The sequence below is a fragment of the Benincasa hispida genome, chromosome 1, assembly GCF_009727055.1.
Source record: "Benincasa hispida cultivar B227 chromosome 1, ASM972705v1, whole genome shotgun sequence".
NCBI lineage: Eukaryota > Viridiplantae > Streptophyta > Magnoliopsida > Cucurbitales > Cucurbitaceae > Benincasa > Benincasa hispida.
The window spans coordinates 17,078,129-17,144,966 of NC_052349.1; the positions used below are offsets into that span (position 1 = coordinate 17,078,129).

Genomic DNA, 66,838 nt, shown 5'->3' on the forward strand with positions numbered 1-66,838 from the left:
GTGGCGATCCTTCTTGAGCGAATGGGGGTGTCCTATACAAAGAGTTTGTATAAGACCTAACCACTTAGCGTCTCGTTATATAACACCGCTCATGACAGAGACTTCACTTCACTAGGATGAACATAGGTAACATGACCTCAATCCTGAGTGAGTTGGGAACTCCTACCATTGAGGGCAGTCCTTTGATTTGTATGGGTGTGAGTGGCCAGGTCGCCGATTCAAACCTACCATTTTGGGGACTTGTCTGATTTGGGAGCTGGGAACTCAGATACACAAGATGGAATTCACTCCTTCCCCGAGGCAGGGGTAAGTAGATAGATAGCTCCCTTAAGTGTTGATTCCAGGACTTGAACGATGTGGCGCCACACACCTTCTCTTGGCTCGAGAGGTGTTCACACATAGTTGGACTATGTTGTATAGTTCATTAGATGAATTAGTGGTACTTAAGAAGTGAGATGTAACTACAGGGGCAAAACGGTAAATTGACCCAACATACTCATAAATGGCTATATCTGATGGACACATAAATATATCTGTGGTAAGAAGAGTTCAATTGTTGGTCTTTAGTGGAATGCCTGATAGTTAACGAATGGTGGATCTCATGGCTAAAGAGTTTAGTCAGCTATTCACGTATTGTTGGAGCTTCGAGCCACAGGTCCATTAGGTCCCCTGGGTAGCTTGGATAAAGTCGAGAATCAGTATTTGGGTCAGTTTGAAATGTTCAAATTGACAAGAGGAAGTTCGATTATATATGATATAATTGAACTGGTTAATTATGTATGATATACTTGACTAAATGTATGAGAATACATTATTTTGGAGGAAATTAGATATAATATATGATTTATATCAAGAAGAGGAGAAATTACTATAGTAGATATGTGATATCAAACTATAGGGTAAAAATATAATATGATATATTCATTAATTATTAAATGGTTAATTATATGATAATTGGCCTAAAACTTCTTTCGGTCGTGCGTTAGTGGGAGTAGCCGCATTCAGTTATGGTAACCGAAGAATAAAATGAAAATTTGTTTCATTTTGCGAAAGTTGGAAAAATTGGCATCAGTGTGAAAACTAACGAGTCGCATAGTTTTGAGAGCCTATTATGCGATAGTCGCTCATCGCCTAAACGATTGCACACCTCGCGCTTAAACGATCGCACACTAGTCCCTACACGATCGCATAGTGTGCCGCGTTTTCTAAATGATCGTCTACCATTTACTAAACGATCGCTTAGTAAAACCTACACGATCATATAGCTTCTTCTAAACGATAGCTATACGATAGCTCTTTTTTTCTCCCACTTGCTTATCGTCTACACGATTTACTCTTTCTCCAACCTCTACTAAATTCACCAAAGACCACACTTTGGATTCTCACTCCGAAAATACCAAGGGCTCCATTTAGTGGTGTCGTCTCCGTTGTTGTTCACCTATTCGTGTTGCTGCCATTCGTGTAGACGATCGTACTGCTGCAGCCAACTTTCTTGTTGGGCGATAGAGTTCGCGTAGAGGTCTTCCGCTGCGTCAGAGTTTCAAAGCTTGAAAAAGATCTTCAATTAGTATGAGAACTCTTTCACTTGTATTTTAGTGTTCAAAGCATGCCTTTAATTAGTGTATTGTGCATAACTATCTGTTAGAATGTATGCGTTGTATTTCAGTCACGATGAAATCGGAAAGATCCGAATGCACTCATGGATGCTCTTTGTTAAAAGTTCTTTCAGCTATATCATGGCGATCGGTGAAACAAATCATGACGACCACTTCCTCAAATCATGCTGAAATTCTTTCAATTCACAAGGCTAGTAAAAAATGTGTATGGCTAAGATCAATGATGATGGAACACGAGACATACGCAGCGGAATAAGGATCTAATTACACTCTAATTGCATTTAATTTAAAGGAAAAAAAGCATGCAATTGAAGGGAAAAACAGTAATTAGAAAATTACCTTTGAAGCTCCCAAAAACCGATTTTCCTTGCTGAATCTTGACCCGAATTCTTCTGGACCATCACTAAAGTTGACCTACCCTCTGGACTCAGAACCGGATTGTGGGGCCCGGTGGATGAAGAAACCGAGGGAGAGAAAGAGATGGAAAAAGAAATGGATCTTTGGGTTGGGTTTTGGGTTATGAGTTTTCCTCAAAATAGTATTTTTTTTCAGCCCAAATTTGAAAATAATTTTGGCAAAATGGGCAAAATTTTTTAATTCAAATTCAAAGCCCATATTTATAGAAAAAGACCATGCAAAATTGCATGAAACAACTTCATAAAAACCCAACACCTAGAATCCACTATCTAAGTAGGCTTAATGTCTCTACTATAAACCAACACCTAGCCCACTATTTTGTTAGTGGAATTATCCAACAAAAGTTTGGATTTTCCCACTAACTTTAGTCAAAGGGCAAAATAGTCATTTTAACAAAGTCAAACTTTGACCAAAAAGTCAATATTTTGACTTTTTATGATTTTTTCCATGTTGATTAATTTTGACCTCCTGAGCATGAATCCGCATTCATTTTCTCGAAATTCAAATCACATTTGAATATAAGGTTGATCAAAGTTTGACTTTTCAAAGTCAAAAGTCAACTCTTTGACTTTTTACATCTTTGATCATTTCCATTATTTTCGAGCTTCCGAATATGAACGTATTCATATTCTTGATATTTAAATCACATTTAAATATTAGAGTTGTATCTCTAAACTTAAAACCCGACCACTATATCACATATACTTGTCGATTTCTCTCTTCACCTAATTCGAACAATTCGAATTATTCTATTATACTGTTCTAAGTTTATTCCATATGAGCTAGTATGGGAACCTAATGGACCTATAGATCATGAGCTCCAACGATCCGAGATTAGCTGGCTAAACTCTTTAGACAGAGCTAATCAACATTCGTTAATTAACGGGTCATTCCATTATAGTCTCGTAGTTGCACTCCCCTCACTATAGATATATTTGTGTCCATTTGATATAACCATGATTAGTAAGCTAGTCCTTCACAGGTTGTTCGTAATCTCGGTTGGGTCATAAAAATCGTTTTACCTTCAAGACTACATCTTGTTCCTTAAGTTCCACCGATCCTTTAATGAACAATTGGTTTAAGGTCCAACCTATAAACCGAACCCTTATCAGGTCAAGGAGATGGTGGGGCCCCTTGTTCAAGACCTGGATTCAGTACTAAAGAGAACAACCTATCTACTATCCCTATATCGGATAGGAGTGAATTCCATCTTGCACCCTATGTTCCCAGCTATCCACCTGATCTTACCCCTGAAATGGGAGGCTTATTAGGCCAGCGATAATGAGCTGCCCTCACCTATGCAGATCTAAGGATAATTCCGAGTGAACAGGAGTTTATAGTTAGCTCAGGATTAAGATTAAGTTACCTAGGTCATCAATTAACGAAATAGTCAGTTTCATACATAAAAACGACATTTAGAACGTAAAAAGTGACTATTTCATGGTTCAGTCTTATGTAAACTCTTTACATAGGATGTTCTCACTTTCATGTCTCTACATGAACAATTTAGGATCACATCTTTGTATAACTACAAAATGGGCCTCATCCATAGTGTCCCCAGAATAAGGCGCCCAACCTCATTCATATACTACTATAGACCATTTTGGCTATATATTTGAACTTGATCCACATTTATGTCACTATATGAAGTTCAAACTACATTAAATAGCCTCAGTACCTTAGTTTATTGGATTCAAAATTACAATTTCAATAACAACTTTATCGAAAAACAAAACAGAATATGTTTATTAATTTACAAACTACTAGTTTTAGGACATAAAATCCAACAAATGACTCAACACATTCATGAAACATGTGGCTTGTCTTCTAATAAAAATCTTCCAACAATATTATACGAAGACAACACAGCTTGCATAGCCCAAATCAAAGGAGGATATATTAAAAGAGATAGAACAAGATATATTTCATTGAAGCTTTTCTACACTCATGATTTTGAAGAAAATGGTGACATCACTGTACAACAAATTTGTTCGAATGATAACCTGGCAAACTTATTTACAAAGACATTATTAATTGCAACTTTTGGAAAATCGTGCACAACATTGGAATGTGGTGACTCGGAGATCTTAATTGATGTTTTCATGAGGGGAAGTAAATATATTGTATTCTTTTATGAGTATATATTATATGAAATATGTACTTTTTTTCATTCACTTTGATTTTTTCCCATTGAGTTTTCCTAGTAAGGTTTTAACGAGGCATATTTCATATAAATATAGGCATCTAAGGGGGAATACTATAAATATTATAAAAATAAATAGATGCTCTTTGCTTAGTGGCCTAAAAGTCATGTATCAATCTTCATGTTGTCCATGTTTCTTGTAGTTATTCATGTTTGGTATCCATATAAGACCACACCCTACTTGTCACTTTGTCTATAAATAGTGACATTTGGTCGATCTTAAAATCATACACATTGGTGAGAAATTCACTTCAAATTTCCACTAAATTTTCATATTATTAAATTTTTCATAATTTTAATTATTTTATTTTATTATGATATTATATTTATTTATTTATTTATTATTATATTTATATTTTATTATAATTTATTTTCTTCATATCCGCACAACATATAAATATTTTAAAAATAAATGAGGAAGTTTAGGAATTTACTATTATTATTATTTTGAAGGGAAATTTTCGTATAAGACATGTCTGCCCATTGTTCACATTTGTTGGTCACAGATTCGATTGTCCAAAAGGACGATTCCTTGCCACGTGGGCGAGTTGTCCTCTGTCTTCTCATTTGTCCCACTCATGTTTTTAGTTTTTCCATTTCTTCCCTCCCTTTTCTTACTAATTAACTTTTTTAGCTTTTCTTTTTGGTAAAAAAATTCTTAAAAATCTCAATTAACACTAATAAACTTTTAATTTCCAAATAATGTTTTAGAACTATTCTTTCATATTATATTAAATTGATATGTGTTAGATGATATATAATTAAATTTTCATTCATTCACTAATTTAAACTTTTTGGTCAATTGGTGATTTAAAAATATATCAAGAAAAAAATAACTATCATTTTCAAAAACAAAAACAAAAAAGAAAAAAAAAAAAAGAAAGAAAACTACAAACAAGGTTAAAATGTTGATGTTGATGTCGATGGAAATTGAGGTAAGAAATATCATCAAAATGTCAATTTCGATAGATATTTATGGAAAAATTATAAAAAAATTTCAAAAAATAAATATAATTTAGCAAATAAAAATTTTATAAGTTTTAAACAAGTTGATAGGTATATCATTTATATTATATTTACATTAGTAACATTTTGTTGTTTAATTTTTATGTTTCACGGTCTTTTATAGGATATAATAGAAATATCGATTTACCCCTCAAGTCAATATTGAACCTATAGAAATGTGAAAATATCGACATGTCGACGAAAATTTAATACTACAAATACAATTACCTATTAAAAAATTTTCAAGATACAAATGACACATTAAAATTAGTAAAAAAAATTTAGACGTATATTTCTAAATGAGTAATAAACACATATTATAAAATTTAACTAACTAACTTTTGCATTTTCTTTGTATAGTTAGGAATTTCATATAATCATAATGATTATTGAATAGATAAAATCAAAGTCAAAAGTAAAAGTCTAGGAGAAAGATCAATACACATTCATTAATGTCTCCATGTTCATAATGTTAAAATGGAGATGGTGAGGGAATTTCAGACTCTAAATAGCTAACGTATGATTCAAATAACTCCTATTTATCTTATTTTCCATTATTTTAACTTTTAAGTATTCTAATTCGATATTTTCCTCCTCAAATTTATATTGTAATCCTAAAAATGTAATTTTGATAAGAGCAATAATCAGATATAGTCATGTGTTCTCCTCCATTTTACCATACAAACAAAAATTTAAAAAAATAAAATTTAATTATTACATGATAATTTTTATTGGGTACAATTTAGACTATATAGAAGATAGTGCAGGCTAAAATTTTCCCTTTTGATAATTTGACAGCATGATTTGCCAAAAAAGAAAAATAATAATAAAAATAATGATCTTGTTTTTCCTTTTGAGGGAATAAAAATCTTGTTATAAGCTATAATGGATAAGTAGTGTCTTTTTGTGGCCACACATTTGTTAAATTCGAAGAGATAATCATTAGAGAGAATTTAAAAATTTGATCCAAAATACAAAACAATGATAATGTTTTTATTCTTATTTTTTCTCTTTTGGGTAATGAAATAAAAGTACAAAACAAAACAAAATAAATTCACAGCCAACAATCTCAAAATCTCAAACATGAGAGAGAGAAACAAAAAGCATCTGCCTTTTCAAAGTGCATTATAAAATTTTAAAACCAAAATAATTTTTTTTTATAAGCATTTGAATTTTAGTTTTTTAATTTTTAGAAATTAAATGCATTAAGATGCCAAATTGTAACTTATGCTCTAAGATATGAAATTATATTCTAGAAACGTTAGGGATGGTTTTTTTAATGATATATCTTCAGTTAATTATTGAGTTAGATAGTGAAAGAGTCATTCGATTAATGAATAAAAAGGACGAGAATCTATTGTTCATAAAATCCAGAAGGAGCAAAGTTTTCTATTGGCATTCCTTGTGAATATTCTATGCTTCATGTATACCAAACGTTTGCATAATGACGTTAATGCTTTAACAAATTGGGTGTTTCTGGAGTTTAGAATCTACATTTGGATTTTTCTAACTTTTGATTTGGTTAATGGCTCTAGTGGGTTAGGATAAACATTCTTGATTCGTTTTCCTAAGTTCATATCTCTTACAAAAAGAGAAGAAAGTGAAAATTATGATGAGAAAACTGGGAGGAAATAACAAAGATAAATTTAAAAAATATAATAGAAACAAAATTATTATCAAACAAGACATATGGTTATGAACTTTTAGTTTGTCTACTACTTTAAGCGTTTCAATTTTGGAAATCTATCTTTCGATTTTCTTCTTCTCTATTGACTTGAATCACTTTCGTTGTTTTAATGATTTATAGTACAGTTCAAATATGTACCTTTTGGAAAAAAAAATACTTTTTAAATAAAAATAATTTTTCTATAAGCTTTTTTTTTTTTTTTTTTAAGTGCATCAATATAGCTTAGATAGTAATTTTAGATTATCTTAAAAAAACTTAATAAATAAAAAGTGCTTCAAAAAAATTGGATATTAATTTAAATTTTTTATTTTTTTAAAAAACACATGAGAATGGATTATTCAAAATTAATGTCAAACTGATTAACATAATAAATCCTCCAAATTTTGTGGTATGAAATAAGAAACAACAATAAATTATAGAACCAACTTTTGGAAGATAGTGCATCCAAACAGAATTTATTATTTAAAATACTTTAGAAAAATATTTATATCAATTCAAAATAAATATTTTTTTCAAAGCAATCATAATTCACTGACATATCAAATATGTTAACGACAAGAGCTTTACAGTTCACATCCTCCACCCTTATCATACTTAAAAGGTATTTTTTAAAAATTATTTAAAATATAAAATATTCTAAATGAACCTTTCAATTATTTATTTCTTGATGGTAGGACGTATTATCCATCACAAAGAAAAATGGTTTAAAATAGAAAATATTCTAAATGAACCCTTAAATTATCCCTTCTCGATGCTAGAAAATATTAGCCATCACAAAGGAACTTGTTCTCTCTAGTCTACTATAAGGTATATGGTGTAAGATATAATGTATGAATATATTTTAGTAGACCATTTCAATAAAAATTGTTCATATATTATATAAAGCTAGAATTTATATTTTTAAAATATTTTGAACAAAATTGAAAAAATGACGATCAAAACGAGTATAGTTCAACTAACATATAACATGCATATAGATTATTGGTCAAGTAAGTAATGGTTCAATATAACTTAACTGTCATAATATTTGTATTATTAATCTTGAAGTTAAAGATTTGATTCTTTCACCCGTTAAAAAAAAATAGTTAAATTACATAAATGGGAAAAAAATTGGATTCTAATTTCTAAATTATGAAAAAGAATTAATACTTCAAGGAAGAAAAGCAAAATTTTGATGTGGCAAGTGGCAAGTCAAACCATTCCCCATATTCTCTTCTTCCTCTTTTTGCTAGCCTTTGCAAGTGGGCATTTGTACCCACTTCTTTTTCCTTCTTATTTTCCTAAGGACAAAAGAAAGAAAGAAAGATCAATTAAAAATTGATGTTTAAATTGTGCAAAATATAAACTTAGAAAATGAAAAGCAAAATGTAGTGTCACAATTTGAAAACATGAAGGCATGGATGGAGCTTACAATAATGCTTTATTAAGAATCTAAGATAGCTCTCTAAAAAGTATTAGTAAGGTTAATTATATGTGTTTGCTTCTTTTTCCTCTCAATTTAATCGCTCTTGTTTTATAAATTTCAATTTAATCTTTCATATTTTAACAATTGAACTCTTTTGATGGTGATGAATAAATAAATTTATCTTCAAATTTGAGGATTAATGAAATATAGTTAAAAGATACTTAAACATAAGGAACTAAATTTAATAGTTTAAACCATAGGGAATAAGTTGATTCTTTTAAGGTTAAAATAGGAAAATTATCATAAATAATACCATCAAATTTTCACTTTTCAAAACTAACACACTTTTTAAAAATTAGTTAAATTAGTTTTTTTCGGTCCATCTCAGACAAGATCGAACATCGAAATTTAGTTAAAAAATTAACTTTTCCTAACTTATTGAATGTTTTAGGTCTTCTTGGCGAAATCTTGGGCACTGATATTCTACTAATTTTACCATATATTATATAATCTTTCTAAATCTTATAACAAATTTTTACATAATTTTTCAACTCTTTACCTTAATTTTTGTTTATGCACTTATATGAATTTCCAAATTTACAAATGAATTTACTAATTATGATTTTTTTAGATGGATCTAAGTGCATTGTGATTTTTAATTTTGGTAAATGATCAAATTTGGCAAATAAAAAATTAAGATTTAGAAAAATATAAAGAATCTCTCGATTAATTTGTCCTGAGATTTCAGTGAGTCCAAATATAGTGAATCTCGGTGTTAGTTTTGCATGAGATACATCAAGATTCTTTATATCTCCATAATCTTACTTAGTTTTTTTTAGCAAAATTTGATCTTTTGGCTAAAAGATTTGAAAAATTAGGTAAGATTTGATATAAAATTGGAAATGTTACTTAATATTTAGAAAAATTGATAAAATCTCAGTGTTAATCGTTTGATATTTGACTGAGAAAGCCCAAAACAATTGTTAAATTAGAAAAAAAAGAATTAAATTTTTAGGTAAATCTCAATGGTCGATAAATGGACCGAGAAAAACTATTGTAACAAAATCTTAAAAAAAGAATGTTATTTTGAAAGATGAAAACTTGAGGAGGTTATTTTTGTCAATTTTTCGTTAATATTATTTTGACCCCTATACTTTTAAGTTTGTTTAATTTAGTCCTTATACTTTCAAATGTCCAATTTTATTTACTTTAAATAAATCTTAATTTTAGTGCCCATTATTTGTTTATTGTTAATTTTTTTAAAACTTTTTTTTTTGTTATCTACTAGGTTTTTTATTATAAATTTTGAAAACATAATCACATATCATATTTTCTTGTATAAAAGTTATTAATATTATGGTTGATTTTCAAAAATAGAAAAATAAAGTAAACTATTTACACAAAATAACAAAATTTTAATCTTCTTAGATAGAGGTTAATAGATGTTGATAGAAGTCTATCGATATCTAACCGTGATAGAAAAAGTCTATTAGTGCTATTTCTAAAAATAGTTTAACATTTTCTCTATCTTCTAATATTATTTAGTCAATTTCGATAAAAAATAATAATAATTTTGAGAGGGTAAATTTAAAATTTATTGAAAGCATAAGAAATAAAATTGAACAAACTTCGCAATACAATAATCAAAATGATATTTTTAACTTTTTATTTTTTATTTTATATTTATTAAACTATAGCTCAATTCGTCAATGAATAAATTGATTTTCTGAGTTCATATCTCCCCTGTTTTTTTCCTTTTTTTCCTTTTTTTTTTTTTTTTTTTTTTTCTTTTTTTCTTTGTGCATCTTGAAGTTGTTGAACTTAAAACAAAAGGTGAAAAAAAGAGAGTTGATAATTGATATTTGATATAAAGTGGACATTGAATTAAAAAAAATGGAATCAATCTTGTCGTTTACTCCCTGTCTCTATTCACAGCAGTAATTTTCTTAAGAAAAAAAAATCCATAAATTCCCTTTTATTTATTTAGATTAAAATATCATTTTAATTCCTATATTTTAAATTTAATTTCACTTTGATTTTTGTACATTCAAATATCTAATTTTAATCTTGTATTTTCGATAAATCTTAAAAGTTGTTTATTGAATTAGTTTCTACTCTCTACGAACATCTTCTTTATTAAATGTGAAAATATATTTACATTGTATCTTGTATTACATGAAAATTATTATTATTATTTAATTAGTTTTGATTAGAAAAAGGTTTAAAGATCATACTCTACTTTCAATGATACAATTTTAGTCTCTAAAATTTTAATAAATCTTAAATTTAATTCTTCAATAGATTAAATAATAAGTATAATTTTCAGGTAAGAAAAAAACATAATATGAATATCCTTTCACTTCCTTTAAAATGTTAATGGAGACTACAAATTTTTTTAGAGAAATCTACCATAAACTAACTACACTGAATTTAAGATTAATCGAAAAAATAAAGATTAAAATTAAAAATATCTTTAAAAATACATAACCAAAATAGAATATACAATCCAATGCACAAAATTAAAATGAGATTAATTTGAGATTTATTAAAAATAAATAGATTAAAATAAAATCAAGATCATATATATCTATGGATACATTTTTTAGAGATAATAATTGAATATAACAACATTTAAAAAAAATTACAAATATAACAAAATCTGTTAGTGGGGACTAAATAACTTGGTCTATACTAATAGACTTCAAAATAAAATATAAATTTTATTATACCTATAAATTCTTTTATATTGCCCTATATCTTTCAATATTTTAGATTTCACTATTATATATGTAATTATTTTTTTAGTTGAAATTAAAATGATATTTTAAGCTTTATTTATTTATTCTTTTGCGAATATCTCTCTCCAATGCTTTCCGAAATTCAGTTTCTTTCTCTTTCATCACAGCGATTTCTTACAGTTGCATCCCAGAAAGGAAACCGCCATTCACTCAACTCCACCGCCGCTTTCATTTCATTTCTTCCGCTTGTTTTCTTTTTGATCGTTGTTTTGTAGCTTCATAACCAAAGGTTTGGTTTCGTTTTTGGGTTTCTTCTAATGTCCCCCTTCTTTTGTAGCTTCAAACTTCGCAAGTAATTTCAGGGAGCGAACAATTCGTATTTTCTTCTGTAGATTTTTTGAGGTGTGACGAAAGCAGAGGACATGTTGCTGCGGAGGAATTTCTGGGTTGTTTTAATGTTGATTGCAGTGGTTTTCGGAGCCAATTTGATGGTTGTTAAGGCATTGCCACGACGAATTCTCTTGGATACAGATGTGGATACAGATGATTTATTTGCTCTTTTGTACCTCTTGAAGCTTAATCGGTCAGAATTTGAGTTGGAGGTAATCATTTAGATCTCTTTGTTAGTTCGTTGTTTCAAGTTGTTGTGAGTTTAACTGATTGGGAGTTTATTATATCCTTCATTTTGTTCTGGTTTTAAATCTGTATGCATTTTAAAATGTTACCTAATGTTGCTGTTTTTAAACGAATTAAGTAATTCTATAAGACAAGATTTTGAAGGCTCTTCCATCCTCCTGCACAAACCTACACAAAAGTGGCAGTAGGATTGATTGACCCTTTTTGCTTTGAAGCTTTTAATTGAAGTTAATGTTAATGGAGCTAAACCAAATGGGGCTTTCCACGCTGAAAGACAAACTCCAGTGTTGGAATGTTCATTTGTACGAACTTAATTTTAATCTTCAGATCAATGTGGAATAATTCAATGATCTACCTCTCACACACTGGTCCTTGGGATGGATTTCACCAGCAATTCAATCTTGTGTACTGTTGCAGAATTATCTTAAGCTCAGGCTTTGCATTAAAATGGACATTTTCACCGTAGAAGCTAGCTTGAGAAGTGAGGTTTTCTTTGTACGTTTGAACAAATGCTTAACCCCTTAACATTAGTTCAGAATTCCTCTGGTCCTTCTAGACAAAGTAAAATAACCTCAACTAGTTATTTGATTGTTTTATTATCACTTAATTTCTTCAACGCGTCATTGCTGAAGCAAATTCATGAAACAACTGTTGTTACATGATGTAGTAGTCGAATGTCCAAAACCTGTGCGTGTGTGGGTTTTTAGGGAGGATCGTAATTCCAAGATGTTGGTACGGGATTTTGAGGAATAGCGATTTTCAAGAGAAACCCATAAGTCATGAGCAGTGGAAATAGAGGTAACATGGGAAATGGCCAAGGGAGATAGAGTAGCGTTTGTGGGGGTGATGATAATTTGGTCACAGTAAGTCCACTGTGGATATTCAGGATTAACTTCTATTGGTTGGTTAGTTGAGGAAGAGGCAGTGGGTGTTTGAGTTTCAGGGGTAGGTTGAAGGTATTGGCTTGGTTGGGGAATGGTTTTGTCGATATAGCCAAAGAGGGCATGAACTTTCAGAGTGGTGGAAACTCGAACTTTCCACTGGACATAATTGGAGGAATGAAGCCTAACTGGGACAAGGTTGCATATATTGGAAAGAAGATATTGAGGTGTGGAGGCTGCAGTGGTTAAGGGTGAGGTTGAAGAAGAAGATCCAGCCATTGAGAAAGGACAAGAAAAAATGTGAGCCAAAAAACCTGCTCTGATACCAAGATGAAGATTGAGAAATTCTATTGATTCACTGTATATTTTCTGAAATACAAAGAGCCTATTTATAACAAGGCTAAGTAGTTGCAAGAGAGATTTAAGGAGAAAGGTTACAACAACTAAACTACACTTCACAAGAGAGATTCATGGAAAGTGTTACAACAAATTGAATTGACTAAATCCTAACATCTTTTAGCTGTGTCGTTATTAAGTATACCTTCACCTCTAGTTTGATGGAACCTGTCACCAACGCTATGATTCAGAAATAGGAAACACATGTATATAGTTTGTAGGCCGGTTGCTATTATTGTCTTCAGGATCTCTATTACATTGCTACAGGCAGTCACTATTAGCACAAATGCTTGGACGAGTGCTGGACATGCAGTGAACCAAATTTATGACATTCTTTACATGATGGGCCGCGACGATATTGCTGTTGGAGTTGGAGGAGAAGGTGGAATACTCGATGATGGAACAATTCAACCTAACGTTGGTGGATATCTTCCCATAATTGAGCAGGTTAGATTGTTAGAATACATTTCAATTCTTTCATTTGAACAAGGTATTGCCTTTGTTTACTGATGTTTACTGACATAAATGACTGCTAGGCTCATTGGTAAGAACTGTGCTATCATGTCTTATGACAGTTAAATATAAGTTTTTTATGAACAATAAATCGGCAGATTCAGCAAAGTCTTATTACATACACAAAATATATAGTCCATATGTTGCAGGAGAAAAGTGAATGTTTATGATATCAGGGATTGACGACTACAGGTGGATGCAGATATAGACAAGCCATTCCTGTTGGTATTAGAGGGCAATTAGATGCTGATACCAACTATGGGCTTCGCAAAGCATTCCTCCCTCAGGTATGTCATAGAATCCAGTCTATTAATTCATAATCAGAATGATACAAGCTAAAGAAGTGTTCAAAGCTCCCATTTCTTCCAAAACCAAGCTAAAAAATAAGACAAAAGATAGCTCCCCGTTGTCATTCACTAGGATATATACTTCTATTCCCCTACTGCCAATGCTTTTTACACCAACTAACCCACATGCACATCACATAAGAGACAGACTCGCATGTAGACATAGTTTTACTCATCTATTTCATCCCTTACATCCACTTCCTACAGTTAAACATTTATACTAGGGGCCTACAGTGATTATAATCAATCTTTGATTCCAACCTTCACAGAGAGTGTTTGTTGTTCTTGATATGGCACTGATGACATGTACTTTCACAATATACATTTTCCTAGCAAGTATACTTTACCAAAGCCAGCTGAATTCAAATCTGTTTCTTGTATCTTTAGCTTGACTTTCATAGTAATCTTCTCGATGTTCAAGATATGCAAATGCTGTTATAGTTGGGCTCATACTTTTTGGTTTGACCTTTAGATTTCATTGTTCAAGTTATGCAAATGCTGTTATAGTTGAGCTCATACTTTTTGCTATTAACTTAGGGAAGCCGGAAGTATAATCCTTTGCAACAATCAACAGCACAGCAGGTGATGATAGACAAAATATCCGAAGGCCCCATTAATATATTCCTTATAGGACCACACACAAATTTTGCTATTTTCCTTATGAGTAATCCACACCTAAAGAAGAATGTTGAGCATATTTATGTAATGGGTGGTGGTATAAGATCAGAGAACCCAACTGACTGCTGTCCAAAAAATGCCAGCCAATCTTGCACTCCTCAACAATGTGGTGATCCTGGTAACATATTCACAGATTACTCTAGTAATCCTTATGCAGAATTCAATATCTTCGGAGATCCTTTCGCAGCATACCAGGTGCTGCAGTCTGCTGGGTTGTCCAATTTAACACTCCCACCTGAATGTGAATTACCATAGGATTGATATGTTGGCTGCAGGTGATTCATTCTGGAATTCCACTCACCATTGTTCCACTGGATGCTACAAACACCATTCCCGTAACTAAGAATTTTTTTGAAGCATTTGAGCAGAATCATGATACAGTTGAGGCACAATATGCATTCCAATCATTAAAAATAGCTCGTGATTTTCGACTTGGCAAGCAATTCTATACAGTAATTTCTGAAATGCACTTCTCTCTCCAATGCCCTATATGGAATTTTAGGATTTTTCATTTTTAAAAAAGATCAAATGCTGTTAGTTATTATTGCTTGATTTTGATGTGAAGGGAGATAAATAAAAGATCACAAAAGAGCTGAAGTTTTTGCAGAATTATTTCATGTGGGATTCTTTCGCATCTGGTGTGGCAACATCTATCATGCTTAACTCGCATAATGATGATGGTCAAAATGATTTTGCTATCATGCAGTACATGAATATAACTGTAGTAACTTCAAATAAACCATATGGTATATCTGATGGATCAAATCCATTCTTTTATGGACGTCAAATTCCAAAATTTAGTCTTGAAAAAGGTGGGGTGCACAGTGGCCATGTTCAAACAGGTCTTCGAGACCCCTTTTGCATTGTGGATAATGGAGAAGGCAAATGTCAGGTAAATTTTTTCCCTAATACTTCTTAAGTGTCTTTTGTTTTTCTTCTCTCATCCTCTTCAACCTTCTACAATGTAAATGTACACCTTTACCAAATGCTATCCATCAGGATGGTTATACAGCAGAGGTAATGGGTCCAGAGGGAGTGCAAGTTTTGGTTGCTACAAGAGCAAAGCCCAACCGGAACATCACCAGTCCTCTTGACAGAGAATTTTACATAGGCTTCTTAGATGTGAGTCTCTCATCTGTTTTACGGTTTGACATCACAGTCACACTCTTTTTAAAAGTTTCAATTACCTCATGATTGATTGCTACATTCAATGAAAGCTTAACATTCAATGGAAGCTTAGATAACAATATGTTTTTCCTGCTGATTACAGGTTATTAACAGTCCTATAAACACAGGAAGGTTCAATTTTACCACACAATTCCCATATTACGAGCAAGTTATGTACATACCAGATTTAAAAAACATTAAACGAGGGAAACCTGTTGTGATTGATATGGATATGAGTGTTGGAGATTTTCTAGCATTGTTCTATCTTTTGAAAGTACCTGTGGAAGTTATTGACATTAAGGTAGAGGTTTTCTTCTGCCTTTCTCCTTTCACCTTTTAGATACTACTGCATTGTTTGACAGCCATTCTAAGATTCCAATTATGCCATTATAAAATTTTGAGGCATGGCTGCCATTCATGACTCAAATTTATCCTTTTATATTCCGAGTGGGGAAAAAAGTTGAGAGAGAGAGAGTTCTTTTAGGAGTTTCTTGGTTGAAAGTTGTACCTTTACCTACCTATAAGACTCTACCTCTTTAATCAACAACCTTCATTATTTTGATTGTATGATAAAGAGAATTTTAGCCTAGGGCATCTTGAACGCTCCATTGCTTTACTTTCTCAAAAGTGGCTCATGGTTGACCTTCCCTCTTTAGTTTCTCTAGACAATTTATATCGTCTCTACTTTTTTGCAGGCAATAATAGCTAGTCCAACAGGATGGGCAAATGCTGCAACAATAGATGTTATCTATGACCTACTGCATATGATGGGTCGAGATGACATACCAGTAGGTCTTGGAGATTTTTTTGCGGTAAACCAATCAGATTCAATTTTGCCTATTGTTGGGGACTGTAAGTATGCTAAAGCCATTCCAAATGGGTGTGGTGGATATTTAGACTCTGACACTCTCTATGGTCTTGCTCGTAATTTGCCCAGAAGCCCAAGAAGGTACTCAAAGTTACCTGTTTAGTCTCTCTTAGAGTTTCCATATTGAATCTGACTTTATCTGTACATATCAGAGAATTCTCCAATCCACATGTTGCATAATGAAACCAACTGTTTGTAACTCTGAATCTGAAGTGTGAACCAACATGGCGCTTTGGCTTACATAATCTTACTCATCCTCTTTGGCCTTTAAATTGATTGGCACCTATCTCGATCACGTTTCCAGGTACACAGTAGAACACCCAGTAAGACATGAAGCTCCTCACAACTCTCAGCATCCTGAACTGAGACAACCTCTAGCCATGGAAATTTGGGAATCCATATTGACAACATTGGAACCAGGATCCCAGATTTCAGTGCTTACCAATGGACCATTGACTAATTTAGCAAAGCTTATAACATCAAACAAAAACGCAAGTTCCCTTATACAGGTTTGTGGATTTGGGTAGTCTTGCCAGTATCTTATCTAAAACACGTGCTACAGATACTCAAAAAGCTAGAGAACAACGTGCATGATAATCTCTATGAGAATTGTTGTTTTCCTTGAGAGGTTAAAATAGTTTGCTATTTAACTCATGAATGTTTCAGCTAGTTCTCTTTGTGGCCTGGAAGGTTTACTTCTTGTGGTCCTCCTGCAAATCAAAGGAAAGTTGTTTATATTGATGGCTCTAATACAACATAAAATAGAGAACAAAAACCTCGGAATCTCTAATGTACATACATTATCGCAAAAAGAAGAGTTTATAAGCTAATGAACTTGAATTACATGCAACATTTGTTGGACTTTCATATTGGTAGAAAGCAGGCTCTTGGATATGCTACATATATTACATACTTCTGAAGTGCTGACTCACTGCAGGAAGTTTATATAGTTGGGGGACACATCAAGGATGATGATATGGATAAAGGAAATGTCTTCACTGTTCCTTCAAATATATATGCAGAATTCAATTTTTTTCTTGATCCATTAGGAGCAAAGATTGTGTTCGAGTCGACAGTTAATATCAAGTTAGTTCCCCTCGGCATCCAGCGATATGTCAGCTCATTTGAAAATGTATTAGAAATTCTCCGCAAAAAAAAGAGGACGCCCGAGCTACTCTTTGCTAATCGTTTGTTGTCAAGACTCTTCAGCTTGAAGCAATCAGACATCTGTTATAAGCATGTGGTAAGAAATTGCCTAACTTGAATTCTCACCTATTCTTAATAACTCATGGCTTTAGTGAAGTATAAAACTGTACACATTATAATATACCGGTTCAAATTCTTGTATCTAGGTTTCTATTGGCTCAGAACCTTCGGAATTCTTATGAAAGTCGACGTTTATTTGCTGTAATAACAGCTTATTGTTCGGTTGTAGGAAACTTTCTTGGGTGAAATTCTTGGCGCTGTAGTTCTGGCTGAAGATCTTGTCAAACCAGTTTTTCAATTCAAGCCTGTAAAAATCTTGGCAGATGGTGTTGAATCTCAAGATGGCCAAACAATCATCTATGAGAAGGGTGGGAAATTAATCCAAATACTGCAGAATTTGAACCAAACAGCCTACTTTGATCTATTTGCAAACCGGCTAAGTGATAAGAAACAATCTGCGGTGATCAAAAGCTTTAACGACCAGAAAAGAATGTGGTATATACTGCACAACTGCACCTGTAATTATTGTCATGGTTCATGTGTGAACTGATATTCAACAAAGATGAAAACTATAGGGGCATTTGTATTAGAAAAGTGACCATTTCATGGTACGTAGAAAGCAACAAACAATAGATTGGAACTATCCCTGTATCAATTTATCTCATCATCTAAGCTTCATGTTGTTCTTAATCCATTGCACTGCCTACTCTGTCCATTGGTTGCATTTGCTTGTTCCAAATAGAGTGAAAATCCAAGATAAGTTCAAATTAAACCCACAATGTTATCAGGCATGATTTGATTAGCAGAATACGAAGGGAACAAAGATATATAAGAGAGTATTTGCTTCTTTGAAAGCACCCAGAAAATCTTCTAGGACTCCATGCAATACAAACAGTTAGGCTTAAACAGACACGAAGAATCGAAAGTCGAAATCAGCTGTAGAAAACAATGACATTCTGAGTGAAAAGGGAAAAGGTTTTGAATTTGTACAAGCACAAGTAACAGTCAATTTACGAACCTAGAGAACAAGTGAAAGGAGACTCCACAAGAACGAATGGAAAATCTTGGTTTCCATGGATTCTGTCAGTTTAGAAGCCCAAGTCGACAGGAATGGATCCACCAGCATTCAAAATCCGTTTTTCCAGCTATAATAAACAATGTTTCAAGTCAATTTATCCATTTTTGTCACAAACATCGAAGAGAGTAAATATGAGATGACAAGAAGAAAAACCCTTAAGTAGCAGATATATAGCTCTACTCACTGCATATAATAACTGAGTTTCTCCTTCACACCCTAAAATTCTTGCTTTACTTGTTGCAGGAATCGTGAATACCTGAAAACAATAGTTTACTTACTAAACACTTGGCTCATGTCACTTACTACTTAGTTCTTTCTCAAAGCTGACTGCTGATTGAGAAGAGAAATTTTAAAAGATTAATCAAATAATGAACAAAAAAACTCACCAGTCAGGACTCTGTTGCTCGCAGGCTCTCCAGAAGTTAAGGCAGGCATTTTTCACTCTTAGTGCACCTATGCTGCATTGCTCACAGAGGAGTCAAAACAACAATCAAAACAACACAAGGTCAGCGTTCTCTCCATGACTTTTAGATTTTGAGATGGATCATAAATATCCTGACCGTTGATTAACATGGTTAAAATCCTCTCCCCTCCCACCCTCCCTTCCCTTGTTTGCTCCCATTTCAAAATTCAAATGATTAGTTCACATCAGTCGAGCACCTCATCCTCGAGAGTTTATTCAAGTTCAACATCATCTGGAGGTGGAGAGATTTCAACCTTTGACCTATACACGAATGGTATATCCCTTAATCATATCCTCAGGTAAGCAGTCCCAAAAGTTTTTCAAAACACAGTGTGTTAAGTTTGAACTCTGTGTAATAGAGGGAAGGGCAAACTTAAATAAGTTGTTTCTATCCCATCTTAAGGCTTAAAACCTAAAGCTCTCAAAGGCCTCTCTCTCCTCCCATATCCATTCATATATAAAGATGAAAATTTGTATCTGGAGGCTGGAACTACTACCCTTCAGTGTGTGTACATGATCATCAATCTTTTTAAAGTCCACAGATGGCTGTGATCTAACAAAGACAAAGCAAAAACAAAGACAAATATAAAACAATTTGTCCAAGAAAAACATGCCATCAGAAAGGATCTGTACTAATGGATGATGAAGTTGGTATTGATGAGTTGAGACAGAGAGCGTGAGTCCTTACATAGCAATTCTCAGTTTATTGAGAAGCTCCACGGTATCTTCAAAGAAAAGATATGCAAATGCTGTTATAGCTGAGCTCAAACTTTTTGCTATGAACTTAGGGAAGTAGGAAATATAATACTTTGCAACAATCAACTGCTCAGCAGGTGATGATAGACAAAATATCTTAAGGCCCCATTAATGAATTCCTTATAGAGTTATAGGATCACACACAAATTTTGCTATTTTCCTCATGAGTAATCGAAACCTAAAGAAGAATGTTGAACATATTTATGTAATTAGTGGCTGTATAAGATCAGAGAACCCAACTGGCTGCTGTCCAGAAAATTCCGGCTGATCTTCCACTCCTTGACATTGTGGTGATTCGGGTAACATATTCACAGATAACACTAGTAATCCTTATGCAGAGTTCAATATCTTCGGAGATTCTTTTGCAGTATGTCAGGTACTGCAGTCTGCTGGACTTTCCAACTTAACATAGTCACACCTGAATGTAAATATCATAGGATTGATATGTTAGCTGTAGGTGGTTCATTCTGGAATTCCACTCACGATTGTTCCACTGGATGCTACATGCACCATTCCCCTAAGTAAGAATTTCTGCGAAGTATTTGAGCAGGATAATGATACATTTATGGCACAATATGTGTGTTCCAATCCTTGAAAATAGCTCGTGATTCTCGGCTTTGGCAAGCAATTGTATACAGTAATTTCTTAAATTCACTACTCTCTCTAATTCCCTGAATGGAATTTTAGATTATTTCTTTATTTTTAGAAAAAGATCAAAACGCTGTTAGTTATTATTACTTGATTTTAATGTGAATGGAGATAAAAGATCACAAAAGAACTGAAGTTTTTGCAGAACTATTTCAGGTGGGATTCCTTCGCATCTGGTATGGCAACGTCTATCATGGTTAACTCACATAACGATGATGATCACAATGATTTTGCTATGATGGAGTACATGAATATAACTGTAGTTACTTCAAATAAACCTTATGGTATATCTGATGGGTCAAATCCATTTTTTTATGGACATCGAATTCCAAAATTTGGTCTAAAAAAAGGTGGGGTGCACAGTGGCCATGTTCAAACAAGACTTCGAGATCCCTTTTGCATTGTGAATAATGGACAAGGGAAATGTCAGGTAAAATTTTTCCCACTTATTTTTTAAGTGCCTTTTGTTTTGCTTCTCTCATCCTCTTCATGCCTCTATAATATAAATGTGCAGATTCACAAAATGTTATCCATCAGGATGGTTATACCGCAGAGGTAATGGGTCTAGAGAGAGTGCACATCTTGGTTGTTACAAGAGCAAAGACCGATCAGAACATCACTTCCTCTTGACAGAGAATTTTACATAGGCTTCTTAGATGTGAGTCTCATCTGCTTTACATTTCGACATCACAGTCAAACTCTTTCTAAAAGTTTCAACTACCTCGTGATTGATTGCTACATTCAATGAAAGCTTGGATAACAATATGTTTTTCCTGTTGATTACATATTATTAATAGTCCTATAAACACAGGAAGATTCAATTTTACTACACAATTCCCATCTTACAAGCAAGTTATGTACATAGCAGATTTCAAAATTATGGAACTGGGGAAACCTGTTGTGAATGACATGGATATGAGCGCTGTAGTTTTTCTAGCTTTGTTATTTCTTTTCAAAGTACCTGTGGAAGATATTGACATTAAGGTGAAGTTTTTCTTTTGCCTTTCCCCTTTTAGATTCTACTGTATTGTTTGACAGTCATTCTAAGATTCCAGCTTGATGCCATTATAAAAGGCTTGGCTGCCATTCAGTATTTGGAATGAATCCTACATCATAACTTATCCTTGTGGCACTTGTTAAGTGTGAGATATTTGAAATGTTAGCAACTAAGAGACTCAATTTGTTGATCTGAATAACTTTTGTATTACAAGTGAGGAAAAAAGTTAAGAGAGGGAGCTCTTTGGGAGTTTCTTAGTTGAAAGGAGTAGCCTTACCTACTTTAAGGTTCTACCTCTTTAATCAACAACCTTCATTATTTTGATTGTATGCTAATGAGAATTTTAGCCCAGGGCATATTTAACGTACCATTGCTTTACTTTCTCAAAAGTGGCCCATGACTGACCTTCACACTTTACTTTCTCCAGACGATATATATTGCCTCTACTTTTTTGCATGCACTAATAGCCAGTGCAACAGGATGGGCAAATGCTGCAACGATATACGTTAACTATGACCTACTGCATATGATGGGTCGAGATGACATACCCGTAGTTCTTGGAGACATATTTGCAGTAAACTAATCAGATTAATTTTGCCTATTATTGGAGACTGTAAGTATTCTAAATCCATTCCAAATGGGTGTGGTGGATATTTCGACTCTGACACTCTCTATGATCTTGCTCGTAATTTTCCCAGGAGCCCAAGAAGGTACTGAATTACCTGTTTAGTCTCTCAGAGATTCCATATTAAATCTATCTTTATCTGTACATTTCAGAGAATTATCCAATCCACATATTACAAAATGAAACCAATTAAATATAACTTGAATCTGAAGTGTGAACCAACATAGCACTTTAGATTATGTAATTTTATTCATCCTCTTTGGCCTTTAAATTGATTGGCACCCATCTCGATTATGTTTCTAGTTACACAGTAGAACACCCAGTAAAACATGAAGCTCCTCAGAACTTTCAGCTTCCTAAAATGAGACAACCTCTAGCCATGGAAATTTGGGAATCCATATTGACAACATTGGAACCGGGATCCAAGATCTCAGTGCTTAACCAATGGACCATTGACTAATTTAGCAAATCTTATAACATCAAACAAAAACGCAAGTTCCCTTATTCAGGTTTGTGGATTTGGATAGTCTTGCCATTATCTTATCTAAAACATGTGTTGCAGATACTCAAAAAGCTAGAGTACAAAATGCCATGATAATCTCTATAAGAATTGTTGCTTTCCATGAGAGGTTATCTCTTGGACGTTTCAGCTAGTTCTCTTTGTGGTCTAGAAGGTTTACTTTCTTGTGGGGGCTTTTGCAAATGGGAGAAAAGTTGTTTATATTATTGGCTCGCATATAACACATAAACACTATGAAATAAGGAACAAAGATCTTGGAATCTCTTATGTGCCTACATTATTACAAAAAGAAGAGTTTCTTAAGCTGGTGAACTTGAATTACAAGCAACATTTGTTAAGACTTTCATATTAGCAGAAACCGGGCTTTGATGTGCTGCATATGTTACATAGTTCTGACAATATAGCAAGTGTTGACTCACTGCAGGAAGTTTATATAGTCAGGGGCACATCAAGGATGATGATACGGATAAAGGAAATGTCTTCACTATTCCTTAAAATACGTATGCAGAATTCAATATTTTTCTTGACCCCTAGGTGCAAAGACTATGTTGGAGTCGACAGTTAATATCACATTAGTTCCCATTGGCACCCAACGATCTGTCAGCTCGTTTGAAAACGTATTAGAAACTCTCCGGAAGAAAAAGAGGACACCGGAGCGTCTCTTTACCAATGGTTTGATGTCAAGACTCTTTCGCTTTAAGCAATAAGACGTCTGTTATAAGCAAGTGGTAAGAAATTGCCTCACTTCAATTCCCACCTGTCCTAGTTAATTTTTGTATGGTTAATTTCTCTCATAGCTTTAATGAAGTATAAAATTGTACACTATATTATACCGGTTCAATTTCTTGTATCTATGTTTTTATTGACTTGGAATCTTTGGAATTCTTATGAAGGGTTTAGTCCATAATTTGTTTCTTCCCAACAACGAACTTCTTCCTCAGACTATCGATGATTATATGTTTCACAATTGTGGCAGGGGAACATGTCTTCCCAAGTTCACTAACTTATACGGAAGTTGGAATAAAATTCTGTTGATAGAATTATACCATCGCCTGGAGAAAATGAGAACTAGAACTTATCTGACGCACAACATTTCATTATCTGTCTTTTTCCATATTAGAGTTCAATATAATTAGCCTAAGATATCTCTTTATGGCTTCAGTCGCAAGAATAGATAGAACCTTGAGAGTCCAAAATTCAGAATTCAACTGCAAAAGCCTATATCCGGTTAAAATCCAGAGTTGTCATAAGAAAGATCTCAAGTTCATACTCAGTTGTCAGTTGATTCAATCTTTAGTTTACGAAAGCAGTTTGCAATCTAGGATAAGTTGCTAAAGACTATGGGATTTGACAAGAAAATTTTGTGTGCTTCTGCTAGTGGTATTATATCTTTTGGCATAAATGTCCATGTTGCAATTTTGTCTTCTATACCAGATACAATAGGATCCTACATCAGATATAGAATAATAAGTTTACACCGAGGGAGATAGAGAGTGCCTCATCAGGTTAGATGTTTATAAGTTAAATTGGCTCCCTATCTACACTCAGAAAGATCAATGATAGCATTAACATTGTCCAGCTACAATAGTCAACTATGCCGGGAAAATTTGAAATTTCAATCAGCTAAGGCTGCTAAACACATCCTTCAGAGATTTGTCATTCAAGATACCAATCATCCAAACTAGTGCAGAATGAAGCAGTAATAACAGCTGTTTCTTTCAAATCAACGAATAGATTCACTGATGAAAGTTACTTCGAACTCAATGGGTCAAACTTTTTCTTAGGCTTCCAATATCTCAGAATCTAAATTACAGCATCATCACAAACTCATCACTCATTTCATTTGAAGATAGACTCCATAAATCAAACCAATATTCAATAGATGGATATATGAACATGAACCAAACTAATGTTTGAACCCATGAGGAAATCTCAAAAATGTATCCAACAAATACATTTCAAGAGAAGAGTTCAAGAATTAGATTTGATGGTGATTCAAGCTAAAAGTTGAAGCAGAAATATATCATAATCAAACCACAACGGTTCTCTATTGAAATCAGCTGTAGAAAACACTGACGTTCTGAGTGAAAAGGGCAAAGGTTTTGAATTTGTACAAGCACAAGTAACAATCTATTTAAGAACCTAGAGAACAAGACGGAGGAGACTCCACAGGAACAAATGGAAAAACCTTGGTTTCCATGGATTCTGTCAGTTTAGAAACCCAAGTCCTCAGGAATTGATCCACCAGCATTCAAAATTCGTTTTTCCAGCTGCAGTAAACAATGTTTCAAATCAATTTATCCGTTTTTGTCATAGATACTGAACAGTGTAAATATGATATGACAAGAAGAGAAACCCATAACTAGCAGACAAACAACTCTACTCACTGCATATAGATAACTGAGCTTCTCCTTCACACCATAGAATTCTTGCTCTACTTGTTGCAGGCATCTTGAACACCTGAAGACAATAGTTTACTTACTAAACACTTGATTCATGTCACTTACTACTTGGTTCTTTCTTAGGGCTGACTATTGGTTGAGAAGAGAACTTTTGAAAGATCAATCAACTAAAAAAAAAACTCACCAGTCAGGACTCTGTTGCTCGCAGGCACTCCGGAAGTCAATGCATGCATTTTTCACTCTAAGTGCACCTATGCTGCATTTCCAACAAAGGAGTCAAAACAAAAATCGAAACAACACAAGGGAAGCATTTTCTCCACTTTTAGATTTGAGACGCATCATGAATATCCTGACCATTGATTTACATTGTTAAAAATCTCTCCTCTTCCACCCTCCCATCCCTTTATTGCTCCAATTTCAAAATTCTAATGATTGATTTACATCATCAGTTGAGCACCTCAGCCTCAAAAGTTTATTCAATTTTGACATCATGGGGGGGAGAGATTTGAACTTCTAACCTATAGATCAATGTATACCCCTTAGCATTATCCTCAGATAAGCAGTCCCAAAAGTTTTTCAAAACAGTATGATAAGTTTGAACACTGTGTAATAGAGTGAAGAACAAACTGACATAACTTGTTTCTGTCACATCTCAAGGCTTAGAACCTAAAGTTCTCAAAGCCCTCTCTCTCTCCCTCTCGCATATCCATCCATAGAGAGTGACTTGAAAATTTGTACCTGGAACTGCTGCCCTTCAGCTGGTGTACATGATCATCAATCTTTTTGAAGTCCACAGATGGCTGTGATCTAACAAAGACAAAGCAAAAACACAGAGAAATATAAAACGATTTTGTACAAGAAAAACATGCCATCATCAGAAAGGATCTGTAACTAATGGATGATTGATGAAATTGGTATTGATGAGTTGAGACAGAGAGCATGAGTCCTTACATAGCGATTCTCAGTTTATTGAGAAGCTCCTCAGTATCTTCAAAGAAAAGAGTCACCACTTCAGAAACAAAAGTTGGATTACTCTCATCTTGAAGTTGCAAAAGCTGCAAATACTGACTATCTAGAGAACCCTTCTCTCATAAAAACAAAAAACAAATAGATCCACGGAAACCAAAACCCACAAAAACAGAAACAAAGATAAGATTCACAATCATCACAAAAAGAAAACATGTATCATCAGAGAGGAAAGAAACAGATCAGGACAAAAGAAAGCAAAACCCACTTCAGATTTGAAGTTTTACCTCACCAATTAAGCCTTTAATATACTGAACCCACTGTCTCTGCATCAATACCACCTCCATTTTTAGAAGCAAACTAGAGATAGGGATTTGTGAAGAATGGAATTGAGAAAGAGGGTTTTGAAGGGATTTGTGAATAATGGAGAAATTAGAATGGCCGAGCGCCTGCAGAGGAGGCGAAGTGGAAGCAGAGTGGATTGGATTTGAGGATCTTCTTGTTCTTACAGGATTATCAAAGCCTCCACCTTCTTGTCGTTTTTTCTTTTAGTTGATTTGCATTCTGTAACTATACTTGTTTTATATTGTCCAAAAAACTTCATTGGTCATCTTCTTTTTCCTTTTTTTTTTCTTTTCCTTTTTTAGAATTTTCATTGGCCACCCTTTAAATTATGTTATCAATGTTTTTTTTTATTATTATTTTTTTGGCATATATTGATTTTTGAAAAACCTTGTAGAAGCTCGTGGGAATTGGGAAAGTAATAATAAAAATATTAAATTATAAATATTTGGTATTTAAATTTTCATAACTAAAAATTTAGTCCTTGAACTTCTTTAATGTTAAAAATTTATTGATCTAGTAAACACGAAGTTGAATGTTTAGGGTTACAGTAGACCTAAAATAACCCTAAACGTTCAAATTTATATCTTATTGATCAATAAATTTTTAAAAATTTTGAATTTGTCAAAAACTTATTAGACATGAAATTAAAAATTTAAGCATTAGAAGACAAACTTCAAAGTAAAAAAATAAATAAAAATCAAAGATTGTTTGTAGCATCATTTTTCAAATTTTTTTTTTTTTTTTTTTTAAAGTAGTAAAATTTAGAGGTTCAACTCATACAAAAGAAGACAAAAATTCAATATAAATTTAATGAACATGAAGACAAAACAATGATGTATTTTATGTGTAAATGATATACTTGACTAGTTATACCATTGATATTTCTGATTTGAAATACCATAGATACATGATTCGATATACACATACTACTGACATACCTAATTATGGGTGTTAATATATGAATGATATAGTTTAGACGAGTTTTGATATTCCTTGTATTCAGTTTCTTTTATTTAATTGAGTTATTTTATTTATAAATTTAGATAAAATGTATGTCTTTTATAACCTAAATGTCTATATTGTATACCTAACATGAATGCTAATATACCATTTGTATACATAATTTGTTTTATTACTAAAAGAAAGTTAGCATTAATACATCTGATTATAAGTGTCGATATATCAACTATATATCCAATATGAATGTCGTATGAGAATGATATATATGATTTGATATACCATTTTCATAACTTCAACATTCTTAAACCCTCTTTTTATTTTTTTAAAGAAAAAAAACTTAGACATTCTTAATTACCCTTATATAAGGTAAGTTCGAATATTGATGATTGTACTTGGTGATGATTCCTTCTTTTATAAAATGCTTTTGGAATACTTTCCCTTTTTTTTAAAAAAAAATAGAAAAAGAAAAAAAAAACTTAGGCCAATAATAATAATCTAAGTGCTTTCCACATAGTACTAATTTTTCTAAATTCTAACACCTGTCTTTTCAAAAAATATGTATTCTTGTCCCTTATAACTTTTAACATCGTTCCACTCCAATCTCTAAATTTTCAAAATATTTAATTTACTCTTTGAATATTTAAAGTTAACTATTCAATGGTAAACAGTAATAGCAGTAATATTTTATTATATTTAAAAATATTTCACGTATTTTGCCATTTAAAACAACCATCCTTATTGTTATAGTATATATATCTGTCTTTGACAAAATCCATCTTTAGTGTTTTTGAGATTTGAGTTTGATGTTTATTTCAATATTTTGTTTTTAAAGTTTTAAAAATAACATTTTAGTCCCCTAAATTTGAAAAATATTTAAAAATGATTCCTTGGTTAATTTGACCATAAATGATATGTCATATTGAGGTGCTAAATTTTAAATGATCCAACCCATTTAAAACTTTAATATATATATTTATTTATAATTACATGGCATTTCTATTTTTATACTTTTTTTCTTCTCTTCCTCAAATCTTTCTCTCTCTTCCCAAAATCCACATTTTTATTTTTTTTTCCATCTCCAATCCCCGACACAAATCTTCATTGAGCCTTGGCACTTGAATTCATCCATAGTCTCTAAGGTGCATTCTAGACTACATTTATATTTTACATCTCATTTAGTTGTTCAGTTATAATTTGTAACGTGTCAAACTCTTTTAATTTTTTTTTCAAATTTTTTTTTATATGAGTAAGAGGAAGATATATATATTTTAGAATGCACTAAAATATTACTCTTTGATAAAAGGAAAAAAAGGAAAAGGATGAGAGAAAGGAAAAGATTACTAAGGAGAAAATGGAAATATCATCTAATTAAAAAGAAACAATATTAAAATTATTAAATTGGTCATCTCATTTAAATTTTAACACCTTAACATGACATCTCATTTTTTCAATAATTACATGACGGTCAAATTAATTTGAAAATTATTTAAAATTAATTTTCAAATGGTCACTTTTGAAACTTATTTTATCCTAAAGAAAAAAAAAAGGAGTTGACTGCTACTGCTCTGTGTATTTTGTTTTTCTTCAACAAAATCTCTAATTTGAGACAAAACAGCAACCATTTTCCGACCGTCTGATCTGTGGGATACTTCTTTCCTATGATTTGATTTGTTAATTGATAGAAATTATTTGATATTGAAAAATGGTACAACAAATCCTACAGCTGTTTTCTTTTTAATTTAATAGAGTGGAACAGTTGGAAATAACATGCTTTGTGAGAAAATCAAAATGCAAGAGAGAATCAGAATCCCTTTTTTCATGTATTTATTTCCTTAATTTAATGTTGTATTTGATTGGTTCATAATTTTACAAATTTTTTAATGTTGCGTTTGGTTGAAATCTTTCTCACTTGTTTAATCTTCTTCGTTTGGTCGAAAATTCTCTCATTTCAAACTTCATCAACTTTTTCTCTCCAAAATAATAATATTAAGTTTTGAACTTTCTTAATTACTTGATTTATTGATTGTGGAGGTTTCAGTTCTATTCGAATAAATTGAGTTTTTGTTTGTTGATGATTTGGTTTGGTTCAAAAAAATATAAACAAAACTTTTTTGCTGTCATTACTTTTATTTTGAATTTATTTATATTTTTTTATTGAGGAGTTTTCTTTGGAGTGAGAGGTCGTATATATAATATAATATAGTTTTTATTTTTTTTAAAAAAAATTAAACGTATAAATAATACTTTCATCTATAAGGTTTTTTTTTTTTGTCTCGTTATCCACTTTCTACTGATATTTTAAAGAACAAAGCCATGTTTTAAGAAGTGAGATGTTTCTTTAACAAATGTGAAACCATAATGAGAACATTACTAGATAAGAATCATAAATTTCAAAAACATAAAACTAAAAACAATATTGTTATCAAATAGCAAGACCTATAATTCTTTTTCATAAGTATTTGTTTCTTTTCAAAAGTTTTTAATACTTTGTCTAATTAATGAATAGTCTGAGGATAAATAAATGGAGGAGATAATGACAATGTTCAATGTTCAAGTGAAAAACGACAATGTCATTTCGAGTCTGTGTTCAATAATTATTAGGGAGCATTCAGACTCAAATCTTCATCCAATAGTTATTGGTAAATGGTTGTTAAAGTGTCCTCATTGGTTAAATCAAATAGTGAGTACTTGAAGTATATTTTTTAAGTATCTTATTGTTTCTAATTATTGTTATTTTTCACCTTTTTTTTCTTTCCATGGATGAAGATTCAAAATTATAATAGATATATCAACCTTTAATCAACTTTAGCTCCTCCTCACATTAGTGAGTCTCTAAATAATCCATTTATGTTTGAGTTCAATAGACCCAATTGTTATATTTTGTAAAAGTAATAGTTGCATGCTACATTTAGAGTACGTTTATGTCACTTTTTTAAGTGCTTAAAAAGCGTGTCTAAATATATATATTGCACTTAAAGTCAATCAAAGTGGGTTATAATTTTGTGTTGACTTATGACATTGCAAATAATCATATACCTAAACCATATGCCCACATTTTATAATCATCTTTCCAAAAGATGTATGAACTCAAAAACAATCGGATGATCTATAAAAACCAAAATAACTTTCCAAACTACATTATTGTTCAAATAATGTTACATGATTGAGTAATCAATACACATGCTAACTTTCACAAAACGTTGCAATGAAAATGCTCTCGAAAAACTATCATTTGTGTTTCTGGATAAATTCTGCAAAATATTGAGAACAGGTACAAAAAGGCATGGAGTACGCACAAAGAATGGACCCAAGTTTATGCACACGCCTTGCAACTTTTCCTGCAGTAGCCAGGAAGCTCGGGAGATCCGACCATATACTCCGGGTTATTCGTGCACTCGCTGAGTTCAGCCCATCTCTCGCAACTTGGATTTTCATCAGCGCAGTCCGTATGGTCTCTTATGATCTTGTCGAAAGAATCGACATGAATCCACTTCGTTGCTGACCATTTCTCACCTTCAATCACAGGGCACCCACCATGTAGACTACTTATGTCTGGAATAGCATTTGGATGGAGACTGAAGAAGAGAAGAGCGTCGCCTTTTCGTGGTTTTACTGAATATTTTAAACATGGAGATTAAAGAGAGGAATCTTGACAAGTTCGGACGATAGTCACAAATAGGACAGGAGTTAGAAAACTGATTTCTACTATTGGTTAAAACACTAACCTGCTATCCCTTTCTTTGCACAGTCTGAGAGATCATCGTTTGTTTCAGAAGCCTGGCGTCTTTGAGACTCCTGAACTCATATGGATGAACAAAAATACTCAATATTGAAATTTTGATTAAAAACATCATCAATTACTGACAGCACACGTTACCAAGGCAGGAAACTTTTACGATTCCAATTAGTTTTTAAAAAACAAGTGTATTTGATGAAGTAAGTCAACAAGTAGAAACTGATATATCTTCCTGCAGTAGGTAACTTGAGAGAAATAGTTTGCAAAGAATATTGTACTATGAAAAGGTACTTGAATATGGCCACAGTAGTTTAAAAAAAATAAAGAAAAGAAGTTGCAATTAATTGGATTGAAGGGAAATGTAAGGATGGACCTCTGCAGAAGGAAACACAGTTTCACCGCCTTTTTCCACGTCGGAAAGATACATGAGAACGGTTGCCATTCTATGTCCACCTCGGGCAATATTAACCTTGTCAGCAAAGTAATCGAAGTGTGCATCATACTTCTGCCCATATTCATATCTCAACACTTGAATGTCTTCTCCATTTTCTGAAACCAAGCAGATTCAAGTTCCCATTTACCAGTAATATCAATACACAAACAAGCTATCAATGCATGAGTCAAATGTTCCACACCTTATATAAATAGAGTTTCACATTCATAGTTTTTTTAAAAAAGAAAAACAAAAAACAAAAGAGAAGGGCTTAGTCCAAACTCTGTTTGATTCCAGCTGCAAAATTCTTGCACAGACTATTGATCGATTATTTATTTCACAATTATGACAGGGATCATGTGTTCCTAAGTTCACTAGTTTATATTGAAATTGCAAAAAAATCGGCACATGGAACTATACCATTGCATGGAGAAAATAAGAACTAGAACTTGTCCGACACACAGCATTTCATTATCCCTTTTTTTTTTTTTTTTTTTTTTTAACAATAATTGAGAGTGGAAGATTCAAATCTCTAACTTCTTGATCAAGAATATCTTGAGAACCCAACATTCAGAATTCAATTGCACAAGCCCATATCCTGTTAAAATCCATAGTTGTCATAATAAAGATCTTACAATTCACACTCAATTGTCAGTCAATTCAATCTTTAGTTTACGATAACGGAGAGCAGTTTGTAATCTAGGATAAATTGCTATAGATTATGGGATTTGACAAGAAATTTGCGTGCTTCTACTAATGGTATTATACCTTTTGGCAGAAATGTCCATGCTGCAATTTTGTCTTCAATACCAGAAACAATAGGATCCTACATCAGATGTAGAACAATAAGTACACAGAGGGAGATAGAGACTGCCTCATCAGGTTTGGTGTTTATAAGAAAAACGGGCTCCCTATCTATATACTCGATCAAGGATAGCATTAATGTTTTCCAGCTACAATAGTCAACTAAGACAGGAAAATTTGAACTTTCAATCAGCTAAGGCTGCTAGATACATCCTTCAAAAAGTTGTCATTCAAGATACCAATGTTCTAAACAGCCGTCCCTTTGATGAACAGATTAACTAATAAAAGTTGCTCCAACCCAACAGTTCAAACTTCTTTTTTCTTTTGCTTTTCACAAATGGTGATTTATACCAGTATCTTGGAATGGATGATCTCAAGATCAAATTACTGCAATGTCATATACTCATCACTCATTTCATTGATGATAGAGTTCATAAATCAGACCAATATTCAATAGATGGATCTCATGAACATGAACCAAACTAATCTTTGAACCCATGAGGAAATCTCAAAAGTATATCCAACCAATACATATCAAGCTAAGAGTTTAAGATTTAGGTTTGATGGTGATTCAAACTAAAAGTTGAAGCATAATATATCAAAATCAAACCACTATACTTCTCAATGGGAAAGTTAAGAATTATAATTAGCAAACTCTGCACAAACCTTGGCTTTATGAATAAACGCCCCAGAGCTAGTTCGGACCTCGCTGACTTTGCTCTCTCCGGACAAATTATCCGCAACGGAAGATCTCTTCAACTCCGCTTTAGCCTAATTTAAACAAGACAAAAATTAAACAAAACAAAAATCGCGTATCAGAAAAGGAAAATGAATCGATTCTAATTCGACTCACGAGGGAGATGAGATGATCGCATTCTAAGTCCGTGAGAAAACCTTCATACACAAAAGCCCTGTAGAATCATTCAAATTGAAACAGGAACATCGGACCGTGAACAAATCGATTATCAAAACTTTGAAACTACCACAACAAGAAGAGGGAGCAGAAGGGTGAGAAATTTAAGTACCGAGGATTCCATGAAATTTGTTTGACTTTCGCAGGATTGACGATTGAGCTAGCGGAACCTGCATAGGAACTTGAAGCTCGCCGAAGAAGACATGAGATCGATAATGAGAAGAAAAACAGTAGATTGAAACAGTAAAATTTCGCCATGAACTGAATCGGATCACTGGAGAAAGAGAACGAAGAAGAAGAAGAAAATAGCAAAAAAATTTCCTGTTCTCAAAATTTTCAGATTTCCAGTTCTCCGAGCTGTTTAACTGCCAAACATTCTAAGGCTGCTCACGCACTTGGCACGTGGTGAGAAATTAAAATTTCCTCAAGCAAATAATTGTTTTTGGTTATTTTTTTAAATGACTTTTAAAAATAAATATAGATTTTTGGCTTATAAACGATAATTGTTTTAAATAAAAAAAATTGCTCAATTTTTCTCCACGTATAGCAAAATGTCATTATAATAAACAGTAAGGCACTAATATATATCTATTAATATCTACTACGGATAAACAGTAATATTTTGTTATATTTGTAAATAAGTTAACTCATATTTTTATATTTCAAAAGAGTCTTTTTATATTCAACTTTAATTTATTTTGATCAATGTACTTTCAAATTTTGTCTTTATATGTTAAAAATGTACATTTTAGACTTAGTTCGTGTACTTCTAAAAAATATCAATTTTGGTCCCTTGATTTTCACTTTTACTTTTATTTTTAATAAATCAAAATGGTCACTTTTAAAAGTATAAGGACCAAAATGAATTAAAGATGAAATTATAATGAACAAAATGAATATTTTGAAAGTACAGATACCAAAATAAACAAAATTTGAAAGCACAATGACCAAAATAAAAAGAAAATCAAAAGTACATGAATCAAAATAGTATCTAAATCTAGATTTTTTTTAAGAAAAAAATATAAAGTTTCAACTTTGTATTAATATGTACCCTAAACTTTTAATTTATGTGCTACAAAAGTTGATACCAATAAGTTTCAAAAGAAAAGCCACACTATAGTTGTGTTGTTTTTTTCTCTCATAAAATCTGTCAGTTTGGGTTAATTATTCAAAGCTTGGTTTTATTTGAAATTAATAAAAATTTTGAGATTTTTATATCATTTTTAAAAAATTGAATAGAGGTTAAATTTTGCAATAGTCGAATTTTAGGATTCAGTTTGAGATATTAAAAAATTAGGGTGAAATTTTGAAGGTAAGAATTGATTTGTTTAAAAAAAATCTTTACTGAATTAATTAGATAAATTGTTGTTTAGAGAGAGAATTTTTAAATAGAAGAGGACTAATTAAAGAAATTATTTCACCAAGCTGACCTGAGACAACATGAGGTCTAAATTTTTTTTTTTAACATTTAACATTGTCATTTTCATTTTTTTTAATAAAATTTTAAAAAAAATGAAAATAATATAGCAAAATGGTTATTGAATGAAAAATTTCGATTAATCACAAATTGTCATGTCATCAAGGAAAACCCGGGCCTATTGTGAAAATAATAAGTTGGATCGAGCTAAGTAATTAAAGTCACTCAGGCCCAACCCAATTCAAGTCCATGTGAAATTTTGGACCAAATTAAAGATTTGGCTCAAGCCTAATATTTGGGTCCAACAACAAATGAGTTTAAGCCAACTTAAAGTCCGTGGAAATCCTCTATAAATAGAGATCTTGCCCTTTCATTTGAGAGGGAGGTTGGAAGCATTGACAATGAAGTGATAAAACTTTGAAGACTTGAAGCTCTGAAAATTTCAAGACTCTAAAGCTCAAATCGACCTCAAGATTATAACCTTCTAAAGATTGAAGACTTGGAAGAATAAATTTTTCTTGAATTCCAGAAAATTAAAACTCCTATCGAACTCATGTTTACAACTTTCTGGAGGTTGGAAGAACTAAAAGTCAAAACTCTCTAAAGATTTGAAGTACCAAATACTGAAGTTCTAAAGACTTGAAGGATATAACTCCTTCAAGCTATGAAGATCTAAAAGAATATAACTCATCTCAAGTTCTGAAGACTGAAGCCATGAAGCTCTCAAATTTTGAAGGCGAAAACTCTCAAGCTTAAAGACTAGAAGTTTGAAGCTCCAAAGGCTGATCTAAGATGATCAATAAGCTAGAAGCTAATACAAGTTGATCAACAAGTCAACTCTAGGAATATCATCGAGCCACAAGCCCAATCATCTAAGAAAATCAACAAGCTTGAAGATTAAAGTTTATTTTTTTAGAGAAAGCATTAAAGGATCATATATTAGAGATTGTACTCGCTATATTGAAGAAATTAATACAAATACAAAGTTCAAATTTCATGAATCAAATTTCTCCAAAAATCTCATTGAAATAGGACTAACATTAAAATTTGTGAGCATGTAATAGGACTAATTATAAAAATTTGTAATAGTTATGAAAATTTAATGATTAGCAACCATTAACATATAACAAAGAGTTGCATGCAAATATAGGATCTTAGGAAAAATATATTAATTTTAAATTATTTAAAATTAATTAGAAAAATCACATTTCTAATTAGATTATAATAATTACTTAGTTTCTTTTAAAATAGGTTTAAAATTGACTAAGTAGGACAAATAGGATTAAGGTTATAAAAGAACTCAACCTATACAGTTCTATTGAAGGTATTTAAGTTGACGGTTTACGTAACACCTCCTAACTGAGAACTGGATCGGAACCTAAGTTGAATTAACCAAGATCCTATTAGCATGCAATATCATTAGGTAAATTAAATGGTTTAATACACCTAGAATTTTAGTATAAAGATCTTATTATAAAAGTTATAATAGGCATAAACTTAGATAGATTCATTAGTCGAAATTTAGCTAAGTATAACAAAATCCTAAAATAATTAGAACAATTTAGTGGGAGAAAAATGGTATATAATATATACCATTTTTACGCTCTCACATCCCTAAGAGTTCATACCGTGAGATCTTTGCTCGACTTCGTGTTGCCCTGGGTGCAGCCTCCCTTCGGAAAGTTTTTGCATGGGTCAATATCAAGGTGAATATAGGAAATGTTCAGAGTAAGTGGGAGAAGGTCACGTGTCAACATATCCTACAGTCTCCTTCATTAGGTTGTACCATGATATTCTTATGATCTGCCTGCGTGTCGTCCTAGAGCAACCATCCCTTCGAAGAGCCTAATCATAGGTTTTGGAACAATGCAAACTCCAGAAATGGATAGGATTCCTTAGGTTAATTTTCAACAGTTGTCTTTTCTAACAGTAGCTTGTTGAAGCATACCTCTTAAAATCGAAAATGAAAGAGTCACATTTACAGGATGAATTAAACGAGTTAATGAATCCTTGACCAAATTAATGGTAGCTAAGATCTATTGAAAAAAAAGTTATTATGAAATTAGTAATATAGATGAGAATAGTTCTTACCATTTGGGAAAGAGGGTGGGTAGGGGGGGAATAGTTGATCACTCTTCGGTGGTTGTTGTTTCAAACCTCTGAAGTATCGTTGCAAAATCAAATCAATAGTTTATTTAGGGTTCTATGATTGTTTGGTTTTGCTAAATTGATTGGATATTTTGTGTGATGAGTTAAGGCAAACATAACGAAAACAACCATTTGTTTGTTTGTTTTTTAGCATGTCTTCCTCAATTATCGCTTTACTTAAAAAAGAGAAATTAACCGACGAAACTTATGTGATGTAGAAATCGAACTTAAATATGATTTTTGTTATCGATGATCAACGGTTTGTCTTAACTGAGGAGTGTCCTCAGGTCCCCACTCGAAATGCACCCTTAAATGTTAGGGATGCATATGATCGTTGGACAAAGACCAATGAAAAGGCCCGAGTCTATATCTTGGTGAGTCTATCTGATGTACTAAAAAAGAAGCATAAGGCCATGCGCACTGCGCGTGAGATCATGGAGTCTCTTCAGGGTATGTTTGGGCGTCTATTTAGATCCGGCACAAGGCCCTCAAATACGTTTATAATGCACGAATGAAAGAAGGCCAATCAGTTAGAGAAAATGTTCTCAACCTGATGGTCCAGTTCAACGTGGCTAAAATGAATGAAGCAGTCATTGACGAGCAAAGTCAGGTGTCTTTTATTCTAGAATCTCTTTTGAAGAGCTTTCTTCAATTCCGCAGCAACGCGGTTATGAATAAAATCCAGTACATCATAACGACTCTCCTGAATGAGTTGCAGACCAGTCACTTATGAAAGGTAAGGGACCAGTAGAAGGAGAGGAAAATGTTGCCCATTCCAGAAAGTTCCATAAGGGTTTATCCTCAGGAACTAAACATATAACCTCACCTTCTGGTCTTAAGAAGGTATAAAAGAAGAAAGGAGGAAAGGGAAAGGCTCCCTCTGCTGGAAAGAGTAAGGGAAAGGCCAAGGTGGCCGAAAAGGACAAGTGCTTCCATGGCAATGTGGAAGGTCACTGGAAGTGAAACTGCCCAAACTTCCTTGCTGAGGAAAAGAAGGAAAAGGAAGGTAAATGTGATTTACTTATTTTAGAAACATGTTTAGTGGAAAATGACCACAATACCTAGATACTTGATTCAAAAGCCACTGATCATGTTTGTTCTTCTTTACAGGGAACTAGTTCCTTCCAGCAGCTTGTTGAGGGTGAAATGATGCTCAAGGTTGGAACTGGAGACGCCATTTCAGCTCATGTAGTGGGAGTTGCAAAGTTATTTTTTGGAAATAGATTTATTTTCGTAGAAAGTCTGTATATTGTTCCTAAAATGAAAAGGAACTTAGTATCTATTTCCTGCTTAATCGAACATATGTATTCAATATGTTTTACAAGTAATGAAATGTCCATTTCAAAAAATGGGGTATATATTTGTTCGGCAAAATTAGAAAACAACTTGTTGTGTTAAGATCAACCGAAACAAAAGCACTTATAAATTATGAGATGTTTAAAACTGCTAATACTCAAACTAAATGGCAAATAATTTCTCCAAGAAACTACAATACTTATCTTTGGCATTTAAGATTAGGTCACATTAATCTTGATAGGATCGAGAGATTGGTAAAGAATGGACTTCTAAGTGAGTTAAAAGATAATTCTTTACCTCCATGTGAATATTGCTTTGAGGGTAAAATGACTAAAAGAAATTTTAGTGGAAAAAATTATGAAGCCAAAGGGCCCTTAGAGCTCATACATTCGAATCTTTGTGGTCCAATGAATGTAAAAGCTCGAGGAGAGTATGATTACTTCATCTCTTTTATAAATGATTATTCGAGGTATGGTTACTTATACCTAATGGAACATAAGTTTGAAGTCCTTGAAAAGTTCAAGGAGTATAAGACAGAAATTGAAAATTTGTTAGGTAAGACTATTAAAACACTTTGATCTGATCGAGGTGGAGAGTATATAGATTTAAGATTCCAAGACTATATGATAGTGTTGGGGTTGATGCCCTAAATCTCATAGGGTCCTATAGTTTGTAAACTTTGTATGAACAAACTTTTCTGTGATTAATAAAATATATGATATTTTATTCACTTTGTCTATAAAATATGTGATATTTTAGTTGCATTAACCATAAACCAAGAAACTAACATCCAAGATTGTCGTTGTAACTTAAACATGTATGTGGAGACATACAGGTGGATCATGTTTAAGTGATAACCTAAATAGTCTATAGTAGATGGATAAGGCTGGGTACCCTATCCTGGTGACACTACGAGTATGACCTGCTTTGTAGGTGTTACAATTGTTTTAAAGTGTTACAAATGATCTGATCCTGATCATTCACGTATTAGACATATGAGCGGGGATATTATATATAAAGGAATTTGTATAAGACTAGACCACGAAATGTGTAGTCTCATTATATAACACCGTTCATAATAAAGACTTTCATTTCACCAGGATGACCATAGGTAATATGACCTTAATTCTGAGTGAGTTGTGAACTCCTACGAGGGCGGTCCTTTGACTTGTATGGATGAGAGTGGCTAGATCACCTACTCAACAAGCCTACCATTTTGAAGATTCGTCTGATTGTGGAGCTGGGAACACAGCTACACAAGATGGAATCCATTCCTTCCCCGAAGCAAGGGTAAGTAGATAAATTGCTCCCTTAAGAGCTAGGTATAGGTCTTGAACAATGTGGCACCACATCCTCTCCTGGCCCGAGAGGAGTTTAGTCATAGTGGGACTATGATTTATTGTTCATTAGAAGGACCAGTGGTACTTAAGGAGTTAGATGTAACTACAGGGGCAAAACGGTAATTTGGCCTAGCTGTACTTACGAGCAATTTGTGAAGGGTCATCATACTGTTTATTGGTTATATCCAATGGACACGAAAATATATCTGTAGTGCAAAGAGTGTAGCTGCCGATCTTTAGTGAAATGCCCAACAGTTAACGAACGCCTAAAAGGCAACAATAAAAACGGACAACACCAAGAGCTCTTCCCTATTATTCTCAAGATAGAGAATCGTTGAGAGTATGTGGGCTTCAAAAGATTAATTTTAAATGAGGGAGAAGTTTGATTTTTTAGAGTAAACGATCACAAAAAAACTTCTCTTTTTTCTTTTCTTTTTACAGGCCTTAAAGAATGTAGGGAGAAGAAGAAAAGTAAAATATCTTTTTATACGTTAAACCAATTTCACATTGGTTATTAGAGAGAGTGAGTTGAGGGAGTTACAATAATTCCCTCCCCAATTATTTGAATTTCAAAAAATTCAAAAAGGAATTTTAATTTCAAATTAAAAATTTTTGAATTTTAATTAATACTTAATATATATTATATAGGGGTCTTTTTAAATATAAAAAAAAATATTTAGAAATATTTACATTTTTTCTATAAAGTGTAAATATTTTTTGGAATTTTCTATTTATAAGAATTTTCTATATATATATATATATATGTTATATCTAATATAACACATAAACTATAGTTTATATTATATCATATATAATATAACCTATAATTTATTATTCTCTCATTTAACCTATAGTATTTAATATGAATCATATTCATATTAATTTTAACCTATAGTATGTATATGAATCTCATCTATATAATTAATATTTGAATCATATTCAAATATTTAGTTCTCTCAAATAGAACTTTATATTATAATGCACCACAAACATTATATTAATTATATTTTATATACTTAATTCCCTTTATTAATTTGAAGAATTCAAATTAATGAAAAATTAATTTGATTCTCATTAATCCCAATTGAGCTAATGAGGGACCTTATGGACCTATAAATTGTAGCTTCAATGGTATTTGATTAATTAATTAAACTCTTTAACTAAATTAATCAACTTTCATTAACTGTTAATCACTCTACTAAAGGTCGACAGCTGCACTATTCGTACTATAGATATATTTCTATGTCCATTAGATATAACCAATTAACAGCACGTTGACCATTCACAAATTGTTCATAAGTACAGCTAGGTCAAAATTACCATTTTACCCCTGTAGTTACATCTAACTTCTTAAGTATCATTGATCCCTCTAATGAATTATTAGTTATAGCTCAATTATAACCGAACCCCTCTTGGGCCAGGAGAGGGTGTGGCGCCACATTGTTTAAGCCTCGAAGTTAGCCCTTAAGGGAGAAATTTATCTATTTACCCGAACAGTAGGGAAAGAGTGAGTTCCTTCTTATGTTACTATGTTCCCAATTCCCCAATCAGACGAATCCCTAAAATGGTAGGCATATTGAGTCGACAAAATATGCCACTCTCACCCATGCAGATCAAAGGATAGCCTTCATAGGCAAGAGTTCACAACTCACTCAGGATTCATGTCAAGTCACTTATGGTCATCCATGTGAAATGTAAGTCGCTTCTAGCAACAGTGTTATATAAAGAGACAATTCATTTCGTGGTTCGATCTTATACGAACTCTTTGTATAGAATACTCCCGCTCACATGTCTTCTCATGAATGATCAGGATCAAATCATTTTTAGCACTTTTAACAGTTGTAACAACTACAAAGCGGATTGTATTTGTAGTGCCACCAGGATAAAGTACCCAGCATCATCCATCTACTACAAATTATAGATTAAAACAATTGAAAATGAAACTACTCATAATTCACAAGCAAGGATTCCTCTTTCTCCAAGCCTCCTTAGCTTTCTAGTCTCTTCTTGGATTCCTAATTTCCTCCAAACACCAACTTTCCCAACACCAAGAAAACATTAATTATACTTAGCCCTTAGGGATTGATAGCTTGTAGAAATACAATTTATTGTAGCCTTTTACTTAGAATTATGAGGGTTGTTGAGCAGAATATGCATTGATGTTGATAAGAATTCATGTGGAAAAGTGAGCTTGCGTCGATCAGCACTGAAAATCCCTGCTAACCCTATATCATCCGTTATTTTGCGTCAGTCTATTTTTGTAGTTATCGCAGGAATCGATCGCATGCGTTGATCCCAGGCCATCACAAAGTTGATCGCATGTGTTGAACTTCATGAAGACCAGTTCGTCGCATGAAATGCTACAGCCACAGAGTGATAACCGTGATAGAAGGTCGATCACAAAGTAGGTGGAATGCATTGGTACTTCAGAACAAACAATCATGAACGCATACCTTGGGAGTATCAAAGAGATATGATGATGTTGACATTTCACCTACCGCATCAGAAATGGAAATGATTTAGAATGGGACTACCAATGTTGTCGGCATTTGAGCTTTATAAATAGAGCCTTGGAGCCCAAATTCAAAGTATCTGAGTCTCTGCCTTGGGCAGATTCTTGTGATCATAGATGAGAGCGTGAGCAAACAAACTTTGAGAGTTTTTCATTCTCACAACCCTTTCCGAGTGACGACTGGAGCTTCGTCGAAGATAGAGATCGAGAAAGACTACTCCATCATTCATCCATGGTACCACCGACAACCTTGACATACTTCTGATGGAAGCAAGAGATTACCTACATCTAGCCCTCCACCTCTCGTCTTACCTCTGTATTATATTACATTTTGGCTTAAGACATTAACACATTTTGTAATCAATGCATCTCTTTAGTTTCTTCAACGCCATTTTCATTATCTTCTTATTCTTTATCATCTTTTACTTTCATCGCAATGAGTTAAGTGTAGTTTGTAAGAGCTATCGCATACTCAATCTTGCGGATCGAGAGGTGTGCATTGCGCGAGTATAATGAGTCAATACTCTTTGCTTAGTGTGAGGCTATCGCAATGCTTGTCTAAGAGCTGAGTAGCTATAACCAACTGCCCGAGAGGGTAAGTGGAACTCACTAAGAAAAGTAAGCAGTGTTCTTAGAGATAGGAATAATCTTATGTTCAACGCAACCATGCGTTATAGAGATATAAGCATGTGGTTGGCCACCGAGAGGTGTGCGATGCATTAGTGTGGCGAGCTGGGATTACCCTTGCGACCAAACTTAATGACTCGGTGAATTTCTCTCCTCCATAACTCTACTTCTCCATGCATCTTATTATGCGTTAACAGTTGCCGCATTTCTACCAATTCTCGTAGTCAAACTTCCATTGCACAGTCTGTTTAGCTAGAAGTAGGAGTAGCGCATAGCAATTAACTTCTTTCTTTTTATTCTTATTACTCGCCGCAAACACATTACTTTACAAACATCATTTAGTTACAAGTCCCTGTGTTCAACCTCGAATCATCTCGAGAAACTTGTATTCTCGTTATACTTGGCAAGAGAGCAAGAAAACTTATGACATGAACACATGGTCATCGCATACACGATTAACGAATATTGAATATTCTTCAGTTTAACGCATGACCATAATGCATAGAAATCAACCCATATCAAGAGATTGCATTTTCCTCTCACCAAGTTTTTGGCGCCATTGCCGGGGACTAAGCAGCTAATAGTTTACTTAAGTTGTGTGTTTTCGCAAGCATCCTTTTTGTTTTAGGCGTATTGTGGCTTGTGCGACCAAGTTGCAAATGATATTTGAGTGAAGGTGATGTGCCAGAATTCAATATTGACCCTGAGATTGAAAGATTAATTGTCGCATGAGCTAAAAGCAGTCTTAGTAGCATGGTAACCGTCATGCGACCAATAAATGCTGGAAGCTTTGGTGGTCGGGACAATGAGTTCCCTGACCCAAGCAGGCGAGTTCGATCCCCTGCATGGAAGAGTCCTTGCGGTGACTTCACTCCAATTTCTCCAGGGACGTCTTCAACTCTATCTTTACTTTGCTTTCCTAGTTAACTTATTTAGTTTATTCATTTGATTGATATTGTTTTAGATTTGCAATTGCCTTTCTTAGATGTGCTGTTGCATTTGCTCCTCTTGGGTGCGATAATAATTTCCTTTTTGGTGTGTTGTTTCGAAAGAAGAATTCTCTCATTCAACGCATGACTATTTCTTCTGCATGCACGCCAAATTATTAACGCAATCGATATTCTGCTCGCATCTTTCTTTTCTTGTTATTTTTCATACGTTATTCTTTTAAAATCCCTTTTTTCTTGCTTGCCTTCTTTTGCGTTGTCAAATTAACATCATCATGATACTTATGTAAATTCACTTCATCCACTACTAAATGTCGCATGGCTCACCTCACTTTAGTAGCTTCTTCAAAGTTTGACAGTCTTAAGTTTTATTATGTGCAAACCTCTGCTCAAACCTCTTTTACTGCATATTGGAATAATTTTGTCTTTAGCTTTTTGGCAAGGACCCTGCCACTCTCTAAATTTGGGGGTGGGAGTGGTCCTGCAAATGTGTCCATTTTAAACATTGCGGTAGCTAAAAACAAAGTTTTCTGCAATGAGTAGAAAGTTTTGAGCGGAGGCTTGGCAGAATTAAACTTTGAAAATATCTCTTCGAAGAAGTGGCTAAGTTTGAAGAGAGTGATGCCACCATGGTTAGAAGTGCAAGTAAATTATATTTTGAGAAACTGGTCAACACAAAGGAAGAGTCAGAGGGCAAGTTTTGAATTTTTTTAGTATAAGACATGCTTGAGGACAAGCATGATTCTAAATTTGGAGGTGTGATAGCTTGTCGAAATACAAACTATTGTAGCCTTTTACTTAGAATTATGAGGGTTATTGAGAATATGCGTTGATGTTGATAAGAATTCATGTGGGAAAGTGAGCTTGCATTGATCAGCACTGAAAATCCCCGTTAACCCTTTATCATGCGTTATTCTGCGTCAAAATGTCTATTTTTGTAGCTATCACAGGAATCGATCGCATGCGCTGATCCCATACCATTGCAAAGTTGATCGCATGTTTTGAACTTCATGAAGACCAGTTCGTCGCATGAAATGCTGCAGCCACAGAGTGATAACCGTGATAAAAGGTCGACCGTAAAGTGGGTGGGATGCGTTGATACTTCAGAAGAAACAATCACGAATGCCTACCTTGGGAGTATCCAAGAATATGATGATGCTAACATTTCACCTACCGCGTCAGAAATGGCAGTGATTTAGAGTGGGATTGAAGGAACTCTTATTCAAGAGTACCTACGAGCGGAAGCGGATCTTTCCAATTTATTGTGACAGAATTACCGTATATACATTCAAACATACTTTCATAATGCTAAAGGGATCAAGAAATCATACCAGATGAAGATTTCTTTTTCACAACGAGTCCGAAGCCCAACCGTCTACCTCGAACAGTCACCACATGGATAGAAGGAAACAGAGAAGACAACACCACTTAGAGCCCTCAGTATTCTTGGAGTGAGAATTCAAAGTGTGAGCTTTATTTGGATTTGGTAGAGGGAAGAAGGAATAGTGACCGTACACAACGATCAAGCAAGTGGGAGATGTGGTCGTCTATCGCATATACAATATGCTTGATCGTTTAGGTAAAGTATACGATCGTGTAGTAAAAGTAAGCGATCGTCTAAATGATCGTGTAAGAAAAGGTAAACGATTGTCTATACGATCGTTGATGCGTGTTGCTATGCAATGAAATAATGGTAAGTAATGCGATAGTGGAAAATACGTTATGCATGCAAGTTTTCTCAGTAAGATCCAAGTATAAATCCTACTGAGTTGCCTAGTAAGCCTAGGGTCGAACACAGGGACTAAGAAAAATAGTATGCGATGGTAATTTTTAGATCACTTTGCGGTAATAAACAAAATAATGCGTTGGTTGGTTGGTTGTTTACAATATAAAGTATATGCGGCGGAGTTAAGAAAAGAGTTAATAATATGAAAGATGCGATAAGTATGCAGGGGAACGGGTTGAGAAGGGATTTAGCTAACACTTCCTAGGAATGTGTTCATGTTATGCGATCATGCTACACATATATAACAACAAGTCATCTCTCAATGTAAATTCTATGGCTTCTGGTTTTAGAACGCATGCGATGTATGCAATGGTGTCTATAGGACCTACGTTTAAGCCTCTATTCTTGTCTATGTGATGACGAATGATGCACATATACACAAGGTGACCGCATACTATTCTCACCTATCTCTAGGGTACATGCGATGCATGATTGCAAACAGAGCTTATCTCTGAGTCCCTATCTCTTCCTTATGCAGATCTAATCTTGCTCTCTCGAGTTTGGATTCTAACCTAGCTCTCTAAAAACTTAGGTTCTTTCTTTAGACTCTCTCTCGAGTAGCTCTAAAGGGTGATGGGCGTAACATAAGACAAGATGATCGCATGCAATGAAGATCCTAGGTCATGTTAGCTAAGTGCTTCTCAACCCATTCGACAGTTTTAGCTACTCATGTGTAGTTTACAGAGAGTGAACAGATGTAGAAATGCAAGTTCCTTTCTCTATAAATATAATCGAAGTATAGAATGACAATGCGAATTAAGAATAAAGAGCCTGGTAGCAATTTCTTGCTTCCCAAGGCTTTTTACACTGTTCTTCTCTACTCAGCTAAAAAAATATTATTGCTCTCGCAAGAGTCGACCCTCTCTCTGTTTTCCACGCTCCCTGGCACTCTCACGAGCTGACCAGGACGATCTTCCGGCTTCTTCTCTCTTCTCTCTGTCTCTTATACACATCTAGATGTGTATAAGAGACAGTCTCTCTGTTTTCCACGCTCCCTGGCACTCTCACGAGCTGACCAGGACGATCTTCCGGCTTCTTTTCCGTTCTCTTGCTTCCGCCTTCTAAGTATATGAAAACTAAGAACGAGGCTAACTATTGTCAATATGGTGAACTCTGTAAACTGGGCGAACTGAACGAACTTAAAAAACTCATTCTATGAAGATGGCTTTCGGTATTTATAGAGCTTCAAGGTGAAAAGCTATTTCTCTCTTATGATTGCACTGATGGGATGTCATTAATTCTCTGTCTGATGCGTCGAATAATTGTCAGCGAAAAGTTGAGTGTACTTGCTATAGTATGTCGTTAACGGCTTGTCAAGTTAATTCGAAATCGATCATCATCAACTTTCTGTCCCATCGTGATTTATTAAGCTTTCACCTAGATGCGCTGACTCTATACGGCCACCTTCTTGAGCTGATTTTCGCGAGCGCAAATAATCACATAGCCTTGCGGTCACAATCTCTTAATGCGCTCGGACGTTAATTTCTTCGGATCACATTTCCACCTTGTTCCAACACATTTTCTGCACAAAAATACATAAGCTAGTTGTTTTAATGCGATGAACGCATGCGATCACAATGTTGTGAACTTAATGCTTTTGGACGTAATATTGTATATTTTTACCATCACAATCCTGCATTGTTTTATAACTTTGTGCTGTAATAATGTGCATTTCTGCTCATTATCAATCATGTAGGAAAAAGGTTGAGCGATCGTCTAATCGATCGCATAGGAAAAACTAAGTGATCGTTTATACGATCGTTTAGTAAATATCGGGAGCTAAACGATCGCTTAGGAAAAAGGTAAACAATCGTTTAGATAATAGTGTGCTACGGTGTAATCGGTATGCGATCGTTTAGAAATATCATATATGTAAGCGATCGTGCAGTCACTATCGTATAGGCACTAATTTTCTAAACGATGACAATACTTTTTCACAATATCCGCGCACACTAAGATCAACACACCGTCTGCTATTTATAATGCATTCATCCATTATTTAGAACGAAGAAGCGCCTTCCCATTTCCTTTATAACCGTCCAATGAATGTGATCTTATCACATTCATAACTTATAAATTAATATCATATACTAATTATAATATTTTTCTCTACTAGATATAGATCATATTTATATCCAATTTTCTCCAAATTAATATATCTCATACATAAAGTTAATTATATCATATTTAATTAACTCGTTCAATTATATCATATATAATCAAACTCCCTCTTGTCAATTTGAACATTTAAAATTGACCAAAAAACTGACTCTCAACTTGTATCCAAGCTATCAAGAGGACCTTATAGACCTATGGCTCGAAGCTTCAACGGTACGTGAATAGCTTACTAAACTCTTTAGTCATGATATTCACAATCTGTTAACTGTCAGGCATTCCACTAAAGACTAGTGATCTCTTCTTGCCATAGATATAATTCTATGTCCATTGGATATAACTAATCATCAGTACGATGACCCTTCACAGATGCTTGTAATTACAGCAAGCCAATTTACTGTTTTGCCCTTGTAATTACATTTTTATTCTTAAGTACCACTGATCCCTCTAATGAATAATACAACATAGTCCTATTATGTGTGAACACCTCTCAGACCATGAGAAGGTGCGTGGCGCCACATCGTTCAAGCCCTGGAATCAGCCCTTAAAGGAGCTATTTATCTACTTATCTCTGCCTTGAGGAAGAAGTAAATTCCATCTTGTGTAGCTGAGTTCCCAGCACCAAAATCAAACGAATCTCCAAAATGGTAGGTTTGAGTTGGCATTCTGGGCACTCACACCCATGTAAATCAAAGGACTGCCCTCAATGGCAGGAGTTCCCAACTCACTCAGGATTGAGGTCATGTTACCTACAGTCATACTAGTGAAGTGAAGTCTCAGTTATGAACGGTGTTATATAACGAGATGTTAACACTTCGTGGTCAGGTCTTATACAAACTCTTTGTATAGGATACCCCCGCTTGCATGTCCCCTACACGAATGATCAGGATCAGACCATCTGTGACAAGTCACAACACTTGTGACCATTCCACAAAGCGAGCCATATTCGTAGCGTTACCAGGATAAAGTTTCCCTCCTATATCCATATACTACAGACCATTTTGGTTATCACTCAAGACATGATCCACTTGTCTGTCACCACATACATGTTTAAGTTACATACAGATAACCAGGAATATTAAGTTTATTGGTTTGTGGTAAAATCTAAATGTGCAAAGTCAAGTAGTGAAGTAAATATCATTTATATTATACATCACAAGTGTTCATACAAAATTGTTTACAAACTACTGGACACAAGACTTTAGAGCACAAACCCCAACAATCTCCCACTTGTCCTAAAGCGAAGTAGGGAGTACAAGTAATTAGGCACAAAATAATAAACTAGGGCATAAAAACTCAGTGCAACAAAATCTCCCACTTGCCCTAGTCCAGCCGCGGGCGGTCCTATAGACCCATGCTCTGAAGGTGACCCTCAAACACTGTAGTCGTGAGAGCCTTCGTAAACGGATCAACAACATTTTGCTCCGAGGCGATCTTCGTGACGATCACGTCTCCTTGATGAACTATCTTGCGGCTCTTATACACATCTAGATGTGTATAAGAGACAGCCCTAGATCCATACACGAGTATGTAGTCCCTCATTCTTTGAAGATACTTGAGGATGTTCTTAACTACGGTCCAGTGACCCTGGCCTAGGTTAGACTGATATCCACTAACTATTCCCACAACATAGCAGATGTCTGGCCTAGTGCAAAGCATCGCATATATTAAATTGCCAACGGTAGATGCATATGGGAGCTGTCTCATGTCCTCAACCTCTTGAGGCGTCTTAGAACACATGTCCTTAGACAAAGTGACTCCATTCCTGAATGGTAGTAGGCCCTTTTTGGAGTTCTGCATCGAGTACTTGAGCAAGATTTTGTCAATACACGATGCCTGAGACAACACTAGCACTTTGTTCTTACGATCCCAAAAGATCTGTATACCCAGAACAAACCGAGCCTCTCCCAAATCTTTCATTTGGAATTGGGTCATTAGCCAGTTCTTAACTGTAGTCAGTAGACCTACATCATTCCTAATGAGTAGTATATCATCTACATACAATACTATTTTCTTGTAAACATAATACTCATCAACGTTTTGATCAAAGTCATATGATTTGATCGCAGCATCAAACCGAATATTCCAAGATCGAGATGCCTGCTTCAGCCCATAAATGGACCGATTCAGTTTGCAAACTTTTTACTCTTGATCTTGGGCAATGAATCCTTCGGGTGGCACCATGTAAATGGTCTCCTCAAGATTTCCATTCAGAAAAGCCGTTTTGACGTCCATTTATCAAATCTCATAATTATAATAAGCTGCAATGGACAGGAGGATGTGGATCGACTTTAACATGACAACAGGTGAGAAAGTCTCCTCATAGTCGACTCCCTCCACCTGGGTATAACCCTTTGCCACAAGTCGAGGCTTGAAGGTTTGCACCTTCCCTTCAACACCCCGTTTGTGCTTGTAGATCCATTTACAACCTATAGGTCTTACCCCATCAGGCTAATCTACAAGATCCCATATCGAGTTGAAGTACATTGACTCTATCTCGAGATTCATGGCTTTGACCCATTCATCCTGGTCAACATCCTCCATTTCCTTTTTATAGGACAATGAATCCTCAACGTCACCATCTGTCACCATAGCTAGGATTTTCATGAAACCTAGATAGCAATCAGGTGGGTTCGTAACCCTCCCACTGCGTCGAGGTTCCCTCAACTTTTGAGGTGGAACCGACCTACCAGATGAACTATCATCAATAATTCCGGTTGATGAATCAGGTTCTTCAACAACTCTTGTTGAAGTTTCAGTAGTTTCTTTGGAAAGCTCACTTAACACGACTTTACTACGTGGACTGTACTCCCTAATATGATCTTCCTCCAGGAAAGTAGCGTTCTTGGAAACAAACACCTTGTTTTCGGATGGATCATAAAAGTAACCTCCTCATGTACCTTTAGGGTAGCCTACAAAGAGGCATAACCTCGATCGTCATTCAAACTTCTTGGGATTTGCCTCAAACACATATGCTGGGCAACCCTATATGCAGAAGTGACGTAAATTACACCTGTTCCACAACTCTAGAGGTGTTCTTGAAACACTCTTAGAAGGAACATAGTTGAGAATGTATACTACAGTCTCCACTACGAAACCCCAAAACGAATCCGGTAAGGAATAAACCATGTCCAACAAGGTTCTATTTCTCCTCTCTGCTACACCATTTTGCTGAGGTGTACCCAGTGCCAAGAGTTAGGGAATGATTCCATGTTCTAATAAATAGTCTTGGAACTTAGAATCCAAAAACTCTCCACCTCAATCTGATCGAAGCTTTTTTATTTATCTATCCAAAGCATTTTCAACTTCGGCCTTAAACAATTTGAACTTTTCAAAAGATTCAGACTTTTGTTGCATCAGATAGACATACCCATATCTCGAGTAATCATCAGTAAAACTGATAAAGTAGTCATAGCCTCATCGAGCTCGCACATTCATAGGACCATAAAGGTCAGAATGTACTAATTCAAGAGGCTCTTTGGCTCGATAACCTTTTTCAGTAAAAGGTCATTTAATCATCTTACCTTCAAGGCAAGATTCGCATATTGGTTAAGAATTTTCCTCTAACTCGCTTAGAAGGCTATTCTTCACCAATCTCCCAATCCTATTGAGATTGATGTGCCCTAATCGAAGTATCTGAGTCTCAGCCTTAGTCAGATTCTTGTGATCACAGATGAGAGCGTGAGCAGACAGACTTTGAGATTTCTTCATTCTCATAACCCTTTCCGAGTGACAACCAGAGCTTCGCCGGAGATAGAGCTCGAGCGAGACTACTCCACTATCCATCCATGGCACCACCAATAATCTTAACAGACTTCTGATGGAAGCAAGAGATTGCTTACATCTAACCCTCCTCCTCTTGTCTTACCTATGTATTGTATTACATTTTGGCTTAAGACATTAACACATTTTATAATCGATGCATGTCTTTAGTTCCTCCAATGCCATTTTCATTATCTTCTTCTTCTTTATCATCTTTTACTTTCATCGCAATGAGTTAAGTGCAGTTTGTAAGACTTATTGCATACTCAATCATGCGACATAGAGATATGATGCATGTAGCAAATCACCAAGGGGTGTGCATTGCGCGAGTATAGTGAGACAATCCTCTTTGCTTAGTGCGAGGCCATTGCGATGCTTGTCTATGAGCTAAACAGCTATAACCAACTGCCTGAGAGGGTAAGTAGTGGAACTCACTAAGCAAAGTAAGCAGTGTTCCTAGAGATAAGAATAATCTTATGCTCAACGCAACCATGCATTATAGAGATATAAGCATGTGGCTGACCACCGAGAGGTGTGCGATGCGTTAATGTAGCGAGCTGAGATTACCTTTGCAACCAAACTTAATGACTCAGTGAATTTCTCTCCTCCACAACTCTACTTCTCCATGCATCTTATTACACATTAACAGTTGCCGCATCTTTACCAATTCTCATAGTCAAACTTCCTTTGCTCAGTCTGTTTAGCTAGGAGTAGGAGTAGTGCATAGCAATTAACTTTTTTCTTTTTATTCTTATTACCCACGGCAAACGCATTACTTTACAAACATCATTTAGTTACAAGTCCCTATGTTCGACCTCGGATCATCTCGAGAAATTTTTAATCTCGTTATACTTGGCGAGAGAGCAAGAAAACTTATGACATGAATGCATGGTCATCGCATACACGATTAATGCATATTGAATATTCTTCAGTTTAACGCATGACCATCAATGCATAGAAATCACGCATACCAAGAGATTACATTTTCCTCTCATCAGGGATGCCTGGGACGTATGCTGCATTTTGGAGGGAAAATTTTGGTTAAATTTTCAAACTACGCATTGAACGAAGTAGTGGTACTTAACTAGGAAAATTTCGAAGTGTTGGGACCATAGGAAAATTTTGAAGTGTTGGGACCATGTGGTTGAATTGAGGAGTGAAGTATGTAATTGGACTAAAGGAGAAAGAGGAGAAAATTTTCGTTAAGTGTCAGTAGAAGAAGATTAGAGGGGAAGGGTTGAATACATAGTCCATTTGAGAAGTGGAAATATGACTAAGTGTTAATAAGAGAAGAGTAGAAGTCAACATGTTGGGGTTGATGCCCTAAATCTCGTGGGTCCTGTAGTTTGTAATTGTAATGTACACAAATTTTATTTATTTAATAAAATATAAGACGTTTTATTCGACATTTAGTAGTATTAATCCACAAACCAATAAACTAACATCCAAGGTTATTATCTGTAGCTTAAACATGTATGTAGAAATTGATGTATTGTTCATTAGGGAGATCAGTGGTACTTAAGAAGTTAGATGTAACTATAGGGGCAAAATGGTAAATTGATCCAACTGTACTTACAAGCGATCTGTGAAGGGTTATCGTATTGTTGACTGGTTATATCCGATGGTCACAGAAATATATCTGTAGTGAAAAGAGTGCAGTTTTCAGTCTTTAGTGGAGTGTCCAGCAGTTAACGAATGGTGGATCTCGTGACTAAAGAGTTTAGTCAGCTATTCATGTACCGTTAGAGCTTCAAGCTACAGGTCCATAAAGTCCCCTTGGTAGCTCAATTGATTCAAGTTGAGAATCATTTTTTGGGTCAATTTGAAGTGTTTAAATTGACAAAAGGGAGTTTGATTATATATGATATGATTAAACTGATTCAATTATATGTAATATAATTGATAGATGTATGAGATACATAAATTGGAGGAAAATGATATAAATATGGTTTATATCAAGTAAAGGAGAAAAGGACTATGGTTTAAATAGTACATATGATGTGATATTAAAACTATAGGTTATAAATATAATATGATAAGTTAGTTATTTTATTTATATATAATTAAAACAATTATACGATAATTGTAGGCGGTTTCTCCTTTAACCGCGCGTGAAGTGGGAGGTTATGTTCAGTTTTCATAATTGAAGGATAAAATGAAAAATGTTTTCATTTTGTAAAGAATCGCTTCATTTAGAGCATTACTAATCGTTTAGCTGAAGAGAGACTATGCGATAGCCTTCTAAGCGACAACTTAAATGATTATGTAAGCGCTTTTATCTAAACGATCGTGTAAAGTTTTACTAAACGTTCACGTGCCTAGCGAGACTTTTTAAACGATCGTGTAAACAATCACGCCTATTTTTATCTCCAACGTGTCCTAAAGCAAGTGGGTTACAAGATAACAACAAGTACAAAACAATAAATTAGGGCACTAAGGCCCAGTACAAAAATTTCCCACTTGCCCTAGTCCAGCCGCGAGTGGTCCTATAGACCCATGCTCTGAAGGTGACCCTAAAAAACTATAGCCGTTAAAGCCTTCATAAACGGGTCAGCAATGTTGTGCTCTGAAACGATCTTCGTGACTATCACGTCCCCTCGATGCACTATCTTACGAATGAGATGATACTTCGGCTCTATATGTTTACTGCGCTTGTGACTTCTAGGCTCCCTGGAGTTCGCCACAACACCATTATTATCATAATAAAGGGTGATTAGCCTAGACATGTCTGGAATAACTTTCAGATCAGTCAGGAACTTCCTGAGCCAAACGACCTAATTAATAGCTTCACAAGCCGCTACATACTCGTACTCCATCGTGGAGTTGGCGATGCACCCCTTCTTATTGCTTCGCCATATTACAGCTCCTCCGTTAAGATTGAACACTGAGCCGGAAATGGATTCTCGAGAATCCTTATCAATTTGAAAGTCAGAGTCTGTGTATTCAGTAAGGATCAAATCCTTAGATTCATACACGAACATGTAGTCTTCGTTCTTCGAAGATACTTGAGGATGTTTTTTACGGCGATCTAGTGAACCTGTCTTGGATTAGACTGAGATCTACTGACTATCCCCATAATGTAGCAGATGTCCGGTCTAATACATAACATTGCATACATTAAACTGCCAATGACAGATGCATAGGGGACCCGTTTCATCTCCTCCACCTCTTGAGGTGTCTTAGGGCACATTTCCTTAGACAACGTAATTCCATGCTGAAAAGGCTGTAGGCCCCTTTTTGTTAGGAATGTCCTAGAACTTGAGTTCATGTTAAACATTTTATTTTATCAATAATAATGACTTGTTGATTTTGCATCTTATTATGAAAATCCAAAAAACACATCCTTAGCTATAGTTTGAATGGTGTAACTTTATGTAGTGACATAAATAGGATCAAGTTGACAGTATATAGCCTAAATGGTCTAATAAGTATATGGATGAAATTTGGTATCTCATCCTGGTAATACAATTGGATGCGACCCACTCTGTAGTTGTTACAAGAAATTGTAAGGTGCTATAAACGATGTGATCCACAAATCGTTCATGTTAAGACATGAGAGTGGAGGCATCCAATGCAATGAGTTTGCATATAAACTTGACCACGAAAATAGTCACTTTTCTTTATAACGATAGTTTACTATTAAAACTGACTATTTCATTTATTATATAACCTAGGTTAACTCGATCTTAATCCTGAGCTAGCTATGAACTCCTGTTTGTTCGGGATTATCCTTTGATCTGCAAACGGTGAGAGTAGTCCAACAACACTGCTCAATAAGTTTACCATTTTGGGATAAAACTGGATGAATAGCTGGGGACATAGCCTTGCAAAATGGAATTCACTCCTACCCTATTTGGAATTAGCAGATAGGTTGTTCTCTTAAGTATTGACTCTAGGTCTTGAATAATCGGGGCCCCGCCTTCTCATGATAGAGAAAGAATTTGATTTATAGAGATTATGAATCAGAATTGTTCATTAGAGGATCAGTAGGAACTTAAGGAACAAGATGTATTCACAGGGGTAAAATGGTATTTTTTACATAGCTGTGATTACGAACAACCTATGAAGGATCGACTTACTGATTATGGTTATTAAGTGGACATAATATGTCTATAGTGAGAAGAGTTCAACTATGGGTTATCGTGGAATGTCCCATTAGTTAACGAACGAGGGTTAGATCGGACTAATGGGGTCCCCCTACTACCTGGTAAATGAATAAGCTTTAGAGTAGCTTGAGAAATTAATTTGAAACGTTCAAATTAAACAGAATAAGATAATGTATATTTAAATATGATTTAAATATATGAAGATGATTATTGTGCAAAAATTAATTTAATATTTGATATTAAATTAATTTATGAAATTAATTTAAGAAAATAATTTTTGAATTAAAATGATTTAGAAATCATTTTATGTCTTAAAAAAGGAAAATGAAAATTCGGTTTATGCATGTCGCACAAAATGGAGATTGAATTTTTTCCATTACCTTCATCTTCATGCTCATACAAAGATCATTATCTTCTCTTTATTGATTCTCCAAGCATGTGCTGCAAGTCATGCACTCCACCTTTTTGTATGTTCATCTACAATATATAAAGTAGATTGGAGTCAGTTGAGAAGAAGGAATGCATATTTTTTTAGAGAAATATTTATATGAGAAGAGACTGTCCTCTTTGTCTGGCTACTGTGAGTTCTTCTTGGTTCTTCACTTCTTCAAGTTGTTCTTATGTCCCACAACTTTTCCTAAAGCTCCAAGAGGATAGTTGGAAGGCTTTGAGGCAGTTCACGGTAATATCAAATGAAGACTGCTGCTGTACACTCGTTTTCTTAGAGAGTTCTTCAAAGGTATGATCTTAAAATCCACTTTTTAGAAAGGCATGCTTTAGTTTCTGCTAAAATTAGTGAATTTGAATTCTTATGGATCCTTGATACTTCCGCTGCATGTTATTTAACTCTTTCACTTTTGGAGTTCTGCATCGAGTACTTGAGCAACATCTTGTTACTGTACGATGCCTGAGATAGAGCTAGCACTTTGTTCTTCCAATACCGAAAGATCTGAATACCAAGAACAAACTGAGCCTCTCCCAAATATTTCATTTGGAATTGGGTCGCTAGCCAGTTCTTAACTAAAGTCGGTAAACCTACATCATTTTCAATGAGTAGGATATCGTCTACATACAATACTAGGAAAACTACTAAACTGTTTATGATTTTCTTGTAGACACAAGGCTCATCAACGTTTTGGTCAAAGTCGTACAATTTAATCGCAGTATCAAACCAAATGTTCCAAGATCGAGTAGCCTGTTTCAACCCATAAATGGACCGATTCAGTTTGCAAACTTTTTGCTCTTAACCTTGGGCTATGAATCCCTAGGCTGCATCATATAAATGGTCCTCAAGATTACCATTCAGGAAGGCAGTCTTAACGTCCATTTGCCATATCTCATAATCATAATATGAGGCAATGAACATGAGGATGCGGATAGACTTCAACATGGCAACAGGCGAGAAAGTCTCCTCATAATTGACTCCTTCCACTTCGGTATAACCCTTTGGCACAAGTCTAGCCTTGAAGGTTTGTACCTTCCCATCGGCACCCTGTTTCCTCTTGTAGATCCATTTACAACCTATAGGTTTTACCCCATCAGGTTGATCTACAAGATCCTATACTGAGTTGAAGTACATAGATTCCATGTTGAGGTCCATGGCTTTGACCCATTCATCCCGGTCAACATCCTCCATTGCCTTCTGATAAGACAACGGATCCTCAACCTCGCCATTGGCTACCATAGCCAGGATTTTTGTGAAACCCATATAGTGAACAGGTGGGTTCGCAACCCTCCCACTACGTCGAGGTTCCCTCAACTCTTGAGGTGGTTCTGACTTACCAGAGGAACTTCCATCAACAACTCTTATTGATGTAGCAAGCCCTTCAACAACTCTTGTTAATGCTTCCGTAGTTTCGTTGGAAAGTTCACGCAACACGATCTTACTACGTGGACTGTGCTCCCTCATATGATCCTCCTCCAGGAATGTAGCGTTTATCGACACAAACACTTTATTTTACTTAGAATCATAAAAGTAACCCCCTCGTGTACCTTTAGGATAGCCTACAAATAGGCACAACCTTGAACGTGGTTCCAGTTTCTTTGGATTAGCCTCAAGCACTTGTGTTGGGCAACCCCATATGCAGAAGTGACGCAAACTAGCTTTACGCCCGTTCCACAACTCCAAAGGTTTCTGGTAACAATCTTGGAAGGAACACAGTTGAGGATATAAGCTGCAGTATCTACTACAAAACCCCAAAACGAGTTCGATAAGGAAACGTAACTCATCATCGACCGAACCATGTCCAACATGGTTCTATTTCTCCTCTTCGATACATCGTTCTACTAAGGTGTACTAGGCGCTAAGAGTTAGGAAATGATTCCATGTTCAATCATATAGTTTTGGAACTCAGAATTCAAAAACTCTCCAGCACGATCTGATCGAAGTGTTTTAATCCGTCTATCTAATGCATTTTCAACTTCAGCCTTGAACGCTCTAAACTTTTCAAAGGATTCAGACTTTTGTTGCATCAAATAAACATACCCATACTGAGAGTAATCATCAGTAAAAGTGATGAAATACTTATAGCCTCTCTTGGCTCACATATTCATCGGACCACAAAGGTTTGAATGCACCAACTTCACAGGCTCTTTAGCTTGATAACCTTTTCTAGGTAAAGACCTTTTAGTCATTTTTCCTTCAAGGCATGACTCACACACAGGTAAAGAATTTTCCTCTAACTCGCTTATAAGGCCATTCTTCACCAACCTCTCAATCTTATTGAGATTGATATGCCCTAATTGAACGTGCCAAAGTTGGGAATTTTCCTTAGGAGAAACCTTAAGTAATTTATTTTGAGTTACGACAATTTTAAACATCTCTATGTTATGGAGGGAATTTGTTGCTAACGGCCTTAGCACATACAAATTGTTTTCCCATTTTGCTGAACAAATCTCAACACCATCTTTCAGAATAAACACTTTATTCAATGAAAAGTGAAGAGTACATTTACATTCAACCAGACACTTCATAGAAATTAAGTTCCGCTTTAACTTAGGAACAACATAAACATCATTTAAAATGATAAATTTCTTTTGTAAAGTCAACTGAATCCTCTCATTGCCACAGTTGAGACGACGTGCCCAGTGCCTACTCGCATCGTCATCTTTCCAGCCTCAAACTGCCACAAGGATCTAATCCCCTGAAAAGAAGAACAAACATGATTAGTGGCCCCAGAGTCAATAATCCAGACAGAATCGTCATTCTCCACTAAACAAGTTTCCAAAACTAGTAAATCATATTTACCTTGTTTTGCCTTGGCCTTGGCCTTCTTCATCTCCTTTATCCAGCGAGGACAGTTACGCTTCCACTGCCCATCTTGGCTGCAATGGAAACTCTTTCCTTTGTCAACGGGTGCTTGTCACCTTCCTTGCTGAAAGACAAGCTGTGGGTTAGTAGGTGCCTTCCCCTTCCCTTTACCACCCTTCTTTTCTTCCACTTAGAAGTGTTAGAAGTAAAAGGTGCAAACTTCGTTCCTGAGGTCGAACCTCTATGGAACTTCTTTGATGATGAAACAACATTTCTTCACCAACCTTCTTCTCCTTACTTTTCAGCAAGGATTGGAATGTCTGCAACTAGTTGAGGAGAGTTGTAAGGGTATAGTCAACTTTGTTCAGTATAGCATTACTGACAAAGTGCAGGAAGCTATCTGGCAACAAGTGCAGAATGATGCTAACCTGACTACCCTCATAGATGCGTGACCAATTCATCTTCTCCACATTGAAGTGGACCATCATGTTTAGAACATGTTCATGAATAGATGTGCCTCCATTTTGAAGTTGAAGATACATTTGAGAGCTTAGTGCTTGAGCTGTCCAGACGGTTATTCGGACATTCCCCACAGGGACTCCATGATATCACGCGCTGAGACCATAAGCTCATGCTTCTTGGCAAAAACATCGTTTAGACTGGCCAAGATGTAAGCTCGGGTCTTCTCGCTCACACGTATCCATCTCTTATAAGCCTCTCGAACATTTCAAGTGGCGCTCTGAGTAGGAATAGTAGAACACTACTCCGTAAGGACGAACCTCAGGTCATCGATGATTAATATTGTAGTTATCGTGTGTTTCCAACTAGCGTAATTCTCGCCAGTCAACTTATCGGCACTTAAAAGAGCTAATGTGGTTGTAGCCATTTTTACATTGCTGAAAAATGAACAAACTTAATAAGTCTATGCATTACCACTTTTAACACCAATTTTAGTTTTAAAAATAGTTTCCATGTACCCTAAGTGAAAAGATATCTATTTCGCAATGATGCTCTAGCGAGGTAGGACAAAAGTACCGGTGGGGTGATTAAATGCCCCTTCACTGGGATAAGACATTCTCAACCATTAGGCAAAAACAACTCTTGTAACTGACACTAATAGTCACCATTTTTTAGTCAAGAACTGCTAACCTTTAACAATTTCACGTAAATATAACCCCTCATTTTTGGCCCTAGAGTCTCGCCCTAATGTGCCCACCGTAGAGAAAAAGCATATTAGGACAAGAGACTAAAGTGACCTTATCCTATACAGGAGATCAGATAAAGAGTCATGCAAAACTGCCATCCTATAGGGGGACACTCTCAGGGTGCCTCGAGGCGATGCACAAAAACGTTATCCAACCTTCGTGGGATATGTTGTCACACGTCTCGCTCCCACTTACTATGAACATTCTCTATATTCACCTTGGTATTGACCTACCTAAACACCATCCTTTAGGGGGACACTCCTAAGGTGCCTCAAGGTCGAGGATAGATCTCACGGTGTGAACATAAAGGGAGAAACGTGAAGAGGTTTAAGTGAAGTATCATATACCCCAAGTACCTCCCACTGAATGTTCTACCTAGGGATTCATTAACTTAGATCATCCGGCTATTGATTTTATCTAAGTGTGTTTAATTTTCTCAAAAACAACTTTTGACTTTGATATTAAACAAGTTCAAGTCAAGTCCCATTAAACTCTTTAACGGACTATCCTCAAATTTGCATACATGCATCAAATCTTTCTAATTCACCTTTCTAGGTAGGTTCCCAGGTAGGGATGTTCTGTTTCCATCAGCTTAAGTACCCCAGCCTAGACAAAACCCGCCTTAGACAAAAGGTCCGTTATAGATAGATTTACTACATATTTAATATTTTATTAGTCAATTTAATTCTATTAAACTGATTAAAAGATTAAACCTTAGGTTTTTAATCTCATTAGAATCGTGATTTTAGGTCTATCTCCATCAAAATTTAAAACTCTTTTAAAACATGATTCAACCTAAGTTCGCATGCATGTCTTTCTTATTGATTTTACTTCTAATTTCCCTTATAACACTTATAAAAGAGACAACCAAAACCATTCCCATTGTTAAGCAAAACTAGGTATTTATAACACTTATAAATTTAACCTATGTTTCATGCTTCATGCAATGTCCATTCATTACTATATACAACTCTCATATACTTGGTAATGAACTAAGCATACATGCTTCCATACACCCTTATACTATAACACTTATAATGTAAAGATGATGCATGAATATGCTTAATGCATGCATAAATATAACTCTTATATTATATGATGCATGAGCATGCTCTTGAAGTAATTTTAATCATGCAAACTACTATATCATAACTCTTACAATATAGAGATGATGCATGACCAATGCATAACCTAAGGTGGGATTTCAACTATATGACATACTATACGACATATAATACAACATACATCTTATGTACATTCACAAAATGAATGGACCGGTATGATTAGCCTCAAAATCCAAAAATAAATTCTATCTATTACATAAAACCATCGAGCAAACCAGTTCACAAGCGAACCGGGTCTTGAACTGCCCGGGCGAAGTCTTCCCTGATCGTTTAGTAAATTGGGCAAGTAACCACGATCGCTTAGCTATGATCAAGTACCATTTACAATGTGATGAAGCATGAGGCCACCCAATCATTTAGCGCACTAATATTAAGTCTAAGCGATCGTATAGACGACTACTATGAGATGAGGCATGATTGTCTGACAATAGAATAACAAGTGCTAAGTAACATTTACCCCGCGATCGTGTAGTCAGTGACTAAGCAATGAAGTTGGTTGAGCTACACGATCGACTAATATTAAACACAAGTCTAAGCGATCGTATAGACGACTACTATGCTATGAGGCATGATCGTCTAGACAATAGAATAACAAGTGCTAAGTAACATTTATCCCGCGATCGTGTAGTCAGTGACTAAACGATGAAGTTGGCAGAGCTACACAATCGTTTAATGCGCGCGCATCTACCTTACAGCTGAGTATCCCATACTCTACGATCTCTTACCCCCATCGTTTACACGATCTGACCAATGCTTGGTCTTCTTCTTCTTTGAAGTAATGCACATCACCATGCCTTGAAGCTTCATCACGAGTGACTCACACTGACTCAAACACTTTGAATTACAGACTCGATAACAAGTTAATATGCCCAAAAACGCAGGGGCCCTTACAATTAACTCTTAAATGTAAAAGAATTCAATAACCAGAGGCAACCATCTCAGAGACTCCATTAATCCACATCCATAAACATATTTAACACTTAAACAAAATACAGACATGCTTACATCCACCAAGAATGTAAATGCTATTCTATACATCAATGGATTTAGAATATAGTAACTTGGCTCTGATACCAATTGAAGGAACTCTTATTAAAGAGAACGCATGAACGGGAAGATGATCGTCCCAAAATTCATTGTGACAGAATTAAACAGCATTTGCAAACATACAAACTAGTTATGGCATTTCCTAACAAATTACAACATGCTTTAGTAACTAATAACAAAAGGGACGAGAGACAAAAACCTTTGAAGAACTTTTCTTTCTACAGATCTCTTCGCTCTCGGTGAAGAACTTTTCTTCTTACAGTTCTCTCGCTCTCGTTGAAGAACTTGGACAACAATACCTCGCTCTCGCCCAGATCGCCTACCCAATCGAAACAGTAGTCACGAACAAACTTCTCCACGAAAAAGCAACCTCTCGGATACCACCACTCGACAACCTCGGTATTCTCGGAGTGAGAATCCAGAAGGTGTGAGCTCTGTTGGATTTGGTAAGGGTTGGAAGAAAGACCGATCAAACTATACGACCAAGCAAGTGGGAGAGTGAACTGTCTATCGTATAGACTTTGTGCTTGATCATTTAGTAAAACTCAGCAGGTACACGATCGTTTAGAAAAACAGGCGTGATCGTTTAGAGAATCTCACTAGGCACGCGATCGTTAGTAAAACTTTACATGATTGTTTAGATAAAAGTACTTACACGATCATTTAGGCTGTCGCTTAGAAGGTTATCGTATAGTCTCTCTTCAGCTAAACGATTAGTAATGCTCTTAATGAAGCGATTCTTTACAAAATGAAAACATTTTTCATTTTATACTTCAGTTATGAAAACTGAACATAACCTCCCATTTCACGCATGGTTAAAGGAGAACCCGCCTACAATTATCGTATAATTGTTTTAATTATATATAAAAATAACAACTAACTTATCATATTATATTTATAACCTACAGTTTTAATATCACATCATATGTAACATTTAAACCATAGTCCTTTTCTCCTTTACTTGATATAAATCATATTTATATCAATTTCCTCCAATTAATGTATCTCATACATCATATCAATTATATCACGTATAATTGAATCAGTTTAATTATATCATATATAATCAAATTCCCTCTTGTCAATTTAAACACTTCAAACTGACCCAAAAACTTATTCTCACCTTAAATCTATTGAGCTACCAATGGGACCTTATGAACCTGTAGCTTGAAGCTCTAACGGCATGTGAATAGCTGACTAAGCTCTTTAATCACGAGATCCACCATTCGGTAACTGTCGGGCACTCTACTAAAGACCGATAGTTACACTCTTCTCACTACAGATATATTTCTGTGTCCATCGGATATAACCAGTCAACAGTACGATAACCCTTCACAGATCGCATGTAAGTACATGCTAGGCCAATTTACCATTTTTCCCCTGTAGTTACATCTAACTCCCTAAGTACCACTGATCCCTCTAATGAACAATACATCATACTTCTACTATGAGTGGACACCTCTTGAGCCATGAGAAGGTGTGTGGCGTCACATCGTTCAAGCCTTGGAATCAACCCTTAAGGGAGCAATCTATCTACTTACCCCTGCTTCAGGGAATGAGTGAATTCCATCCTGTGTAGCTGAGTTCCCAGCTCCCCAATCAGACGAATCCCCAAAGTGGTAGGTTTGAGTCTGCAATCTGGCCATTCACACCCATGTAAATCAAAGGACTGCCCTCATAGCCAGAAGTTCCCAACTCACTCATGATTAAAGTCATGTTACCTATGGTCATCCTAAGTGAAATGAAAGTATCTGTCATGAACGGTGTTATCTAATGAGACTAAACACTTTGTGGTCCAGTTTTATGCAAACTCCTTTGTATAGGATACCCTCGCTCGCATGTCTCCACATGAATGGTCAGGATTAGACTATCTGTAGCACTTCACAACACTTGTAACTATTTATAAAGCGGCCCGTATCTATAGTATCACCAGGATAAGGTTTCCCTCCTATATCCATATACTACAGACCACTTAGGTTATCACTTAAGGCATGATCCACTTGTATGTCTCTATATACATGCTTAACTTACAACGAACATCAGGGATCAAATTAACAACAGAAAATTCAATTATATGTGATATAATTGGTTGAATTCATACACCACACCAATTATATCGCATATAATTGAATTTCCTCTTGTTAATTTGAACACTTCAAACTAACCCAAAATCTGATTCTCAACTTGAACCCATTGAGCTACCAAGGGGATCTTATGAATCTATAGTTTGAAGCTCTAACGGTACGTGAATAACTGACTAAACTCTTTAGTCATGATATCCACCATCCATTAACTGTCGGACACTCCACTAAAGACTGACAACTGTATTCTTCTCACTACATATATATTTATGTGTCCATATGACCAATCAACAGTGCGATAACTCTTCACAAATTGCTCGTAAGTATAGCTGGGCCAATTATTGTTTTTCCCCTATAGTTACATTTAACTCCTTAAGTACCACTGATTCATCTAATGAACAATAAGTCATAGTCCTACTATGACTGAGTTCTCTCTTCCAAAGAGAGGGTGTGGCCACTATGTTTGAGACCCAAAATCAGTCCTTAAGGGAGCAACTTATCTACTTACCCCTGCTTTGGGGAAGGAGTGAATTCCATCTTGTGTAACTGAATTCCTAGCTCCCCAATCAGAAAAATCCCCAAAAAGGTGGGCTTGTTGAGTTGGCAATCTGGCCATTCTCACCCATACTAATCAAAGGACCGCCCTTATAGGTAGGAGTTCCCAAAACACTCAGGATTAAGGTCATGTCACCTATGATCATTTTAGTGAGATGTAAGTCTCAATTATCAATGGCGATATATAAAGAGACTATCATCTCGCGGTTCGGTCTTATACAAACTCTTTGTATAGTACACCCCCGCTCACATGTCTCCACATGAATGGTTAGAATCAGACCATCTATAGCACTTTACAACACTTGAAAATATCTACAAAGCGGGTCGTATCCATAGTGTCACCAGGATAAGGTATCCCTCCTTTATTCGTATACTACAGACCATTTAGGTTATTACTCACATACATGCTTAAGTTATATAAAATAACCATGGATCTTAGTTTATTGGATATGAGTAAATGCAAATAAAATAACATTTATTTTATTAATAAAAATGTGCGTACAAACTGTTTACAAACTATGAGACTCCAGAAGAATTAAGACGCCAATTCCAACAATCTCCTACTTGTCCTAATGCCTTGCGAGACTAATGTACAATACATAAAACAGTACAATATACAATAAACTAGAGCATACTCTATACTCTAGTATTAGAGTGCAGCTATTGGTCTTTAGTGGAGTGACCGACAGTTAATAGATATTGAATAATTTAATTAAAAGACTTTAATTAATTATTTAAGTACCATTCGAGCTTCAATCTATAGGTCCATAAGGTCCCTCTGTCACTCAACAGAGATTATTGAGGATTAATTTTGGATTAATTTGAATTGTTCAAATTAATTGAGGAAATTAATTTATATGTGATATAATTAATATAATGTATTTGATACATTACAATATAAAGTTTATTTGGGAGGAAATAAATATTCAAATATGATTCAAATATTAATTATATGGATTAGATTCATATATTTAATTTTAATATAAATATGATTTATATTAAATATCACAAATGATTGAGTGAATTAAAAACTATAGGTTATACTGTATTTATTTTAAATTTAAATTTCAAAATTAAAGGGAACTTCCTCCCCTTAATTCTCTCAATCAGACATGTTGGTGGGGAGTGGTTTTCACGCATAATTTTTTTTTTTTTTTTGTTCCATCTTCTTCTTCACAGAGAAGAAGTGTGTGAAAGCTTCTGGTCTTTTTCCTAAAGAAAGTCCCCTCTCTCAAATTCTCTTCCTCTTTCAAAATCTCAAAGTCTACACACTCCTGAGAAATTCTCATCCCAAAAGAGAATATAGAGGTCTCAATTGTGGTGTTGCTCCTTGGATTTACTGTTCTTTGGATTGTGACTGGAAGAGGATTCATGAAGAAATTTTTTGTCTTCAAGGGTATGTATTCTTGTCTCTTTTTTCCTCTTAATGCATGCTTTAAATCTTTTTTGAAGTAATGCATATTTTGTTCTGCAATTTTGTATTCTATGAAATTAAAATTGGGTCAATCCCTACTTCTGCTACGGAACTTCGCAGTTCCTTCACAACACTGGTAGCGTAATTGAGAAGATTCAACTCATTATCCTAAGGTTGGAAGCATAGTTGAGAAGATTTAACTCATCATCCTAAGGTTGGAAGCGTAATTGAGAAGATTCAACTCATCATCCTAAGAAATCTGTTCATTCACTATGATGGTTGTACAGTAAGATGTTGTTTCTAGTCCTAGGTGAGGAAGTGTTGGTATCTTTCCAGTGTCTGTAGTATTAGATAGAGACTCGAGGTTTACTTTAAAGTTTTAACTTAGTTTGCAAGAAGCTCTTGGAACTAAACTCCAGTTTAGCATAGCTTTTCACCCTTAAATAGATGGCTGGTCAGAAAGGACCATCTAGAAATTGGAAGACATGTTACAAATACGTGTGCTATAATTCAAAGGAAGTTAGGATGCACACTTTCCTTTAATGGAGTTCGCCTAATACAATAGTTATCATTCTAGTATTGGGATGACACCTTATAAAGCTTTGTATGGAAGACCGTGTAGAACTTTTGTATGCTGGAATGAAATAGAAGAAAGAAAGTTGATCAGACCAGAGCTAATTCAAGTGACCTCAGAGCA

General features: G+C 34.7%; 3 protein-coding genes and 1 long non-coding RNA gene across 25 annotated transcripts; 1 reads left to right on the forward strand and 3 right to left on the reverse strand.

Moving 5' to 3' along the window:
- The first annotated feature begins 11,172 nt into the window (after positions 1–11,172).
- LOC120070276 (pyrimidine-specific ribonucleoside hydrolase RihA) lies at positions 11,173–25,023 on the forward strand. 22 transcript variants are annotated; one of them, XR_005479837.1, is made up of 16 exons: positions 11,175–11,360; positions 11,464–11,673; positions 13,252–13,431; positions 13,674–13,784; positions 14,382–14,717; positions 14,798–14,974; positions 15,130–15,414; positions 15,522–15,644; positions 15,793–15,990; positions 16,385–16,638; positions 16,862–17,066; positions 17,495–17,800; positions 17,993–18,258; positions 20,865–21,138; positions 21,223–21,366; positions 21,577–25,023. XR_005479837.1 is itself a non-coding variant. In XM_039022177.1 (15 exons), exons 2-15 carry the CDS (start codon positions 11,494–11,496, stop codon positions 21,265–21,267), a joined length of 2,940 nt encoding a protein of 979 aa, XP_038878105.1. In that variant the 5' UTR covers positions 11,175–11,360; positions 11,464–11,493; the 3' UTR covers positions 21,268–21,542. The 22 variants fall into 22 exon arrangements, 16 of the variants coding, with proteins under 16 accessions (XP_038878120.1, XP_038878121.1, XP_038878105.1 ...); XR_005479838.1 differs by having other exon boundaries at positions 22,185–25,023; XR_005479840.1 differs by lacking the exons at positions 21,223–21,366; positions 21,577–25,023 and adding exons at positions 19,252–19,346; positions 19,484–20,697 and having other exon boundaries at positions 11,176–11,360; positions 20,854–20,981.
- LOC120070280 lies at positions 18,317–19,358 on the reverse strand. Its single transcript, XR_005479843.1, has 3 exons — positions 19,228–19,358; positions 19,026–19,097; positions 18,317–18,908 (listed from the first exon to the last, which is right to left on the reverse strand). It is a non-coding gene; the product is annotated as an uncharacterized LOC120070280 (long non-coding RNA).
- On the reverse strand, positions 24,845–26,780 carry LOC120070278 (histidine-containing phosphotransfer protein 1-like). Its single transcript, XM_039022194.1, has 6 exons — positions 26,506–26,780; positions 26,204–26,334; positions 25,991–26,059; positions 25,437–25,508; positions 25,238–25,310; positions 24,845–25,120 (listed from the first exon to the last, which is right to left on the reverse strand). The coding sequence occupies exons 1-6, from the start codon at positions 26,563–26,565 to the stop codon at positions 25,064–25,066; spliced, it is 462 nt and encodes a 153-aa protein (XP_038878122.1). The 5' UTR covers positions 26,566–26,780; the 3' UTR covers positions 24,845–25,063.
- A 3,825-nt stretch (positions 26,781–30,605) lies between these two features.
- On the reverse strand, positions 30,606–33,757 carry LOC120089738 (probable prolyl 4-hydroxylase 4). The gene is made up of 7 exons (XM_039047155.1): positions 33,522–33,757; positions 33,350–33,407; positions 33,163–33,267; positions 32,461–32,518; positions 31,633–31,808; positions 31,249–31,318; positions 30,606–31,135 (listed from the first exon to the last, which is right to left on the reverse strand). The coding sequence occupies exons 1-7, from the start codon at positions 33,665–33,667 to the stop codon at positions 30,837–30,839; spliced, it is 912 nt and encodes a 303-aa protein (XP_038903083.1). The 5' UTR covers positions 33,668–33,757; the 3' UTR covers positions 30,606–30,836.
- Positions 33,758–66,838: the final 33,081 nt, after the last annotated feature.

Excerpts from the sequence above, each read along its gene's own strand:
- LOC120070276 (XM_039022177.1), top strand. The coding sequence starts at position 11,494 with ATGTTGCTGCGGAGGAATTTCTGGGTTGTTTTAATGTTGATTGCAGTG. Across the intron at positions 15,991-16,384 it reads TGGAAGTTATTGACATTAAG|GCAATAATAGCTAGTCCAAC; the intron begins GTAGAGGTTTTC and ends ACTTTTTTGCAG. Across the intron at positions 18,259-20,864 it reads AACGACCAGAAAAGAATGTG|GTGGGATTCCTTCGCATCTG; the intron begins GTATATACTGCA and ends GAACTATTTCAG.
- LOC120070278 (XM_039022194.1), bottom strand. The coding sequence starts at position 26,565 with ATGGAGGTGGTATTGATGCAGAGACAGTGGGTTCAGTATATTAAAGGC. Across the intron at positions 26,060-26,203 it reads AATAAACTGAGAATCGCTAT|ATCACAGCCATCTGTGGACT; the intron begins GTAAGGACTCAT and ends TGTCTTTGTTAG. Across the intron at positions 25,121-25,237 it reads AGCTCAGTTATCTATATGCA|CTGGAAAAACGAATTTTGAA; the intron begins GTGAGTAGAGTT and ends TGTTTACTGCAG.
- LOC120089738 (XM_039047155.1), bottom strand. The coding sequence starts at position 33,667 with ATGGCGAAATTTTACTGTTTCAATCTACTGTTTTTCTTCTCATTATCG. Across the intron at positions 33,408-33,521 it reads CAAATTTCATGGAATCCTCG|GGCTTTTGTGTATGAAGGTT; the intron begins GTACTTAAATTT and ends ATGATTCTACAG. Across the intron at positions 32,519-33,162 it reads CGTTTATTCATAAAGCCAAG|GATCCTATTGTTTCTGGTAT; the intron begins GTTTGTGCAGAG and ends CATCTGATGTAG.